This window comes from Psittacula echo (assembly GCF_963264785.1).
Source record: "Psittacula echo genome assembly, chromosome: 6".
In the NCBI taxonomy this organism is placed as follows: domain Eukaryota; kingdom Metazoa; phylum Chordata; class Aves; order Psittaciformes; family Psittacidae; genus Psittacula; species Psittacula echo.
The window spans coordinates 7,353,780-7,425,868 of NC_137743.1; the positions used below are offsets into that span (position 1 = coordinate 7,353,780).

Below are 72,089 nucleotides of genomic sequence, written 5' to 3' on the forward strand. Positions count from 1 at the left end.
ATACATATGCTAATAATTCAACCACGGCAAAAATATGAAAGAAAATAAAAGGAGCATTCTTTAAAAGGCTGGTTTGATATATCCAAGGAACTTTTGACTTTATACATTGCAAGAACACTCTTTCTCATATGGAACAACAGCAGGTAATTTAAAAGCAACAAATATAAACAGTAGCAAACCCCAAACAATTCTTTTGAAATACAGTATATGAAATGCCCAAATTATTTCTGCTATATATAAACATATGTATGATCAGATATAAACATATCTCTGATCCAGCATCACTGGGACTTTTAAACTGACTTCACAAGAGCAAGATCAAGCCCCGTAGCAACAACATTATAGACTGTTTCGATCTGGAATTACAAAGTCTGAAAACTTCTGGTGAGCTCTCCTGTATGAAGCACACTTACAATTCTTTCAGTGGTTCCAGGTTACAGATGACAAACCTAATCCGAAGAGAAACATTTCTATGTTTGATGTTAACTGCAATAACAGCTATATTCAGTTAGACCTCTTAAACCTTTTAAGAAAGCAGATACTTGACACATAGTTCTTATTTTATTTTTGCAATAGATTCATCCCCCAAAAGCTTGAAGTGATAAATCTGAACACAGAGTAATGTTCCTCAGTATTTACCATGCAGTTTGTACGTATTAGGATTGCATAATAAATAGATGTTTTAAATATTTGTTCGAAGAGGTCTTTCCTTGAACTTAAGCATAAGTTATCTAAACAGTTGAAAAAAGATTTATAGTTATGAAGAGGCCTATATGTCAAGCAAAGTTTTATGATATGTTCCATAATAAATTAGCAATAAATGGATACAGGTGACTGTGGAATTTATGGCCTTTAATGTTTTAATGCTTCACTAAAGAAAAACCTATTATTAAGGTCTTAAAGGGTAATACAGGAATACCATCTACAAATTGTCAAATTAAATAGTTGTTGCCAGGTATTTGAACAGTGGAACGTTTTGGCTTGACCAGCAGTAGGGGTAGACGGCAAAGAAAGTAACAGAAAACCAGATCATTTCAGAAGCACAAATGAAGATTTCACCCTGCAAACTCTACACAATGTGTCAACTCTGCTCCAGTCGTACTGAAAATGATGGTCCTGATCCTTTACCTCCTCACATTTGTAATTATCCAGGTAATCCAAGTCTACTTGTAGGGCTCCAAATTACTCCTACAGGTAAAGGCTACAGGATTCATCCCAGTTTAATTGATAGCTAAAAGCTGGTGAGTGGAGCACCGTTCCCTGCTTTGCTTGGAGACCCTTTCTAATGTTTCTATCATGAAAGTTATTGTTTGAATTCAAGCAACAACACACTGTGGGAAAAAAACAGATTTCACTGTCCTAACAGCGCGACCTCAGGTAACACTGGAAATTGCCCTAAAGCACATTGGGGTAAACACCAAAACAACCACAGATGTCTATGAACCCTTTCTGCTAACACCTCTTGAGTGATTAAACCCCATCAAAAGATAAAAATACAGATAAAGCTGATGAGAATCCCATCAGAAGATAAACCAAACCATTGGGTCAAAACATGGATGGTATTTGGTGGGGTAAAGAGGCAGAGATTTACCTCTGAAGGTAAACCAGATCTGGCAGTAAGGAGTTAAGATACCAAAGCCACTTGGCAGTGCCTGCTCACTCATGGCCAACAGTTTTCCCCCTGGGATGTAACACAGACCCAACCCAGCACTCCAGAAAAGACTGGGTCAAAATTACTTTTCAGATTAGACATACCCAGGCCATTAGCATGATGTCTGCACGTTAACACATCAGCACAAAGATAGGCAAGGGTGAGGGGGAAAGAGTTATGCAAAAGTACTCTGCAACTGCCATTGGGGCAGGCATCTCTAACAGGAAACACATGTTATCCAAGCCTACGCCTAATAGGGTTGGACAGTAATTAAAAAATATCTTTTATTTGGAGAGCTGGGTCTTGAAACTACCAACTCGCATCATTAATCTTCTTGATCTACTGCAAAGATCTGCAGCAAGGGTCAGTGTGCAGGACCTCTGCCATTTGTACAGGGACGAGCACACTGACAGGACAGTGAACTGTAAGACAGATATAGTCGTTACATACAGTTATCGATGAGCAGTGTACAGGACCCATTACCTAGTCACATCACCAGTTCTCGTCTCACTGGGCTGCCATTGGTAAATCACCTTGAAAACTATCAGCAGCTGCTCAGAAATGAAATTTAGGTGAGGCAATTGCACGGGGAAACTATTTGAGTGGAATGAGAAGCAGGAAGAGGGCTCAGGAAAAGGTATCATTGCCCTCGGGCTGCCTTGTTCTGCTTGTCAGAGATGGCAGAGCAAAGCCTACTGCTAGGCTGGAAACGCTGAGATTTGCTCACGACATTTATGCTCCCATGTGTGAATGTGTAAAATGGGTTGTCTAAACTTCAAGCCATACCATGCTAACTGTGCCATAACAGTTAAAGCAGCAAACCCAAGTCATCTGCCCCATGCTGCACACTTTTCTCCCATCATTAACACAGGTCTGCTTCACCAAATGGTTATGTTGTTCCAGTTTGCCCCACGCTGGGGAACCTTTCCGGTCTGAAGCACCCTGACATCCTCTATGAGTAAAACTAAATCTGCACAGGGGCTGCTACTGGTACAACCAGGCAGAGTTTGTGGTCAAGAGAAAATCTACCCATAACCAGAACAGTCCCAAACCACTGTCTCCCAGCAGAGCCTGGAGGGCAGTGTTTTAGCCAGCCTGTTTCGGAAAGAGTCTCAGTTTAAGACCTGTTGTCATTCAATTAATCTCCAGCATGGCCACAGTGAAGAGAGAAGCTCTCCACTTCAGACAGCCTGGATAATCATTAATTAACCCATTAGTCTTGCTCATTTCCCATTTCCTTTCCTTTCTGTGCTCTACTGTCATAACACCAATAGACGTTTTCCCTTATTTTGACAGGACTAAGATTTTCTCTTTGGTTTTGTGTGTGCTTTTGGGTTTTGATTTTTTTCTGCAGATTTTGGAGTGCCTTTAAAAGAATTTGATGAGCACCTGTGATTTCATCTGGAAGTTGTTCTTATCCTCATGCTGTGAAGAGCTAACTTCCAGATCACCCTCCTGTCCATATGTCTATCAGATGTGTTCACATTGTGCTGGGCTGGGCAGGGTGTGTGGGGGGTTCACTATGAACTATGAGTGTATCTGACCCTTAGCAATGACCGCTGCAGGTGAGCTGTAAGGCTATCTGCCTGTTCAGATAAAACTCAAGATGCTATTACAGGTACAACCTCTGCTCCCCAGAGCCTTCTGCTGTGCTCTGTCCAGGGGGACACCACCTACTGCTCTCCAGGGAAGGCTCCTTTGCCACCAGGGAGCCTTACAGCTACAGCAGAGTCAAATATTATGGACACTCTAAATAATTGCTATGTTTCCTTGTGGTTTTATTTGTTATTCATCCCTTGACATACAAATTCTGTATCACTGTAAAAGACAGATTATCAAATAAACACCTCATGGTTATGTCTTTACTTTCTCCCTCAGGACAGAAGAAACTGAGGTGATTGTGTGAGCAAAGGATTAATTTAGCTTGAGCAAATGTCCCCAGATCTGGCTCTAGAGTATAATATCACCTTTCTGTTGTCTCTGAAGTACTTTCACCCAGGTAATATGGCGGAAAAGACAGAGAGACATTCTCCTTAGACAACAGAAGTTAGCAGACTTAGATCTAATCATGATCACTCTTAGGTTAATAGTGGGTTTAAGACTGACGTCAGTAGCTGTGATGAAGAATTCACATATAGAAATACTCTGGAAAGGTCAGTTCACAAAGACACACAGCTCCTGGGGACGGAGCAAGTAAAACCAGTCTTGTGTAAAGACAATTGCTATCTTCTTATAAGCAAAAAGTTACAAAAAATAGGACAGATTTGATGCTTCAAGGCAACATCTATTTAATTTACATATTTAGCTGGCATATTTGTGTAAACCAGTATAGAAAACTGCACTATAACTTTACTGTAGGTCTCTTCATTAGAACTGCAGGCTTCTAAAATACAATTTTCAGGCTTTTCTGCCTCTATCTACTATTCCACCATGATAAATGTTTAAACATATTGTATAGCTATGTTTCTTGAGTTTTTCAATGTATGTATGTTTTAATGGCTTCTACAGTAGTGCTTAAATGAGTATGAAGAAATAAAATGTATGGATTTCAGATGCTTCTGAGTTCAAAAGCAGACTGAAAAATATGGAAATGAGGAAGTGATGAGGTATAATGAACCACAATTGCTTTGCATTTGGGATTTTCAAACATGCTTGAACCATTGGAATCTTTTCCTGCATTCAGACATAGGGTCCTTTCCAATCCTAACTATTCTATGATTCTATGATTCTATGATTCTATGATTTCTAATGGCTTTAAAGATTCTTTCTTCATATAGATGCTGTGCATTGGGAAGGGCTGTGACTCAAACCCTGATTCTGGATGTTGCTCTTTCAAGGATGTCTAGATGCTCCTGCACCACTACTTGAATTTTGCAGCTAAGGTCCCTCCCTGGTACGTCCAGGATTGCCAATTCTTGTAACACTTTGTGTAAGGTACCATTTGAGTACTAAAATTGTATCTGTGAGCTATGAGGGCTATAGCTCAGGAGGAAGGGATGCTAACCTTCAGTTGCAGGGCTGCTGCCTGGAGACTGGACTGCAGGAACAGATGAGGTTTCCAGTGACTATCAGTGGAAACTGCAATATTACTTGTCATATCCTGCAAATGTGATTGCTTTCCTACCTGAGAAGTGTGCATGAAGCTAAAAACTAGTGCACACTGATGAGGTGGTGTGTGGCTTTCATGCACAGTTTGGTGGAACCACTGTCAAGAGTAACTGGGACTGGAGGGAAAGGGGAGGAAAGTTTACTGCTAGACATAAAGGTAAGGTGAGCTGGATGCAAGAAGGAGGCCTATCAACAGGAATGGAGAAGGTGATTGAAGGAGCACAAGGCAGAGCCAAATAAAGATGAAGACTTGAAGGTGGGGATTTTTCTTCTAGGAACAAGACAGGACTACACAAAATCAGAAGTAGTGGGAAGAGGTTAAGCCTACTAGAAGGACAGCATTGTTGTTTGCAAGATGAGGATGATGATGGTGAGATCACTGTTCGAAAGAGCTGCTGTAAAAGATGGTACATGTACCATACTGCTGTAAAAGGAATAAGAGCAAAAAAAGGGGGAGTCAGTTCATATGATTTTAGACATTACAGGAGTTACTTTTGAGTCTGCACGTGAAAAAAAAGGACAACGATGTTGATATTGGGGATACTCTCCTCATGCTCAGCAGGAGCTTCCTAAACAGTAGAGGGTCTTCTAATGCTGAAAGAGAAACACCTAAGAAAAGCACCAGTAGCTACGACTGCGTCTTCATGAAATTCAAAGGTACAATTGCACATACAGCTTCAATATAAAGCAACAGTCTAAACTGCCTTGGTTACTGTCTGACTTCCTGGGTTCATTTATTTATAGTCTATTGTTTCCTGTTTCGTATTTCTGAGTTGGTGATAATGGAGCACAATGCCTTTTTTTCCTTCTCCTCTCCTAAAGCTATAGGGCAAAGTGGGGTTTATATCCAAATATATGAATCTCATTCGATACCGTCCTAATGGCTACTTTCCCAAATACAACAATGCCTAACTCGACAGCACTTCTGCTGTGATTTATACAAAAGCCGAGTTCAGGGCCAATTCTCTTTTTTAGCTTTCTCTGACAATATTTCCTTGTCCTATTTTTTTCTTGTTTATTTCAACTCAAGGGGGACTCAGGGTGTAGGGGGGAAACTTGAAAGCTATGCTAATGAAATTCTGCATTTCCCTTTTAAAGATACAAGCATAATCTTTCACTGACGTGCTTCTTCCAAATTCAAGCATGCAGGATCAAAAGTCAAAAGTATTCTCACTCTCAAAAATCAAACAAATCCATAAAAACCTCTAGAACACAAATTTGAATCACAGCAGAGAACACCACACCTCGAAATCAACAATCAAGTTCAAATATAAAGCTGAAATTCCACCACTGATGATGCTGTGTGGTGAACCTAGCCCAAGCTTTTGTCTGTAATGCAGTTTATCAAACATCCCTCTCTGGGAATGGCAGAATGAAGCGATACCAGAGAGTCACCTTTCCGGGAATCAAACTGACTGCGACTTGTCTGGTGTTGGATGTCTGGTTCTGGTTTTACTTCTACAAGGCTGAAGTTAAACTACATATTTTTGCTCTCTGTCATTTGACAGAAGAATGTACTCAGCCCCCTACCATTTGCACTGCCTATCTTGCTGCCATCGTTAAGAGAACCTACTGCCTTGTAAAAATGCAACTACACGTGTTTCATAAAAGCCAATATAAAAATAACACCGGGGTACTCACATCTTTCTGGAACAACTGAATTCTGAAACAAGCATCTCTGGTTCTTCCTCCTGCAAATGGATCAAATTACATTTCACTAGGTAATAAAGTGTGGTACAATAGCCTGCCCAATCTGTTTTCATCTTGTCTTGTACAAAGTCTCAGATATACTTACTCATTATTCAAACTAATGGGCCTGCATTTGGCATATATTGAATGTTAGCGCTCTCCTTGGAAGTTGCAGAGGTTAACTGCTCCTAACAGTCTCTTTCCTTCCTTTCTGGGCATGTTTTCACCATGGATAATAGAAACAACAGAACTGAATGTCATAATACCCTAGAATGAAGGTGCTGGTACAAACCACAGCGATGAAGTAATGGTAGCAATTTTTTTATCCTAATCCCTGATCATCCCAATGGAACATAGTCCATACCTGGAAATATTTTTAAATGGATCAGGGAAGGAATCTGCTCCTGCCAAAATCCTTGCAGAATGGAAGGCCTACATTATTAAGCATTATTATCATCCTTCATTCACTTTACTGGTAATGTTTGAGTGATTGTGGCTATACATAAGGCAGAAAAATGCTGTCATAAGGTGAACTGGAGATGTTACACCCTTCACTCAGTTACCATTTTCGAAGAGGAAAAATATCCTTCTGAATACAAATGACCTAATTTAATGTTAACTAAGAGCTAAATCATGTAGTCCTGTAAGTGGTCCTGCTTCAGCAAGTTAAAACCAAAACCACTTTTGAAAACAGAGGCTTAAAAAATATTGTATATAATTCCTATGCTCTATAGCAAGGAATTACACAAGCTGCTAATCACTCACATAAAGTGAATAAACTGTTGATACAGTTGAAATGTTTTCTTTGCTCTCATTTTGTGCTATAATATTTTCCTAGTGCCTGCACTCCAAGTAGATACATCACATTTTGATGTAGTGAGGCTCTTTTCAAGGTGTGAAATTGGTAAGTACCAACACCAAAGGAGAAGCAATCTTTTAATACTGCGCTGTGCCACTTGAAGCAGCATTACCCTTTGGCTTGGAGCCACCAAACTCCAGTGAGAACTATTTTATAGCACATGACTATAATAAAAGATATTTAAACACGGCCTAACAATGGATTAAACTAGTAAGACATAGTTTGTGTTAGATCCCAAGGATGAATATCAAAAATAGAGGCAATAGTTTTGAAACAACAGCCAGCAGTGAAAAGTTTACTTCTAATGTAAACCAGACAGTCCCCAAAATAATTTGTGGTTTATTTAATTCTTACCGTTCATCTTGTGTTCTTTTGAGTAAGCTTAAGTAAGACACCCGCCTAAAAACACCAGCTGGTTTCGATTTTGACTCTGGATCTCTAGTGAGCCCAAAAACTGCAATCTCCATCTGCAAGGGTGGGGAGACATTGCCATAAACAGGGAAAATAAGGATTTTGCAGCATATGAGAAGGTGCATTTTGGGAGAAGAGAGAAAAACCAATCTCCCTAATATAATGAATTACTGTTTTGTCATTATCTGGTTATATTTGCACAAACATCAATTGCATGTGAGCCCTGAAAAAGAATGTCTTATTGCCTTTAATATGCACTGCAGTACGCACTCATACAAAATCATTACTGTAACAAAACCAGCTGCGTGTAATAGAAAGCAAATGATTTACAATGTTACTATAAGAAACTACTTTATTTCACATTATCATAAAAAGAACAGCACTGAAAATTTGCATGACAAACACGAGAATCCAGGAAATTCCAAATCTAATTCATTTTTAGGTTTTAATAGGTATTAACTCACAGAGGTGAATTGTGAAGAACAGTTCTTGAAGAATATTTCCAGAGAGTTTAGCTGCAATATTGGAACTTGTATTTAGTGAAATGCAAACTAGTCCTGTAGATGAAGAAAATGCATAAGCCTTAAATAGTGGATTCACCGCTGGGCCTAAAAAAGCATATTTCCTTTTACATACTTATTTCTATCACCATGCTATGGTTAAAGGTTTGGGTCTAGCAAGAGTCTCTTTTTTAAGTCATTGGGACTTAACTCCTTTGAACAAAGACTGATGGATTAGATGCTGTTGCTCTGAAAATTTCAGTTCTGTATCAACCTGCACAGTTTCAGTTTTCAGCTACTGTGAAATTATAACAAATAGACACAAGCAGCTTCAAACCCATGTTCTTGCCCGGTAGTACGGAGCAGTTGGGTTACTCAACTGATTTAGCAGATTACAAAGGATCAACTCCCAACTCTATGGAGTCACGAAGCAAGTTTCTGTTGTATGGTGGAAGGTAAGCCTATTTTATGTAAATATGGAAGGAGATAACAGCTGTTACCAAAAAGGTGGCAGGCATGTGAAATAAAAACTAAAGCCTTGAACAAATGAAGCTTTATAAGACCCAGGCAGGACTCAAACAAATGTTCAATGAAAGTCACTTTTATGGCTTTACTTTGGTTTATCGCAAGGCAGTAATAAATGTGTCTCATTAAAAGCCAGTAAAAGAACACCACCTACACCACCGATTGCTGTAACTGCAGATATAGCAGATCTGGAATAGTTACCTAAAGACCCTCATTTCCTAGCATTTAATGCTTCCCTGTCCATATAAACTAGCCTTCTATGGATTTAAAGACTGTTGGATGCTAAAAGCAGCAGCTGTGGCTGGGAAAACGACACTTTGAAAGCCCTGTTTCTTTCTCAAGGTGAAGTTAGAGGGAGGTTGAATGAACATGGAGCTCTCCTTGGCTAAAAACAAATTGCCAGAGGAGAACATGCCAACAGAAAGACAAGCAATTCCCCCATTCTGGATAGAGCGTAAGTGTTTTCCCTCAGCTTTATTGCTCAGCGGGTCAAATTCATTCCTGGTGAGATGGCAGTTCCCATGGTGAAGCCACAAGAAAACTCTGAAACCTTCTGGCACCTGTCAAGAAATGGGGATGTGAAAGTGGGGGGAGGAACTGGCATGTAGAAGCCGGGATTAAGGGTGGGAGCCACCACATAAAAGATTATTCTTGTTCTAGTTGTTAGAACTTTTTTATTGCGTAGAATTTACATACATGCTTATTAAGTGGTTTAAAAAAGAAGCCTGACAGATATTAAACAGCATGCCACACTCTTTATGCTGCTGCCATACAGATGTGTCCAAAGCATAAACAGACTTACAGTCAGCACTCAGTTTTTCTATGGGAGAGTATCTCTGTAGTAGATTTCTCCAGAGTTTTCAGGACGATTAACTTGAGAATTGGAAACTTTTTTCCCCCCGATTTGATCCTTTGCTTGATCTCTTACTGCTTTCCAATTATGCAGGGAAAATATATAGCAAGTGTTTTAATACCCTATATTGAATTTCCTAACCCTAAGCTGGCAGCAGAATTACTGGGCCGGGGATTCTGGCACAAGAAGTACAGCTGTGTGTGAGCTGGTGGGAAAACTACTGGAATATCATGACTAGTCTTGGTGTTCACACTTCAAAGCAGCCACGGAAAATTGAAAATAGATCAGAAAAGAATGATTTCAAGATCTGGGATATCTGCCTTGTAGGGATAGATGTATGCAGTCTAATCTGTTTACTTTATCAAAAGAAAGGTTAAGAGACTTGATCATGATATATTAATACCTACATGTGGGGAAGATTTGTAATGGCTCTGTAATTTAGCATTAAAATGAATCAAGGCCTAGAAGCTGAAAATGGTCAAATTCTGATTACAGATAAAGCGGACAGGATTTACAGTGGGGTCAATTAGTCATCAGGAAAATTTCTACAAGAGGATCGTGTGTTCTTCACCCTAGAAGCTTTCCAAGTCAACTGGATGGCTCTTTGACATAAGAAGACCTGTGAACTGGGCTAAGTGCAGGATTCCCAGGTGAGACATTCTGGCAGGGCAAATTTGTTAATCACTATGATCCCTATGACCAAGGATGTGCAGGGGCAGGTCAGTCTCACTTAGTTGAACTAGTTGGTAAAATCTGCATTGGTATATGACCCACGGCAAAACCTACATCCAGAATAATCCCCTCTTAGCAGCCATGCTGATACTCTGGAAGCTCTGTGCTTGGCTTGGGGCACAGCCTCCTCTTTCCTTCACAATGCTTTCCATGCCCAGATTTTTCTGTAGAAAATATAAAAATGGAGCCAGGTGATCCGCTTTGTCCAATCCCACTGGTGCCATGCACAACCCAACTGCTCTCATCTTTCTTCTACCTCTTTTCTGGCACAGACCTCTAAAGTTCAGACTTGCCATTGGATCGAAAAGTCTGAAAAATGTCTACTTTGGAAATACATACTGGATACTTAAATGTTGAAGTGAGTCTCCGTTTCTATGATATAAGTAATTTCCGCAATAAGCCTGAAAAGTGGTATCCTGGCTTGGATTATATTAGTTGTGAGGACTAACTTATACTTTAAACTATCTGTGAGTTTTGCTGAGTAAAGGTTATTTGCACGGTAATGTTAGTCATATGCCTCTTTAGTCAGCACTCTCTAGGCATTAACATTCTGCTCAAACCCAGCAACAGCACAATTAATGCCTTACCTAAGCGTCCATGATATTTTCACTAGGGATGGAAGGGCCCAGGTAGTGGCAGGACACTGTACAAAAGATCCTGACATAAATTAATCAGCAAGACCCCATTTGGAGCACTGTGTGCAGTTCTGGTGTCCTCAACATAAAAAGGACATGGAACTGTTGGAACAAGTCCAGAGGAGGCCACGAGGATGATCAGGGGACTGGAGCACCTCCCGTATGGAGACAGGCTGAGAAAGTTGGGGCTGTTCAGCCTGGAGAAGAGAAGGCTGCGTGGAGACCTCATAGCAGCCTTCCAGTATGTGAAGGGGGCCTAGAACGATGCTGGGGATGGACTCTTCATCAGGGACTGTAGTGACAGGACAAGGGGTAATGGGTTAAAACTTAAAGAGGGGAAGTTTAGATTGGCTATAAGGAGGAAATTCTTTACTGAGAGGGTGGTGAGGCACTGGAATGGGTTGTCCAAAGAAGCGGTAAATGCTCCATCCCTGACAGTGCTCAAGGCCAGGTTGGACAGAGCCTTGAGTGGCATGGTTTAGTGGGAGGTGTCCTTGCCCATGGCAGGGGAGTTGGAACTGGATGATCTTAAGGTCCTTTCCAACCCAAACCATTCTATGATTCTATCATTCTGTTGCCCAAGTAGAGCATTTAATTATATGGCCTTTTCCATCACTGTAAAAGAAGGTGGACATGCTGTTGCAGTAGTATGGGGGAGAGAAACATGAGATTGAGCAGCAGCAAAGAAACAAAGAAGCTGAAGGAAAACAAAATATGGAGATGATTTAAAATCACTTATGAGACCTGTGCCTGCTAATGCATTTTTTCAAATGATTATGACTTACATAAAATACATTCAGACATCTTCTTCTCATTAGAAATACTGAGTTGAAAAAGATATAACCAGTATCCCAGTGTGTTCCTCTTACATGAGCTTTTGAACCACAGCTACGAAGTTGCATCCAACATTGGTACGACTTCACATCATATGTTGCTGGATGATGAGACATCTGTGTTCTTACATGGACAATCATATTTACTCCAACATCAGTGAGAGTGTTTCTAGAGAACAATTGCTGACGTCTTAGCATGGTTTCTATTTTGCTATTGAGACTGGTGTGGTCCATCTTTGATTTCATACTTTTCTAGCACATGGGATTTTCAAAAGACCTGCTGTAGAGAGCTTTTACTGCTATTCACTGCTTTTTCACAGTTAGACAGACAATGCTGTCAAACATCAACGGAAAAAAGGGGGAGCATCACTGATTTAAGCCACGCAGGTACAGTGTGGACTTTAAGGTAATGACCAGAGGAAGAAAACAAATCACTTTTGCTAATGCAAGGTCCAGTCAAAGTTGTTCAGAGGGTGATATCTGTATCCTAATTCTGTTAGTACTGACTTTTTTAGTGAGGCTCAAGAAAGAGCTCCGGTGGCAAACTTCCACTGCACTTCCTCTTTTAGAAGCAAAGACAAAGCAGCATGAAAAGCAAAGCTATATATCCAACAAGAGACTGCAACACCAGCTAACTGCTTTCATTTTTATTTACTCACACTCCAAACCCAACTAAACCTGACTGCATCACTTTGCTTTCATGTGCAGGTACATTTTCTGAGCACAATTCTAATGTGATAATGCACAAAGTTACAGAAGAGCCTTAGCAGATTAGGGAAAGAGCTGCAAATAATCAGAGGCTAAATTCTGCTCTCTGTCATACTGGAGGAAATTCTAGGTAATTACCCCACTGCCTTTGGTGGAGTGATCCTAGATTTATATTACTGTAAATGACAGCAAAAACTGGACCCAATATAGAAATAATCTATCAAAAGCCCTAAGTATAGTTGCACAATTCAATCTGTAAATAATGCCACTAATGCACATATGGCTAATTTACATCCAGACTATGAGAACATATCCAGCACTGATTTCCAGGATGCGTGAAGCACTAGGCAGTGCCAAAATAAATGTGCAGTATTCCCATAGCCTTCATGATCCTTCCAACTTTTGGTGCTGGGGAGAAGATGCACTACAGATATTTTGGAAAAGTGAAATTTTATCTGTTATATGAGTATGTATTGGATAATTCTTACAGAAAAGGCATAGAAGGCTGTCAAGCAGCACTGCATGCCTACTTGCATGAGCTCTGCAAGCTCTCTCCTCTCAGTAAGTTGTTTTTATCTAATTTGTCTCTTACTGGGAGCAGAATTTTAGGAGCAGCTTGAATCTTCTAAGAATAAACCATGCTTCAAAGAAAGGAGGGTTTTAAGTAACGTTAGAGAAGAGCGCTTGGAGTACATACATTTAATGCACATAAAACTTAACTACAGCAATTTCATTTAGATTCCTTCTCTAATCACATATTTATATTGAGACCTTGCTGAAGCCAAATTGAAATTTGTATTGCTAGGAGGCAAAGATGATATAAAATCTGAATTATTCATCAACTCTGCAAGAGGAAAAAAATTCTCCCAAAATATCAAATATTGTTCTGGGCTTTCTATCAGTTCTGCAATGTGAGTGAAGAGTTAGAAGAATCTATGCCTTGGTTTACCAAGGCTTGAAAGGAGACATGTTACATCTAAATGTATCAAATACATCAAATTTCCATCCTTCCTTATAAAATGTTTTGTTATGTTATTTCATTTTACTTTTTGTATCATCAGGGAAGAAGGCTTCTCCTATTACCAACACACAGGAGGTGTTGAGACCCTGCAGTTAACTGCAGATTAATCACGGCTGACTCAGTGCTGCAGGTGGATTCCATTAGACCCTTCAGCAACAGAAGAGACATGAGGGGTAGTCCTCTGGTAGAAGAAAAACCCTGGGAAGAAAGTTCGGGGGCAGCTAAGTCTGGGAAAAAGTCTTGGGAATGAGCAGGAAGTTTAAATGTGTTGTTTGAGTTAAGGAGACAAAACTCGCAGGAGGCCTTTTCACTCTTTCAAGGAGCACACTCTGCTTTAAGGTTGGTAGGCATTTTATCTGCTTGTGCAACTGCTAACTTAGTACACAAAGGCATAATGTAAGTATAACCATTTAATCTTATTGGAAATAATTCCCTCTTGTCTGCCCTCATACGGCAGTCTACTGATGTTGAATGTGTAGGTTCTGTAAAGCACTCTGAGGCTCTAGAGGGGGGAAAAGAAGTAGAGAAGTTCAGAACTTCCATGACTAAGAACTTTTTTATGACATAATTTTCTTGTATTTGCTGAGATTCTCCCTCAGAGAGTTGGTAACTTTGGATAATTTCTGAGGTAATTGTCTCTGAGATCCCAGGAGACCTATAAATATAGAATGAATGCATGAGTTCTTTAAACCCAGCAAAAATACCTCTGAAGATGTCTCTGACAATGATAAAAAATCTCTTTTTTAAACTTCTAATTCATTAGGAAGCTAGAAAGAAGGTCGTCATTTTGAAGTTGTTTCAATTGCTAATGTTTCTTAGGTTCTGTCAAGCACAAAAAGATTATTCTCTGCAGACATGGCAAATTATCCTTGACCGTCCCTACATTATTTATGTTAATTTCCAGTGCATCAAAGTTGTTGGTGGCCTTCAAGCATTGGGTGTGTACTGGAAACACAAAAAGAATGTATGCATTTAAATCTGAAAATAAAAAACTTAAACAGTTGAAGTTTAGATTGGATGTAAGGAAGAAATTTTTTACTGAGAGGGTGGTGAGGCACTGGAACCGGTTGCCCTGGGAGGGTGTGAATGCTCCATCCCTGGTGGTGTTCAAGGCCAGGCTGGACAGAGCCTTGGGTGACATGGTTTAGTGTGAGGTGTCCCTGCCTATGGCAGGGGGGATGGAACTGGATGATCTTAAGGTCTTTTCTAACCCAAACTATTCTATGATTCTAAAACAGATGTTATATAGCCAGTTTCCACTTCTAATTATAACTCTTTATCTTGAGCCCTAGTTTGCATTTCCATGATTTTTTAACTTCTCTAAGAGTCAACTTGGAGGCTTCCATGAAGTTTTAGGACAGCCAACAGCAAATCTGAATCTAGCCCTTAGCAGTTAGAAGAGCTGCATGTGTCTGGGCTTGGAGGTATTGCTGAAGACAGTCAGAATCTCACCAGGTCTATGGCAGGACGACGGCCTTTCAGTGTGTCTGAGGTTCAGTGTGTCTGTCCCAGGTTAGAAGTGCTCAAACAGTTTGCATGACGGGGATGTTTTGGCAGAATAGCGAAATGCCTTGTCTGTTTATGATTTGTGCAAAAGCTGCTGAGAGATAGGTGTTTTCATGTTCTTAAGTCTCAACTGAAATCTAGCCTAGACAGCTGACTAACATCTTGAGACATAGGCAGTTTGGGTCAAATCTGTATGACTGGCAAGTTCAATTATGGCATTTGATGACTGTTTTACAGCATTTAAGCCTCTTTGAACTTCATAATGGGTGACAGTGTTGAAAGGCTGTGAAGCGAGCCCAGCTAAAAATGAACAAAAAAGATGATGCTTCCAACATTCTTAGTGGTACCTGGCATTTATTTGAAGTCTGATATTACATGCAGTTTTACTGTCTCCGAGACTGACAGGTTTCTGGTTCAAAAGTACCGGTTTTCTATCAGAACAATGGACAATTCTTCGGGCATTTAGCTGATTTCAAGTTCCTGCTCCCCTTTCCAGAGACACATTTCCTCTGCTGCTTTTTGTATGATCCTGTTTATTGCAATAATGCAAGGAAGACAGTGAAGAATGAGCCAGGGGAGACGCAAGTTGCATCTTAAGCAAAGAATAGGACAACCCCATACTACTGAAGGCAAGCATCTCCTTCTTCTGAGGACACGTTCCTAAAGAGTCAAAGTGGTACACAGGACCACACAGAGCTGGACATTGCCTAACTCACCCAGCCTCCAAAAACCTTGAACATTTTGAGATGCAAAATTTGGGTTCAGGACAGAAATGTGATGAATATTCATCCAGCTTTTAACAGTCACACGGAAATAATTCCAGCTTAATGAATTCTTCTCAAACCAAGAGAACAGACAAAAACAGTAGCTTGAGAAAAACCTTCCAATTCACAGTGGTGGGTTTGAGCCCAGCTATTTGATTTCTGCAGTCAATTAATTCCAGTGAATTCCTGAAGAAGTTACTAATTGAAAAAACAACCACAGCTAAGATAAAGTTAACAGACAACAATATTCAGTCTCAGAATTTGCATAGTCTCTCCAGAAAATGTGCAATCCGGACATTTGCAACAGCTACTGAAAGTTAGAGTCAGCTACGCAGAAAGCAGAAGCTTGTTACATGCCTAGACAAAACCAGCCTGCGCTTCACAACTACACAACCTTCAAAGCAAACACATTGCCCGAGATCTGCCAACAAAGAATTATTCAGCAAATAATTTCAAAGAAGAGATAGCATTTTCATTAAAAAAATAACAAAATGCTTCCTGCTTCATAAACAGAAATCAGGGAGAAATTAAATTGCCAAGTTATCTGCTACATTTTACCACTGCAAGCACACGCAACTGCTCTGATCCTCTTTAGCAAGTAAGCAACTGGAAATGAGAAGCAGAAGATGGAACTGTCTCAGCAGCACAGGCAAGAAGATTTTCTTGCATTTTCTTTTGCAAGGGCAGCTGGAATATCAAGCCTGATGTTTAATCAGATGTACTGTTGGCTCAGGAGGGAGAATTGAGAGGGTATTTCAAATTACTGACATTGAAAAAAATCCACTATAATTCCTGGAATTCCCTCTTTATAAAAAAACCCGCACATCTGGGCCAGAAATGCCTGGAAGAATGTGTAATAGAGATAGAAAGCACACATGAGGATTAAGGTTCAGTATTAAACATGCCACAGATATCCACTGTTGTTCTGTGATAAACAATCATTTTTTAAACTCACTCTCATCACTATCTGTGAGGAGAAGGGGTATTGGAGTAGCAACCAGGAGCACAGGACGGATATCGCAAATCAGAAATGCAGAAACAGTTTTCTCAGGCCAGAGATTCCAGCTTTGATGGCTTTTTCTTCAGCAGCGATTCTGGGTTTGCTTTTCTCAGCTGCCTTTCTCCAACCCTGCATGTGTTGTGGGAGGACAGTAAGAAATGACAAGGCAGAGAATGATACAGGAGCTATCAACCATGCTCAGAGAAATCCTTTTAACCACAATACAGTGCTCAAGGGAGCTCTTTTTGGGTTCAAGCTCTAAATGTAATGTTTTGAGCTCAAAAGCCTCTATGGGAAACAAAACCAAGGCCTAGAAAATTTATGGTAAAACATCCTCAGCATCAGTAGACTTTGACAGAAAACATGATGCGGTGATGACAGCAAGTTTAAAAAGTGATTGTTCATCACAGAACAACAGTGAATATCTGAGGTGTATTTAATACAGAATCTTAATCCTCATGTATGCCATCTATTTCTACCACAAGTTCTTCCAGGCATTTTTGCCTCAGGAGACCTGCACTGTTTTTTAACGAGTTTGTCCTGCACCCACAATGCTTGATCTCAAGGAGGGGAGGAAAAGCAAAGGGAAGGTACGGTCTCATAACCAAAATGGTGCATAGAAAACAAAATGGATTTTCTAATGTAATATTCACTAAATCATGGACAGTGACGAGTAAAACCTACAGCGCATGCAGCCACTGAGAGGAGGTGGTGGTGTAGTAAATGGGAATCTGAGTAATTTCTGGATTAATGCTCTAACACAGTGCCAGGGGACATTGTGTTGCTGGAGATATCATTATTTCTTCAAGATGTTTTGTCATCTATATCGCACATTACATTCAAGATGATGACAATGTCCCTATTCCAAAGAGGACAAAATCAAAAGGCTGGATTGCAACTTGACCCTAGAGGGGAATGAGAGGGAATAAAATATATCTGGTACATCTTTGAGCAGAATTCACTTTAAGCAGAGGGGTGGGGGAGTTGAGAGGGCATCTCCCCAGTGCCCGCTCCAGCAGCTGAGCAGAGAGACATGAGGAAGGCTCTGCTCTCCTCTTCCACATGCCAGATTGTGCATAAGGATTACAGGACTCATAATCTGCTTATTTTTTAAAGCAGGGAAGGCAGATTTGTTGTTGTATTGATAAATTGTATGCAGAGGTACAGAAGTTCTTCTACATCCCCTCATATGTGTGCATATGTATTCCAGCCAGCCCCTGTTTAGAAAGACACAGTAACAAGAAATTATAGAATACCAATAAAAGACAAGGAAAGAGCACAATCCTGCCTGCTATAAGAACTCATAAAGCTTTCTCTAAGACGCAGCACGTAAGACATGATGTTTGACTTAAATTTCTGATTAAATAAATACATTCTGCCTACCTAAAATTCATCTCTTGTTTTGATTTGACGAGTGCATCATGCTTGGTTTCTATTTAGTGCAATGAAAAAGATTCTATTAAAACAGAATTTGTATGTGGTAAAATTCAGTTGAGAAATACTGTGGTGTACATATGTCTCCCTGGTTTCCAACAAGAACCCTGTGGCTTTCCCCCATGGCCTGAATCTCCTGCAGAACACTGTCACTATAATCCCTCCTGGCTCTTCCAGCCTGAAATGCTGCTACTCTTTCCCCAACCGCAGCAGCTCACCCTGGGAGCTCACTGCAAAGCATTGAGCGGGGTGGCAATTTACCCCAAAGAGTTAGCATGCAGCCTTGATTGTTAGTATCTCACCAACACAAAGCAACACAGATAACCACAGCATTTATAACTCTCTAAAAAATTGCTACTCTAGATAATCCATTCACATGCTTTTGTCTAAAAATGATCTCAAGACACGTTCTGAAGTTGTTATGGACCATCTATTTTCTGACATCAACAAAAATCAGACACAACGTGAACAGAAAGAAGAGCCAGCACTGTGCCAATTACCACAGCAAGCAGAAAAATATCTTTCCCAGTCAAAACCTAAGGGTCTTTTAAGTAGTTATTTAAATTGTGTGCAGAGATAATGTGAGCAGGGACTCGGACTAATGACTGTGTATAGACCGGTGATCCCCAACATCTTGTGACTCTGGACAATAACTCGCTCAGCATTAAGCGCTGTGGGCAGCATCGTCCTTTACCCTCCCTAACGGCTTTCAGCTTTAACTTTTTAATTTCCTGTAGGTCTCAGCAGTATGAGAAGGTCTCCCAAGCTTTTTGTTGCTCACTAACCCGTGAGCCAGGGACCAGGGACTCATGAGTGAGGGGTGGTGGATGAAGTATTATCTGACTTGGTGGCTGATCTCCCTGCTTGTGACAGGGAGTGGGATACACAGCCTTGCAAACCTCATTTATGCGGGCTTCTCCCATTGTAGAAACAAAGCTAATACCTGTGACCCCGCTTACAGGTGTGTGTGCACACACATAAACACACATACCCTCCATCAACAAAATGATGTGTCCTCAAAGCATCTGACAGTTATTTTCACTTCTTTAAATCCAACAACATTGTCACAGTGAGTGATGGGATGGAAAAGAAAGAAGTTCCTGATGTAGCTGGCAGCAGGATGGGGTGACAGCTTGCTCTGGAGCTGCACAGGCCTGTGTCTGGCTCCATGGCTGCCCTTGAGCCCCTATAGAGATAACATAATTATTAATAACAACAACAATGGCTGTTTATAGACGTCCCCTCTTCCCCACAGCTCCAGTAAAGCTCTCCCTCCCCTCTACAAATAAAAATAGCGATGAATTAATTAACAAGACAGGGATCTCAGGCGGGAGGGCCCCGAGAGCCCAGCTCCCCGTTATCCCGGGGCATCCCCGCCTCTCCCCGCCCGCCGCGGTGCCCGATGCCCTCGGCAGCGCCTGTCCCGGGTGACCGGGCGCGGCACGGCGGGGAAGGGGAGGGGATGCTGCGGTGGGGAGGGGGTGAACCCTGCCCTCTGCCCTCTGACCGCCACGGAGGCCGCCGCTGCCGCTGGCAGCATGGGGAAGGCGGAAGCGGCGGAGCCGGCCCGTCAGGCCGGGCGGCGGCGGCGGGGGGAGAGCGCGGCGAGAGGCTGAGGCGGGCGGGAGGGAGGGCAGCGCCGTGACGGCCGCGGCAGCCCGGCCCGACACCCCCGCGGGGAGCGGGGCGGCGGCGAGCCCCAGCCCCGCGCTGCCCGCCGCCCGCAGGCTCCGAGCCGGGAGGGGCCGCCGGAGGCCGCAGCGGGCCGGGCCGCGCTGAGGGGACGGCAGCGCAACGGGCCGGGCCGGGCGGAGGAAGGGCCCTGCCCGGGGGATGCGCTGGGAACGGCGGGGAACCGGCCCGGCTGCAGGGGAAAGGGAGCGGGGGAAAGAGCAGTAGTGTCAGTGCCGCGGGGGACATGGAGTCGCAGGTAGGGCTGCGTGGGGAGGGGGGGACGTGAGGACCGGTGGGTGCCACTGTCGGTCGGGAGCGCTGGAGGAAGGACCACGCTGAGCCCCTGACAGGTGTCTCGCCACACGTAAGTGCCCTTAACGCAACAACTTGAAGACTTAAGAGACTTTGTGCTTGTTATTGCTGCTGCTGCGATCTTCAGAGATGATGTTGGCAGAACAAGCCCAGAAGTGGTTCCCAACTCACGTGCAAGTTACGGTCCTTCAAGCCAAAGGTCTGAAGCCAAAAGGTAAAAATGGCAGCAACGATGCTTACACCATCATACAGCTGGGCAAGGAGAAGTACTCCACCTCGGTGGCTGAGAAGACCCTGGATCCCATATGGAAGGAGGAGGCCTCCTTCGAGCTCCCTGGATTACTCATGCAGGAGAATCCAGAAAAATACATCCTGTACCTGATTGTCATGCACAGGTCGCTGGTGGGGCTGGACAAGTTTTTGGGACAGGTGTCCATCAGTCTGAATGATATATTTGAAGACAAGCAAAGACGGAAAACAGAGTAAGTGATGGTTGGTTTCCTTTCATTATAATTTGTATTCCTTGTACACTTGGGGAGGATGGGAAATAGTAGCCATACATGGCAGCGTACTTTGAAATGAAATTGGGATGTTTCTCTCTTCTATGGGGTGTTCAAAGCCCCTAACATTATGTTATGTTATGTTATGTTATGTTATGTTATGTTATGTTATATACAGTTATGCCATTGTGGCCTGACCTCTTCTAGAGAGTTTACTGTAATCACAGTGGTTGCCCTGCACAGGGAAGAGCTGTCAATAACATTAACATTTTTTGGCAGTTCTTTGTGCAACATGAACTCATTACAGTCTGTTTTTCTAAAGGTCTTGCTTCGTTTCGCTCAGGGCCATATCCCCAATCAACTGCTACCTCAGTTTGAACCATCTATGAGACTTAGACTCCCTCAAAGCCTGATTTCATTCTCTTTAAAAATGTTTTCCTTCATTTGCTGCTACCAAACGTCTTTAAATATTCTATATTTATGTTTTAGTGGTCAATGAACTGTGACTTCATGATGGCTTACCCCAGCAGCACAGTGCTTGAGCCTCATTAGTCCTAGGACACAATCCTGCAGGCTGTTCTGTACTGCAGGCCTCAACAGAGAAGGCTGAAGGGAAATTTGTGCTGTAGCAGTTGCTTCCATCATTGCCTACATAAGCCTTTGTCAAATAGAGTTGCTGTTTGCCAGCAAATTCTGACACTAGAATGCAAAAAAAGGGTAAAAAACCCACACGATAAGCATCACAGCAGTTTATTAATAAGCATCACAGCAATTTATTAGGTTGAACTGTAAACTTGTCTAAAACATAACTCTCTGGGTTTTGCAACTAAATGAGTAAAATTGCTATAACTTCTAGTTAAGACACGGTTGCAGAAAGATGTCTGGTACCAGTGTAATTTATCCTTCAGCGTGTATGGGAATAAACCATCGTGTAAAAGTATTGCAGGCATGCCTGTGACTGTGTGATTTGTGTTTGTTTTAGCTATGCTTATCCCACAGAAGCAGTCCAAGAGCATCATGGAGAACTGCAAGCCAGCAATGTGTAGGCAGTGACGCATGAGCGTGGGTGCATCTTTTTGCAGTGGTTAAAAGTTCCTGCCCCAGGTGCCCTTCCTCCTCTAATGTTTCTTAGGTAGAGTAGAAAGGCCCAAATCCCAGCTGTTAATGAAAGTCTTGTATTTCTTCCATTAGTGATGGTGGGTCTGTAGTGAGATGCTGGGCTTCGACTGAAACTGACTAAACTGATTGTCTGTCACTGATTGTGATGGGGAGGCCTGAACCTCCAGCAGAGTCTTGAGCAGTTGGAGATGGATGGAACAGCACCACCAGCCAGGTCTTGTTGGTCAGGCAACTGTTTCTGCAGAAACCATCTCAAAACGTGATCCTGCATTTATGTGGTGGCAGAGGTTGAAGCAGCAATAAAGACAAGTCAAAGTTGTGTATGCCCTGGTGTTGGGTTTTATTTTGTTGACTAAATTCTTAGCAAAGCAGTATGTTCACTAACCATATAATAGGAAAGAACGTGTCTGGGCAGAGTCTTTTGTGGGTTCATGAGCTAAAGTATTATACTTTTTAATTGCTTATCTTTTTAAGGACAAACCAGTTACGTTTATGCAATACATGGTGAATGCCTGTAGCCTAGGGTCTGAATTTCTATTTACACTTGATTCAAGCAGTTTCAGTGCTCTTCAGACATGCATTTTACATATTCCTTAATCATCAGTTGTAATTATCTTACCAGTCAGTAGGCAACTGCCTTAGTTTAAACACCTACAGAAAAAAAAAGGTGAATGAAGCTGGAGGAAAATATGTAAATTATTCATGTATTACTGTGAGTAACAAAATCTCTTTTCTCTTTGAGGAACCATATGCACAAATGTTAGCAAAAGTAGTATTAGAGTCTTACCAAAATACTGCAAAAACCTGAGAGTTGGGTGATTAACATAGTCCTGGTGATAGTTAAATAAACAGGCATATCTCTTCAGTATTTTTATATGAAGTGGCACTTCATATAAAAGCTTTGTGGGGGTTCTTTATTTTTTCATTTCTTTCTCTGAAGTGCGAGAGGAGCGCACGCTATGTGACCGTGCGCTGCGCTTTGCCTGCAAGCTGCATTGAGGAAGATGGAGCCTACGGGGAAATTCTTACAAACAGCCTAAGTCCTGTTTTCAAAAGTTATTGAGCGTTTAAGATTCCAAATCTTCTTAAAAGTGGATGGGTGTTAGGCTTCTAAAGCCGAACAGCCGTACTTGTAAAAGTCTTCTGTAAGTGTAAAAGTGCGGCTAGGCAGTTAGTGGGATTTTCGGCAGCACGTACTTACTTAAGTATTAATGCCGACTCAAATTCTTAGGAGATGGGAGTCTCAGAAAGACCACTTTTCCTGTCAGGGTCTTTAGGTGCTTGGAAACCTGGAAAATCTCCTTCTAGAAACTCTCTTTTGAAAAAATAATTCATAGTCCTTACCTGTTTGGATGTTTTGGAAAAGGTCTCCTCGTTATCTATGTGTTTCTCTTCATGCAACATGGGTGTGCTTTGCTGTCTCCTTTAAGCATTAGTTGGAGATGCGGATGTGATATTTGTCTGTGCATGTGGGAGAAGGGCAAGCTTTCCAGAATAGATTTGCAAATGCGATCTCAAACAAAACACTCTTCCTTTTGTACCTTTTATTAAATCCTTTTTGATACAAAATATTCCTAGTCCTGTGTTGCCAGTAAAATCAGGGTAATATATTTGGACCCGAAAACCTAGCCGTGACTGTGGTGTGGGAACTGAGACACGCAGTGCCTTTCAAGACCAAGTCCAATGTCTTTGTTACCAAAGCATTCTGATGGTTGAAAGCTATATTCATTGTTTCAGAAACACTAATCTGTTTTATTAAGCAATGTTTTTACTTTCAAATATGTTCAACAGGCTTGTGGTGTTATTAAATCCAGAGTTATTTTCTTATGTTGATGTAACCTTAACATTTCTTGCTTTGTTTGGGGATGAATGAGATCCAGTTATTTGATGAAGTGTCTATTGGTAATATTTCTACTTTTTAATATATTTAATAGCTTCCTCTTTCCAACACAGCTGTACATATGGTGCTGTAAGAGACAGGCTCAAGAGTCACCAGGGTATTGCAAAAAAGATATTTAATATTCTGCACAATGCTGAACCCTGTCAGCAATTCCCTAGTGCTTTTTTAGTGAGGAGGTATGAGAAGTGAAGGCTACCAGCTGATTTTGAATTCCTAGGAAGACCGTGGGCTGTGAGACATTCAGCTCTTTGTATATATAGATATATATTATTTAATATTTTAGAAATTAAAAGGAATTTAAAAATTCACTGCAGCTTCAGAAGCATTATGTTAGGGAAAAGTAATCCTTATTTTCTGTACAGCTTATGTAGTTACTTCTCACATCTTAAGGAAAATACTTTGCAATAAAGTTTTCAGGCAGAGGCCTCGTGATAGGATTTGCATGTCTTGTGTTCTATTAAACTTGCTCCAGCACAAGACTTGGTGAAACAAGGCAGTGTATTTACTATAATTCGATAGTGAAGTTTTTGTACTCACCATCCCTCAATGTCCTTTCTCTTTCGTTTTAGAAACTGATGATTTTTTTAATTCTTTAGAATGAAAATTCCTGGAGCCGCTCGATCCAGATGTGGCTCAGATGGTCCCTTACTAGGTCTCTTCCAGAGACTTCAGCCAACGCATTTGCAGGATCCTATTTCATTTTCTTTCCATCTTGGTGCAAAAATGCCCATCACACTGTATTAGCCTTCTAAATTTGTGTCTCTTCATCTCTGCTGTAGTTGGAAATAGACGGGCTCTTTTTACTTCTGCTCTTTTCTCAAGTTGAAAAGTAGGCTCCAGATGCTGAGAGATTTTACTGATTTTTTTAACAGTTCAAAAAGCTTGGGCAATACTGCTTTATTATCTGAGATTTCTGACATGGTTTTAATATTTTACAGGAAAATCGTGCAGGGTTTTTTAATTCATCCTGAGAAATACATGAACTTTTTTTTTCATCTGCTGTTGCAAAATAAATATAGCTCTTTTGCTTTTGCAGTTTTGATGCAAGTCATGATCAATGACTGTGTTGTATATATATATATAGTTTTGTAACAATTTTAATTCAGTTATTCATAGTTGCCTTAATACTGCTGCTGATCTGACAATGCATAGCATCAAAACAAATTTATGAATTATCATAGAATAAAAAATATTTATTGACATGTCTTAATTTACTCGAGTATTTTGCAGTAGTTTTTCTTAATGAATGTGCTTAGGTTATATTTTTTCTCCTGTGTGCTAAATGAACAGCAATAGAAGAACAAATCTCCATTAACTTTTCTGTATGATGTTACCTAATTTCCCCAGCATTTGCTTCGACATCATTGTTTTCTAATTCCACTCTATTTATTGCCCATTCCATTATTAGCTTTCCTGGAAAGCTACCTTTATTGTACATTCAGCTGATTTAAGATGCAACACTTGCATGAAATGTTATAAATGTGAGGAAGGCTGGCAATGGTAGAGTTGTTATTTCTTACAGAAACTTTGTTGGGGGAGACATCCTTTATTTGTGGCTTAATTCCCCTTCTCTGTGTTTTCTATAAAGCCTCAACAGCACTCCTCTTCCCCAGCAGTGCTGTAAAAAATACTTATTTGAGCATATTACAGTGAAGGAATCTTGGCGTTATCTAAGATAGTTCTTTGCTTACATCGATCACATAAATAGTCAAAGCCAGCTTCTAAGCAAACAGACAAACAGAATTAATGATTGACCATGATCAATACCCCTGTCTTTTAAGCACTTACACTTTAGTGCTGCTGAGCTTCCTGGAACATATGAGAAATAATGTGAATTCCTTATTGGCACCCTCCCTCGTGGGCATGGACAGATCCCCCTTCGACTGCCTCTGCTCTGTCCGCTCATCTGTAGCAGCATAAAGCAACGGGTGGCTTCAAATACAACTTCAATTATGAACAAGCAAACAACTAGTAAGTAGTATGTCATGGGCTCAGTGTTTGTTAATGAATAGTGCCTTTTATAAAAATAATTCTACAAAACGTAAAACTTTATCATTTACTAATTTTGGGTCCTTAGTTTAAACCAGAAAAACGTATTGTAGGTGATAAAATTCAATGATAATGGAATGATAATGGAAATGGAAGGCTGTGACAGAAATTATCAAAATGCTGGGGTTAAAGTAAGAGAAAAAAAATCATTCTGCTCTAGTCAGAAGTGGGAAGAGTGGTAACTGAGAAGTTTGCTAAAGGCATAGAAATAATGAGCAGTGTGGAGGATCCGTACGGATTTGTGCTGGTACTTTCTTGGTACCACTCAGTAAATTTAAAAACAAATGAAAGAAAGTTAGTAGTGAGGAACAGAAGACAAAGATGCTTGGGGCAGGGAACAAAAAGTTGTGCCCAGTTGTAGCTTAATGGGATTATAGCTGCATTTCCAAATTATCTAGTAATATTCCCAACATTTACATTTCGACAACAAATGAAAGCACATCCTCTGAATAAGTCATAATTTAGAGTCAGAGTCTGAGTGCCATCTGGACTGAGATACTTCTCCATTTTCTCTGTGCACACATATGCTTGCACACAAACTCAACTGAAATAACTGGCCTTAATTCTCATACTTTTGGTTATTTTGTTTCTAAAATAAAAGTATTCACACATAGTTTTTAGCCAAAATAATAAGTAAACTAAGATCATTTTAATTACTTTGATTCCAGTTGATGTTAGCTTACCCCTTAGTGAGGGTGGTGTAATATGTGTCAGTTCCCGTATGTTTTTTGGTGTTACAATGTCACTCTGTAGTATTTATTTTTAAACTCTTCTTTGTACCTCTCATTTCAGTTGGCTTCCAGAAAGCAATAGTATTCATCTTGGTGAATGTCATCACTTATTTTAATAAAGAATCTGTTTTCTTCTTCATTTCCCCTCATACACGATGTAGTCTGTGCTCAGCCGCTTGCCTTAATTTTCCTTCTTACTGACTGATTGGGACAGTCTTTTGGTGGGGTATTTGAGTGATTTATAGAAAACATGCATTTTTCACAGTGCATTTGCTGCTAATGAAAATGTTAATTCTGGGCTTTGGATGTTGTTTTTTATCCATTAGCTGTGGACATGTAAAGTTAGTGGGATTTTGTGAAGCAGGTTTCTTCAGTGTATCTAGCTTGAACGTAGAAACCTAAAATGATGGAGTACTTCTTTCCTGTGACAACTGATGGACATGTTCTGTCATTGGGATTTTGATGGTCACTTATAGGGGTGGTTTTAGAAGTACCTGCTAGTGTAGAAAATTGTCCTTGTCACAGTGTAGCAGATTAGGATGCTGATTGTACCTGTAAAATCAAGGTTAGAAGCCTCATGGATGCTGTGATGGTATTGTGGCTTTTTGCAGAATTCTTTAGGCAATATGTGAATTAAAATCAGGATTTTACAAAAATTTTGGGGTTCAATCTAATGATTTCAGCAAAGTAAAATTAGATCAGCTCAATAGGTATTTACTGGTAGAATCAGAGTGGCATATCTGAGAAGCAGCAAAATGAGTGAGGAAAATTCCTTCAGTACTTTCCATCTTCAGTACTGGCAAGAAGACAGAGTTAGAAGGTCATTTGTCATGCCCAGGTGGAACGTGCAGGCCAGAAAACTTCTAATTCCTGTTGAAATTGGTAGACAAGTATATGAGTGGTTTTGGAGGCTGTTAAAGTTTTAAGTACATAATTAAAATGTAATTAAAATCACATAGTGGTTTTTCTTACCCATCCTGTTACTATTTTTCTTACCCATACTGTCAGGCTATCCGGCTCACTGTTAACATAGTGAGCAGAATAGGTTGAGTGATGCTTTTTCAAAGAAGGAGAGGGCTAGGACTTGGAACTGTCAAATTGCTTTGGAGGATAAGACACATCAACATCAGTTTCTTTCTATTACAAGTGAAACAAGATGCTGTTTTCAAGCTATTTGTTGAATGCAGGATGAAGGGTGCAATGAGAATAGTACAGACAAGCAAAGGTGAGTTGGAAAACTGTGCTAAAGGCAAAAAAATGAAATCAAAAGGAGGAAAAGAACAATTGAAGACATTGTGATGAAAATATAAGTCTGTAGATTACTACCTGTTTAGATGGAATAGGCAGGCCAGAATTTTGTAACTTACTCATTTATAGTAACTTTTTTCGGTTTCCGCCTTCACTCTTCCTGTCTATCTTTAGTAAGATAAAAGGTTCAGAACTGCTAATACTACACAATTTAATAGTATGCAGAAGATGGTTATTGTCTTTCTTAGAAATAAGGGAGTTTGGTTTTTCCAGCCCTAATTGTAAGTATGGCCAAAATGGAGTAATTTTGTTCTGGTTAGAAAATAGCCATGTTTCTTTAGATAGGGGTTTAGTTTTCAGGGCTGACTGGTCAGCAGGGTTTTCCCTATTCAGCCTTGAATGTTGATCTTCTTTTACATGTTCAAAAAAGTTCTCAGCAGACAGAGTGGTAATTTATGTAATGCTTACAAAATAAGAATTACCAGGAACCTGTGCAAGACAGGGAAAGCCCATTAGCTCACTCAGAACAGATGAGAAGAAGCAGCAAGGGTTGTTCTGATGGAAACCATAGGGTAAAAGTTGAAATTAGAGGGTGTATGGAGGACGTTGTCCTACAGAACATTTGAAGGTGAGAGCAAGAAGTATGAATGTGATTCAGGAGGCAATAGGGCTTCCTTTGAAGTTGGGAAAATTTGCCAGACTTTGTACAAGGTCTGTTTAAATAAAGACTGTCTGCAAGACTGGATGTAATATTTGGTTATTAAATAAGAGGGCATCTGCTCTCATAAAAGCCACCCTGTTTTGTTCGTGTATGTTATTGGCTATTTTCCTACTTTGTACAGGCTTTCTATAGAATAAGCTCATGGCAGCCTGACAAATGGAGCATTTATTGTGGCTAAAAGTACTGTAAACAAAACCAAAATAGCAAGTTTTATTGGCTTTTATAATACATTACAATTTTTTAAATTGGCAGTGGTAGAGTGGAATTTGGTATTTTAGGACCCAAATGTTGTTATCTGAAAACAGTGGGCTTCATTTTCCAATTCTTTTTTTCTATTACATACAGTGCTGTTTTTCTTATTTGTTGCTCACGCCCATGTGTTGTAGAAACAGATTCTAATAAGAACCATTTACAGACTCGGTTGCTCATTCACGTGCAGCTCCACACAAATGCATTGCCTGCATTTGCTCTCATCTGTTTTAAAAAAGTAATTATTTGCCTTTGAATTTGAGGAAAATCATGATTTGAGTCTGCTTCTCATATTGTCTTGTTATGAGCTGAAGCATATGGAACCTTCATTATAACTAAAACAAGATAAACTCTCCAAGGTAACAAAGAAACCTCCTTGAAATGCCTAAGAAAATTAAATATCTGTCTTTTATACAAAGATTTGATCCAGTGCTCATTATTCAAATAGAAATCCCACTGAAGTCCAGAGGAATTTTGCTGGAGTAAAGAGTTTATGATTAAATTCTGTTGGAATCAGTAGTAGTGTTGAACCTGGGCCCAGCAGGTAAGAGGTCCAGTCCCTTATGCCATTCTGTTATCTTCTAGGTAAGGAGAGTTTCTTTGTTTCCCCAGCTGAACTTACTTTTAGTGTCAAGTTCATCACGGTCTGCTTTGAAAACAAATGTACAAGCTGCAAAGGCTTGTATTAGTTGTGTGCTGGAATTGTCTCCTTCAGACCTGGTGGATGTCAAAATAGTATGCAGAGGTATGCCATTAGCAGGTGAGTACTCGTAGTGGCACAAAGTGGTTGTTGATTCATGCTAAGAATGTCAATCATTGAATTAAATTAAGTTTTAAAAGAAAAGGCTTTCTTCTACACAGCAAAGGCTTAAGAATTTATGTCTTTATATTGTTCTAAAACAAGTTAGTGAGTGTCATTCATCAATTTAAATTATTGGTAATTCCTAAGTAGAAATATATTAAAATGCATCAGTCTCATCCAAGATACAGTATTGTTTGGGACCTGTGAGGGGAGGTAAAGAGAGAGAAAGGGAATATGTTTTCTCATAGTGTAGACTGAGCCATTAAATTTGAATGTCAGTGAGTTCCTCTCTGCCTGTTAAGCCTCTTAAAACACTCATAAGCCTTGTTTACGCTTATGTTTCATGTCTGTCTAAGGAATCATGGGGAGGACTTTCTCACTTTCAGGGTGGGTTTTGGTTTGGGGTTTTTTTCTTGCACAGGCAAGATCTGTCTGAGCAAGGGCTTGCTCATTATGGCTGTGTATTGTTTTTATTTTCATAGCAAATATATGAACATATTTCCTTTCAAAGAAAAGTGTTAAAGAAAGGAGGCTATCTTGTCTTCCAGTTTTTGTGATATTATGTATTATATATCACAAAATTATGTATTATATATCACAAAAAAGATTTCCTCTGGGTTCTATTGTATGTGTTTTCTGTAACGACTCTATAGATGACTTAAAGTGTTTCTGGAATCAGTTACCAAGAAGTGAAACATTATTAACTAAAAAGAAAAGCAATCCATCTATCTTCAGACACATATTTCAGGTTTTGTATTTAACTTAAAATATATCAGTAAAGTTACCTCACAACAGAAGAAAAGCTTTCTTCCTAAAAGTTTAATTGTCCTCCTACCAATTTGGACTTTTGGATCTGCTGGTCTGGATTCATGTTGTCCACTGCCAGGGCAGAGGTGATCTGCTTTAGTATGGGATAAAAAACCCTTTTGGACATCACAAAGCAACAAAAAAAGTCATAATACTCTTTATTGTTTTGTTACTTCTTTGATGGGTCACTTGGAGAAGTATTTTCTCAGCTCAGAAAATAGTATCTATGCCTGAAAATTTGATTTCAGATGTCACCTTTAAAAATATTTATGAAATCTGAAAGGAAATTGAGGGTTATTTTTCTTCTTTCCTGCCCTTGTTTTCTATATTTGGCAGTATTGAATAATGTATGTGTAACTGCGTAATCAATTTTGCATCTGTGCTGATAGGCAATTTCATTTTTTAGTCTCCAGTTCAAAAGTTACTTCATCATGATAGTGCACTGCTGTGTTAGTGTGAGTTCATGAATTTCTCCTGACTGGGTTTAGAGCATTTCTTTGGAGCTGGCAGATCTGAAATATGCCTTTGTGCCTTTTTTGAAATAGAGAAAGGCTTTTGATGATGGGTGTGGAGAAGGGATTGTTGGTCATTTGTGGAGGTGAAGGTGTGGCAGGAAGATTGAGCCGTAATTCTGCAGATGCTTCCCTGGGACAATGGAGCACAATGGGGAATGAATAAGACACTGGGATAATCATGAAGCCTTTGTTGGACCTGGCAAAGAAGCACACTTGGCTTTTTGAAACAGATGATCACACCTTTGATCTCTTTTCAAGAAGTGGGTTTTCTTGTCATGGTTCCAAAGCCTGACGTTAATGACCTGCAAAAGAAGGGATGGCTGTTAGATATACCTGTGTGCTCACTGTTCTGCCACTGGTACTAGTAAAGTTACCTCAACATAAGCAGGGGTTGCAGGTGCAGAACCAAAATGGTAGTTGTCTGTCCAGGAGTCTCAGATATTTCATTGCTAGTGTTGGTACAGTTGAAATAAATCTTAACCAGTGTTTAGAAGGAAGGGACAGAGGGGAAAAATGTTTCCTAGCGTATAAACCTAAGCAAAATCTAAGGAGAAAAGGTTACTAGATGAAATATTTGCCATGCAGTATACATGTAGGTAATATACGTCACTGCTAAATAAAGACCACTTAAAAAATATCAAGTGTTCTTTTAAATAACAAAATTATATGTATTTGCATTTATAATTAACCTGAGATGCAATTCTCCTTCATAAGCAGATGTGAGCCCATTAGCTTTGATGGAGCTTAGTAAGCTTCCACAGTTAGTTTTGGTTCTCAAACCAGATGAACTCTGGAAAGAGCTTTGTGCTTGCTTAGTTATTCAAGTTTTTTCTTTAAAAACAAATATAGACAGAAAAGTTTTCCACTACAGGGATGTTTTAATTTTTGCTATGGAATTTGATTTTCATCATTTCAGTGATACTCGCCAGATATGTTAATAAACTAACCAGAAAATACAACCTAACTTGCTCTTTTTCTCCTTTAAGGTGGTTTCATCTGGAGTCCAGACAAGGGAAGAGAACTAAAGACAGAGGAGAAATAAAAGTCAATATTCAGTTTATGAGGAATAACATGACAGCAAGTATGTTTGACTTGTCAATGAAGGACAAAACCAAATCCCCTTTTGCTAAACTAAAAGACAAAATGAAGGGTCGAAAAAACGATGGGACATTTTCAGACACATCCTCTGCAATCATCCCAAGTACTCACATACCTGATGCAAACGTAGGGGTATGTAGTGGTGAAGTACAAATGAAATCAAAACCAAAAAAACCTTTCCTGTTGGGACCTCAGCGGTTATCCTCAGCTCATTCAATGTCAGATTTAACAGGATCCCATGTCTCCTCAGAAAAAATGAAATCCAGCACAGCTGGCTACTCTCACCTTTTCAGGCGTCAGCTGGAGTCTTTTGGTTCGGTTGATGAAGGTGGTAAGTATCATGACCATTATAATTACAGTCCACTGCTATTAGAGCATTCAAAAGTCTGTTGCTTTAGTTTATGAAGCAATTACAAGGCCAGAAAGTTAAGTGTTATTGCTAGCCTTTTATTTTCACTTCCATTAGTTAGTGGTAACTCATAATTGCTGTTTCTGAACATAAAAGATAACAAAGTGGTCATAATATATAGTAATTTAGCATTTTTCGTCTTATTTCCTCACTTAAGAGTATATTGTAGTGAAGCATTACATTCTAGAGGGAACTCTAGGCAAAATAGCATCTTGTCAAAAATAAAAATCCATTTAAAAAGTTGCAGACTATCACTGCAGTTTTAAACCTGATTTAAATAAACGTTCTCTGCATGTCATAAGCTATATTGTAGTGTTTCATTGATAATTTACTAATGACAGATTTTTTTGCAGGGAGTCTGAAATCTCCACATAGAAGGACATTAAGTGTTGACACTTCTAAAATGAACCAGCTTGGCAGCACAGCTGATGAAACTGCACTTGAAGCACAAAATGACCCATTTACCAATGTAAGTGCTTCGTTACCCCAAAAATTTGCTACACTGCCAAGACAGAAGAACCCATTTGAAGAAAGCCCAGCAACATGGGATCAAAACATAAACCTGTTTTCCAAACCTGTTGACATCAGAAGAGAAATTAAAAAAGAGAAAAAAGAGAAAGTTAGTCTGTTTGAAAGAGTGACTGGGAAAAAAGATAGCAAGAGGTCAGATAAACTGAGCAATGGGGGATCAGACAGTACTACTGACTTGAAATCACCTAGTGCATTCGGTGAAACTCATCAGGAGAGTTTTGATTATGATTCAACTAATCCGTTTCTGACAAACTTCAAGCCTACAAGCATGTTGCCATCTTCAAGGTAGGTTTTTGCTGTGTTTTGATCTGATATCTTGAACATGTTATATAAATGAAAATGTGAAGTGTCAAGGAACACTATCTTAGTGCTTTAGATACATTTATATCATTGCTTATCTGTTTCTAAGTAAAAGTTATGAACTTACATAGTTGAATCTCTTTTTACTTTATTTTGAAGTTACATTTACATTACTAATATACACTGTGAATGTTCTTGGGTACTTACGTTTGTGGAAGACCTTGTTTGTCCTTCCTGAAAGTCTTCTGTTTTCACTGAACACTCATTGCTAATTATTACAGTGCCCAAAGTCAGGTTTTAAGAGGGAAAGGTTTCAAGGGAAAGATGAAACGGAATAAACAAAAGGGTGAAGAAAATGTGAGCACAAAATGGGTGCACCCATGGGTGCTTATTATGCTTGAATTCATTTGGCTCCTTGTAGCTTTCTGAGCTCCTGCGTATTCAAATCATCGCTCAAGACAGCAGTTTATGTGTTAAGCAGAGTGAATTAAGTTACCTGGGCTGTTAATAAACTTTCATTTAAATAATCTATTTTAATCTTCGTTTGTCTACCAACAGTTTACTTGTTTTCCTTGGGGGAAAAAAAAATTGTATCCCATAGTTAGTTTCCCTTTGAGCTTTTGTTTGCTAGTCAGGGAAGATACATTGTCTCTGTCTCTTTCTATATACATGCACATACATATGCACACACACACACAAACACACCCCAGATATACTGTTCCCAACAGATAAATGATTAAGTTAATTATTTAACTTTTATTCATTTGCATTTTTTTTCTGTATATTAATACCAAAAAATAACAGTTGGGTTTTTTTGTTTTTTAAGGTAATGATTCATTTCTATTTAATGGCTTAAATTTGGTAGAAATTGAATTAAAAATTCAGACGCTCCAAACTGGAATTTGAAGGTTGTAAAAATAAATCACTGCTTTAAATGGTAAACATGGTTCTAATAAATTTGCCTTTCCATGTCTATTAATTCAATAATTAATGGCACAGTAGTATTTTCTTTAAAACAAATGTTTCTTGTTAACTTGTTCTTTAAGATTTTGGAACAGATTGATCTTACCATATCCCAGCTCAGTTTTATTCATAGGTTAGAATGCATGCACTTCTGATTTAAACTTACAGTCATTTTCTCAACAAAACTAATCTTGGATATGAATTAGATAAGCTGAAATGGAACTACTGTAGAAAAAATTCAGTTGCCAGAAGCTCATGCCGACTTCAATGAACTATCTCCTTAGCATCTTCTGTGAGTCAAGTCAGTTCCTAGTGTGTTAAATAAAGTGTTTACAGGCAGTCTGAGAATATTATTTACTTAATAAAGGTTTTCTCTAGATTAGAGTAAGGTTAGGATGTAGCTTGGTTTGTCAGAAGTTAAACATCCGTTTGAATGCGCTGCTTTACAGAGGAGTCATTTAAATAACAATTAAAATTACATTGCATTTATTTTTTTTCAACATAAAAATGTATTCAGGCAGATGCTAGATACAAGTAGTAAAATCTTTTGAAGTTCTTGAATGCAGCAGATCTTTATAAATATAAATTTTTAATGGTAATCATGATGGGCTTTTTTCCCTTTATTTTGTAATTAAAAAAGCTCATCATAGTGCCCATTCAGAAGGACTCTGTTCCCCTCTTTGTCTAAGTCTCTTTTACTAGTTCTTGACTTTTATGTAAACATAAACTTTTGATAAGACTAATAGATATTCTGTTGTTTTCAAAAAGCAAAAAAAAGTAAACATTTTGACCTTTTCTATAAGACTGCTGTTATGGAATAATATCTAGCATGTAATAATTTCAGTTAGAAGCTCTCGATTTTAATTTGCTCCTATATTATGTTCTGTGAGAAACTTAGAACAAGTTGACTTTCTTTCAAATGTATCTTGTACAATGATTTCCTTTTGAAGTAGAAACTAATACAAAATGTGCATATTTATAAGTTTGCAGTTTAAGTTTACCTTTTATCTGTGAAGGATTTGTTGAATAGAATCCGGTTGTAATTTTTCAAACTAGTAATACTGTGAAGAAAGAGTTGTATAAATCTGTGGGCACAAAATAGATGGAAGTTCAGTAACAAGTTCAGTATGCAGGAAACATGCACAGGGAGTTCAGACTTGAGTTGTTTTCTATTTGCTCAACATGCTATTAAGCTCTTTGGAATGGATACTATTTCTGCAATTAAACCAGGCAGTATCTTTTTTATCAAGGTGCATCCAAAATCAGTGTTCTGCTGTGAGTTTGTTTTGCACGTGGATCTCCCAGTTAACTCCACTTAGCTAAGCCTTGGTTTAAGTGATGGAATGGTCCTGGGGCATATGAACTGGATTCCTATCTGATGAAACTCAGCTGGAAGATGTATTCCAGGAGCATCCTGTAGCAACAAAAGGACATTCAGTCCATGGGACCAGGCTGGAGATAGTGCAAAGTGGAATTAAATACCTCACAGCAACCTTCTTCTTCTAGTGGGCAAAAAATTGGCCAGACCATTTCCTTCGCATGCACAGTATGAAGGTCAGGTTCTTAGCACCAATGAACCTATCTCTGTAAAGTTAACGGGAGTCTTTTCAGTGACTTTGGTGAGCTTTGAGTCAGGCTGAAGTCCGTCCTAACTGAATGTGGTTATTGACCAGGCGGTAATGACATGCAAGACAGGAGCTCACAACAGCATCACTAGGTGAGTTACAGAACAGCTGCAGAATAGCCCTTCACCCAACGAGTCATTAAGTGCTAGCTAGCTGTATGCAGGCTCTGTCACTAATTACACTTATTTATTAATTAAAAGAATGGTGATAGATACATCTTCCACATTTCTTAGGTGCTGACACAGAAAATGTACAAGTGGTTCAGCAGCAACAGTTACAGGATTTTTTTTCTCCTAAAAGCAAGAAGTATCCCAGGCTTATTTGAGAATTATTATTTATTTTTATTACTATTATTTATTATTGTTATTTCAAAAAGGTTTAAGAAGTATTTTGGGAAAGCAAAACAAAACCTGCCTGGTTTGTGTATACTACTGGTTGTCAGGAAATCACAAAATATGGACCCCTAATTTCTATTAATCTCTGCTCTGGCAAAGGCTCATTCTGTGGCTTTGGCTAAATCACTTAAGTTTCCCTGCTCCTGATTTGTAAAATGGGGATGGTATGTTGTTACCTCTTACAAATGCTGAGTGGATAAATGAGTATTTTTTAAGGGTTTTATAGATACGGTGTTACAGTATTACATAAGTGTGAAGATTGGGGGTTTTTATTGTCTGGTGTAGGTGTAATATAGATATTTATGAGCTGATTTCTTGACAACTTAAAAATGCTGCAGTCTCACAGTGAAACACGAAATGCTGTTTTTGCAAATATTACAAAATCTGCTCGTTCCAGAGGATTTATATTATAAAGCCAATGAAGAATTCTTAAGCACACAATATGTCTAGTATTTTAAGCCAGCATTTACCAATAATAGTTCTGTCTTCATATTTCTTAATCCACTCCTTTGAAACTTTGGCCTAATACTATCTTAAATTGCATTCATTCTTACAATGACTGCTATTGTCATGGCTCTCAAGAGGTTAATTTGCAGGCAGAAGCCACGTGGATTTTGCATTGAACACAGTTAAAGAAATTGAGGGTTACTTAGGGAAGACAAAGATTGTTTTTGTGCCGCATACAAACCTTGTGCATTGTCTCTCTGAAATTGTTTGTGTTTAGGAAAATACACTAGAGTCAGCTAATAAAGTGATGTGCAAATTTCTCAATTTACACCACTTGACAAGTGCTAAAAGAAAAACATCTTTAATTTTAACGTGTTATTAGGACCTTTTTAGAGAGATTGTACAAGTTATTAACAAGGTCCTCTGAGACAGGAGACGGGTAATTAACAAGACCTACAGAAAGAGAGTTTAGGTAATTAACGAGATCTTAGGCACTGGACACAGGGAAACAAATAGTCCAATATTTAAAGCTGACAGGTTGTTACTAGTCTGATCAAACTCCAGATCTGGGAAACTGAATTGATAGGTGGGAGTTTTCTAAGACTCATTATTTATATATATATACATTTTTTTTTATATATATACACATATACATGCACACATACCCGCACGTTATATATAAAATACATACACTTATGCACAGTGTGTGTCTATATATATGTATATGTATACATAAAGAGAGATACATGAAAGGATCCTTTGAAAGTAGCACTTCCATGACCTAAGTATTGTTAAACTTAAAGAAAGTAAAGCTTATGCCTACATACTGGTTACACTTTATCTCAATTTCTGGCAATAAATACTTTACATTCTAAGCAATATGGAAGATGGAATAGTGGAGGAGAAAGAAACATCTATTTTATTAGGATTCACTATCGCAATTATGAATACTGTTTATTTTTATAATTTTTTTTGTCAATTGGAGAAAAAAAAATCTTAATTTTTTTCTGTGCTCTTTTACTGCTTCAGCCTTTTTTAAAAATTGCAACTCAAAAAAACCCCAACCAAAATCCCAAAACAAAACCAAAACCAAACAAAACCACCCCCAACCCTACCCTTAAACTCATCTCTCTGCTTTTCTGTAATTTCTGAATGTGGTTATTTTCTTGAGCCTCGCTCCCCCGTACTGTCATCACAGGAGCTGTCAGAGCTGCTTCTCCAGAGATGCCTGTCCCAAACAAATCAGTATCTGCAGTTTAATTTTTCCCAATGGATGCAGTGTTTGAAATAAGCAGTTCTGATTTAGAAAAAGAAAACCAAGGGAGGCACCATGAAAACATGAGGCTCCTGATAACTGTGATGTGTTTGAATCATATTAAATTGTGAAGTCTAAAGAACAGCTGGTATCTGTTCCATTTCAGCAAATACTGAAATGCATGTGTGATGGTCAACTAGATAAAGAAGCTTTTGCAAAATCATGGTGTTACTGTTAACAGTAACCTGACTTTCTAGGTTACTGTTGTGAGTTGAGCTGTTAGTAGAGTGGATGCCTGTCTATAGTCACTGCAGTTGTAAAGTAAAAAACCTGATAGCTTAAACCACAGTGAAGATAAGTTCTTAGTGCAATAACTTCAACTTAGTCAAAGGTAAATGGCTGTTAAATGCTTTCAGTCTCGCCTGTGACATGTGATGTGCCAGAGGCATAGTTACTGGCCACAGCTCCATTGGAATGAGCCCCAGAAGTTGCCTGATCAGAGCAAAGGGTTATAATGGCTGTATATTTGTTTTCCAAAAAAGGTCATCATTTTCCAATGTACTTTTCCAAGTCCCTATTTTCAATTTTCATATGCGTTGTTCAGAAATGTTGATTTCTAACAAGTTTATTATTGTGTTTGCTAGAGCAATAAAGTCCATTCTGCCATTTTAACATCTATTTATTTCTCTGTTAGTCAAAAATTGGCATCAGGTGTACTATGTTTCCTCTGTCTGTGTTAGCATGTCTTATTTTAAGAAGAGCGTACTTCTGCATTGCTTTTCTTGAAATGAAAGGGGTTTTTTCAGTTCTCTACTGAAATTTGATTGGACTTCAGTCAGCTGGAGTTATCTGTGCTAGGTAGGATATTGGCAGACTATGGATAATGCTTGAATTATGCTGAAGACTGTTCCCGTTTGTTAATGCAGTGTGGTAAAGCTGTCAGTAAAGCATCATTTCAACAACTAAATACATTATCAGTACATGAGATGTAAAGGGAAACTACAAAACAAGCAGAAATGATGCAAACATTCATAGGCTGTCCTGCCAGGACTAGTATCATCTGGTTTAGAAAGATCACTACATGTGATGAGAGAATAATGAAATAATCTTTGGCAAAGCTACTACAAAGCAGTGGTCACAGTATTGGCGACATTACTGGAGTGGGTTGGAGCAATCAGTTCTTAGAGAGATATTGTAGCATTCCTTAGTATTAATCTTGACTTTTGCAGACTCTTCACCGTCAGCCACTTACTCCTAATTAGTTGTCTGTTTTAGCAACACTGTTTTGAAAGTTCATCCTCCTGGCTGCACGACAAGATTTTTGCAAGCTTTCATTGTCTGTTGGTGCACATTAGGGCATGTGCAATCTTTTTCAAGTGGATACATGAGGCATATTATCTGTCCCAAGGGGAAATGCACTGCCTGTTCTATTTTCTTTTTGAAAGAAAAAAGAAAAAAACTAAATAGTTATATCCAGTTTCTTCATTAGTAAATGCAGAAGCTGTGTAAAATTGATGAACCTTTTTTTTCCTGTTTCATTAGAAGAACTAAGAATTAGAGCTATTTTTTTTAAGTGTTCCAAAAATGGTTCTGGAAGTTTCAATATAAAATTTTACTTTAGGGTTGTTTGGGTCTTTTGGTTGACTTCTAGATCGCTTATAGCAGGGGGTTCTAGTGGAGGTGCTGGCTCAACTTTTAGTGTAACAGTTCTTTATTGGTCTCTTGAGGCACAACTGCCTAGTAAAAGGAGGAATATTTATATGCTTTAAAATACTAACTTTTTGTGTAAAACTGTTGTTGTTTGTTTCCAGAAACTTAAAATTCAGTTGAGTACATTGTGTGAGAACACTTGATTTTTAGAATGTTTTGTAAGACCTGAATAATAAACATATTTGCATGAGTAATATGTCCAACAGTGAGCAAGTACAAGAAGTACAAGTTACAAGTGCTTAAGGTACTTATATTTCTGGAAGGAGAAGGCTGCATTGTGGTAGAGCTCATGAATGCAGACCTGTGTGCCTCTACGTCCCTTGAGCTGTCTCCAACAGTATCAGACACCTCAGAATTGGTCACCAGTATATTTTGGATCCAAATCCATGTCTGTTTACGAAATGAAGGTGTTTATACAGAAAACCAAAAATCTGTTAAATTCTCCAAGTTGTTTTAACTGAAGGTTTCTGTCCTTCCGTATAGTTGCATTGTCATGTTTCTAAATGCACTAAATTTGAAATATACATAAGCTTGAAGCACTTATTCAGGACCATTACTGAGCACTGTATTCTGAGACTGTAACTTCTTTATCTCATGGAACCTTTTGCCATCTTTAAAGGGCTCCATAGAAAGCAGCACTATACTCACGAACAGACTATTTCCAAAGGAGTCTGTCTGAAGAGTATGTTGCTTGAGAACAAATTGTTTGCAAGAAAAGTGTCTCTTAGTGTTCAGGGGGTTTGGTCCAGTTTCTTAGCTCTTGGCATGAGACTTTATAGTAATAAGAAAATGGAGTGATAGCAACAAAACCTGATGCTCTTTTTGTGTCCTCCTGGGATTACACAAGCTCCAAAAGGCAACAGAACATGGCTTGACAGCAGGACAATTTATAAAGTGAAGTGTCTTAAGTGATGTTCCCCAGAATCTGATTGTGAAATAGATGGTAATATGCTTACTCCATACTTGCTTAGTTGCCAGACATGATAGTCATTCCTTCTCAGAGTATAAAGTGATGTCTGCATTGCCAGGCACAGCAGGCTAATAATATTCTATGGAAAGCTAAGTTTCTGAATTTCATTAACTCTATCTGATTTTATTAGTTTCTTTTGTTTTTCTAGTACATTGGTAATAACTTAAATTGCATCCTAATATTTCAAAGTTGTGATACATATTGTGAGAATCCAAAGAGAAATGCATAAGCATTGTAATAAGAATCAGTCCAAAGACCAAGAAGTAGGACTAGGGATATTTCGACTCCAATGGAAAATTAACATGGTAGAGATTTGCTAATTACCTGTACACAGACATTCCATATTGAAGAAACTGAAAGCTCAGACTGAGCTTATTGGTATAATGGATATTTTACATGATGGCAAGTTAAGATGGAAGGTTTCAGTACTTGGAACAGTAATGATTAATGTAAATACCCTAGTTTTAATTTCTAATGGTATAGAGTACAATGATCATATAACTAATATGAATAGCACAAGATAAGTAAAAAGCTTTTGTTCTATTCAGAAAATACACTTTCCATGCAGCATAATTTAGGAGTCTGATTCCCATTCATTATGTTGTCAGAGTAAATGGTTCAGGCACTAAAATGTTTAAATCAGCTATAGGAGAGATTTTTTAAAGGCTGTTTTAATCTCTAGGCATTAGAAGCTAAATATTTAAGCAGCCACTAGACCTAATGTTTGAATTTTTAACTACTATTAAACTTCAAAGACAAAATTACAAGCTCCAGACATAAACTTGAGCTTGTGATACAACCTCAACTCCACTACCTTGAAGTTTCTGTACAAACTGCAAATAAACAGCGTGCAATGTAAGTATTTAACTACCTTATAGAAAATAGGTGTTGGGGGGGAAAAAAGGAAGCTTTTCTAATATATTTAAATAGGTAAAGTAATAGTTCTAATGTATTTAAATAGGGAAAATAACAAGTATAAAATATGTTTGCTATGATTATGAAAGACATCCAAAATGCTCTATAGAATCAGATTTATAATATGTCTGTCTGATATAAAGTAATTGTTGAGGAAACTAATTGAATTCCCAGATAAGTGAAATGGCGTTCATGACTAACTGTTGTGCTAGCTGGAAGATTGTCTGTTCTACCTATAGTGGGGCAATGTAGAAGTTGAGTGGCTTGCTTAGTGTCATCTGTGTGCTCCTCTGTCTCACCTCTATAGTTGATTTTGAATCTGTGCTGGTGTGATTTACCTCCTTGTTACTAGCTGCTAACTTTCTTGAAGGTGATCGGAGTGAATGAAAGTTTATTAATTGCAAGAGACAAACTGTTAAAAATCATTACAGGATCTGGGTCATCACCTTGAGGCACTTGAGACTCCACAGTGGTGGAGAGGGGGCCTTCTTTGTGTGGGTAAGTGGAAGAGGTAGAAAATGACTTGGTTCTTTGAAATGATGAAGAACACAGGAGCAAGAAGAGCTCTTTTCAGTGAGCAGAAAGAGCCAGTTTGTGTAGGTTGGCAGGTATGACCAGTGAGGAGCTGTTAGACTCAGGTATAACCATACGTAGAAGTTACACGGTGTTAAAGACAATGAGCCAGAGAAACCCAGTTTGACTGTAGTTTTCAGAGTGAGTTGGCAGAAAGTCTGTTTGGTAGAAAAGAAGCATCTTTTTTACTTGTAAATTGAGCAAATTTAGTTTGGGCATAATTGAGAAACAATAATTACAGAATCCCACAATGCCGTTTTTTTACAATCACTATTCACAGTAAGCTCAGAACGAAAGAGCCCAAAACAAAAAGAAACTTTTTCCCAAGCTGTGAACATAGAATTTCATGCTTCCATAGCAAAAGTTGCTTGCCGATTTATCAAACCCTGGGGAAAAACCAGAGATGGGACTATAGCTATCGCTATGAACTGTGATTTGATTATAACACAGTAAAAAAATGACATTATTTTTTATAATTGCTGAGATCAATGATTTCAGAATGCTCTTAGGATGTCAAGAGAACGGCCTCTCGAAGGAGGCTTATGGTGGTTGTGCAGCGTGTGGGCTGTAGTCCTAGAGACGTGTTTTCTGTAAGCTATTACCAGTAATCAAACAAGGTGGTAACTTTAGGCATGTGTTATTGGGAGGAAATTTAAACTGAAGAACAAATGCTGTCATGAATCTCAATACACCAAACATGCAACTCCCCCGACTGTATGTATTGATAATTTTACAGTATTTTCTTTAGAGGTATTACATGGTTCTCGACAGTGAATTATAGGTACAGCAGTGAGAGCCTGCATCTGCTCAGGCTCACCTTGGGCTGGAAGCGCTGGCAGGAAACCCTGCGGGGCTCAGCGCGGCCACCGAGCTCCCACCTTGCTTAGCAGACAGTCTGATGTGAAAAATGTTATATGCAATCTCAGCACCTGTTTTGTCCTTGAGATGCAGTATATTTCCACATATCACTTCAGAATATGAGTAAGACTATTCATGGGGTTTAGGTTTTTATTGGAGGAATATTTTGCTTAATAGTTTTTTCATTTTTTGTAAGTGTATTTGAATAGCTTCATGTAAAATAAGCAGATGTGCTCTATTGTAATTGCAGTTACAATGTCTGCAGTATTATGGAAATGATTGCAGGGGTTTTTTTTAGCCAAAAAAGAAAAAAAAGAGTCTGTATTGCCAGTGATTTATATTTCTTATTTTCAAACTTAACTTTATGTAGTCAGAACTTCTGCTCTTCTTTTAAGCTGCTGCTATGAAAAAGCGTCCTCAAACTTGGTTCACAGAAACTATAAAGTCATTCAGGGCAATGAAAGATCTTGCTTTTTTAACCTTTCAGACAGTCACTCAGTTGAGCAGTCAGGCTGTATTATTCTATATCTTGTCTAACATGAGGAAACAGTCCCAAAAGAAAGATATCCCAAATTAACGCCACACTTCGTTAAATAGAGACATTCTTGGTTTTCACCAAGCTAATTCGATCCAGTTCAGTTAACCCATTTTTTTTGTATTCGGATCACGAAAGGCAGCCATGAATGAAGCAAGTTCATCATGTGTTTGACACATCAGTGTGAAACAAAAAGGCAGGCTGGGGGGGAGGGTTCCTGCCTTTAGCTTTTTAGACAATACCCGATGAAAGAGGCCCCTCATTCAAAACTGGTCTCCAGCAAACTGCTGCGGATCACTGTTACAAACAGGTATAATGGGAATTAGCCAGAACTTGATTCAGACACCTCTTGATTTCTAGTTGTGACTGTTTGTGTAATCCAGTCTTTATCTGATATCTTCAGTCCAGCAGATGGTTCATGGCACTTGTCTATGAGCAAAAGGCTGCCTGCTTTGGAAATGAAAAGTTATATATAGATAAAAAAAATTAAAATAATAAATTACAATGTAAACAACATTTTTTTTTTTAAACAGAAAAAAATTGGGTTATCCATTTTACCTAATTGACATTTATAAATTGTATCACTTCCACTTTTACACAATATAGAATCATAGAATCATAGAATAGTTAGGGTTGGAAAGGACCTTAAGATCATCCAGTTCCAACCATGTATATGGCTTATGGCTTATAAATTCAGATAACAGTGATGAGCAGTCATAAAATGCATGTTCTTCACTTGAAGCTACCTTTAAAATAAATTTTAAAAGGATAGACATATATTTGTAATTCTTTGCATTATTCTCAGTCAACAAACATCACCCTTGACAGGCAGTACCTGCAGTCTAAGCTAGATAGTAGACTCTGTGAGGCAACAGAATGACATCTGCATGATGCTACTAAGGACATAGTATTTGTGAACCATACCCAAGTTCTGAGCACATTTTCAGAGGGTTAGTTTTCTTTCCAGTCTTGCTGTATCACGCACATGAGAACAGAGGCACTGATTTTTGAAGGTATTTGCTAATAGTTAGACCAACCTGAGAGACAAGGGGACTGTTTTGTAGGCCTGACACTGAGACAGTGCTGCCTTGATCAATATCAACTGCACTTTTGTAGCTGAAGAACAAAAGAATCTGAACATGACAACATCATGAAATAGCTTTGCTATTTGGATACGTGAGAAAATCACCACGTTTATAAAATAATACATTATTTATTTAATTTTAAGTCTGAAACAAATGTTGCTATAGAAGATGGCCTTTCAGCTCTGATTTAAGCTGGTGATCTCATTGGAATTTCTAAAGGACCTTTCACGTCTAGCAGCTGCTATGAAAGCTGGGAATACATGTTAGCATGCAGGGTTTTGTTGGTTTTTAACAGTCTCATCCCAGGGACCTGTTTCCAGAACCTTTCATTTACAGTATCACTTTCTGCTTTGAAGCTCAAGGTAAGTCTAGTGAGAAGAGAAGAAATAGGGAAGCACAATCTGTAATATCCTTTCGTGTGTTTCTTAATTATTCAAATTTTATTGCAAAAAGAATATGAAAAATACAAAAAATTATGAACAAAGAATATATTCAAATTTCCATTATTTCTGAGTATTTTCCTGTTTTTCCTAAGTTCAACAAATCAAGAAAACAAATCATATTAAATATTTTATAGCTGTATGCTGAATTGAGCAGTGTCTGCTAGTAGATGCTTTGGTCTGATAAGCATGCAATGCTAATATTTGGGGTTTTGTTTTTCTCCCACAGTTTTAATGTGAATCCTTCTGGCATTGAGGACCTCAGGAAAACAATGGTGAGTTCTGAAATGTTATGAAAAGCCATCAGTAAATGCCAACTAACTGGTGCTTGACAGTTCTTGTTTAACCTCTTACAAGGAAATGTTAGGGTTCTTGGTTTTCTTTTGACATGTCCAGAAAATCTAATTAGAAAATAACAAGCTTAATACAAATTTGGAAATAAAGAAGAGTTTTTCACCAGATATGCACTGTACTTCTGGTATGATGATGTAGAGAAGGGGAAAATTAGATCTTTGCACAGAAAATAAGAAGAAAACTATTGTTTTGGGGTATTTCAGGTGACTCTGGAGAAATAATAGTCAGGAACTCTGCATTTGACAGTGATGTATTAATTGTCGTAACAGGACATTCCTATCACTGTAGTCAGAGACTTGAGGACAGTCTTTAGATGGCAAATCAAAATGGATGTAATGAACTGATATATGATGGGATTAATAATACAAATGATTAATTAACAGCCTCTCAGCGCTACAAATAGAAATACAAGACGTTATTATTCAAAATACTCTTTTGACTCTAAAAGTACCCAGAATATAATGTGTACTAAGAAAAGACCAGAAAAATCCACAGATATCCCATACAGTGTCTTTGTTTGAAGGAAAATGTGGTTTTACTAGAATTCGTTCTGTGAATAGATGAAATCTTTAAAACTGGGTTTGTTTTCAATCTTTAAAATATATAGAAAACAAGTTTCACAAGCAAATATGGCTTTGTACTGTTTGCTTTTGCTGGTTTATGTGCATGATTTGTAATAACATTTGATGTTATTGTAAATGCCCGAGTTTTTATAATGTAAGTAAGTGGTGGGAGATGTCACAGTATACGAAGGCTGCCTTTGATCAGATAGTAAACTGAATTCTACCAGGCAGTTACTTAATCTCTGACAAAAAGCGACATCAAAAAATTGATTTAACTTAGCAGCTATTGTCTCTAAAGTAACCATAATTACAGTTTCTATGTGCTTGCAAATGTACTACTGCACATCATGTGATTTATTGCTGGTAAAAACATCGGTTTAATTCTTTTAAGAAATAAGATGTGAATTGTTTTATTTAAAGGATTTAAAGGTGATAAAAGAAATCCTTGATGATTTTTCCTTTGGAATACCAGCTATCCTGAATGTCAGTTGTAGGATTATGAGGTGGTGCTCATTTAATACGAAATACAAATTAGGTGGAGAAGAAACAATATCTCAACCGTAGTTTTGAATGAAACCATTTGATTATTATTTTTTTAATATTCAAGATTGCTTTCTAAGGTGTTTGAAGTCATTTATTATTAGGTTCTGCAATAATAGCCCTCACCAAGTTGTTATATTTCTTCCTTGTGCATCACATTTAGTAATTATGTTTGTATGTCTTCTACTCTGGTGCCAACACCTGTCTCTGAAAGCAGTGTTTAAATGGGAGCAGTAACCAGTTGAAAGGGCAGCGTGAGCTCTTTAAGGCCTAATTAAGAACTGAAAGGAAGATGAAATAAGTAGGACAAAAGATGTGAAAGTAGCTTAGATGATATTCCCAGAGCAGAATTCCTCATTAGAACAATAAAGAGATGATCAGAGATTGCCAGGCCTTCATTTTATCCAACTCCATTTCCTCTGGCTGTCAGTACGTACCCCCGTAGTATTCTGTAGCTGAGACAATCGTTCTTTGCATAGATTCGTTATTTAAAATCCTTTTTTCCTTAATAATGCATTGTAAGATTAATGTTTTGTATTAAAATTGTAGTATCTGGCTTTGTAAAGATGTTCCTTACACATTTAAGTATCACTTACTTGTTTAAACAGAACATCTAAATTCTTCTTAATTTGAACAATATTTATTTCTAGGTACTAACATTCTTTAACTAGAATTTTCTTGTGTAATTAATGTGATAGGTTATTCCCCCTATTATTATATAGGTTATTCTATTCAGGGCATGGGTATGACAAAATGAAGCATACGGACTGCACACAATTTTACAGTAAACTTTATATAATATTTAAAGTCATCATTGTATCTTAATTTATGTTCCTTTGCCAAATCAGAAAATGAGGCAAACCCTATAGTTTAGACATGGAAGTGTTAACGATGTCTTTTCCAATGTGTACAAAAATCTAATGCCATAAAGAGACAATTCTACTTCCTTCTTGTAGAAGAAAATGTATTAAAAATATAATGACCACAAAGTGAATTTATTTTCTCTTCAGTACTTGTTGGAAGTCAATTACTGACCAATTTATAAATTTCATTATTAGCTATTTTAATAAAGTGGGAATTATTAATCACAATCTTGCAACTTAGTACGTTTACAATACTGAATACACATACATAAACGTGACATTGCATATCTCAAATGTAGTGAGAAACCCTTAAAAGCACAGATATTTGAGAGCTACTATTAGAATATGAGTGATGGAGAGAGGCTGATTGATCTGTCGTACTTCAGCCTATTTGCAGTTCACCATCACTTTTAATTAGGTTTATTTGAAAACTTTGGCCACCTGCGTTTTTTAATGATTCGACATATGCCAATGTGCAAATATGGAGCTACTGTATGGAAAGAAGAGGAATGAAGCATGAAAAAAGAATGAATATAACTTTATTATGTGGTGTGCTTCCTAGCTGTGAAAGCTTTATTGTTTTTAATGACAAGTTTCTACTGGAAACAAAAGCTATCTTACGTTCTTCTTCCGCCCTGTTAAGGGAGCAGGATTTTAGAGGTGAGATTAAAGGTTCCATATCTTTTAAATGTCTCCATTTCTGAATCAGATAAAATTTACTGCTTAGCATGTCTAACAGTGCTACTACTTTGACTCTCCCAACTTTTTTCTCAGTTACAAATTTCCAAATTTTTCATAATATGGTTATTTCGGGTCAGAGCTAATTCTCTTGGCACAGAATAAGACATTCAAATTTATCTAGCCCTTTGTTAAGGCCACAGATTTGTCCATCTCTGCTAATACCTGCGCTTTCGAGTCATCAGAACTCATTACAGAAACGGTTCTGTTTTCCCTACTGCTCGATTCTGGGTCCCTCCTGATTTAAAGCAAGCAAGCAGGCAAGCAAGGTCTTTTAGTAGTACACATTTCTGTCTTAAGTGCTCTGATGCAAATAAGATGCAGCCTTTTAGTTTCACCTCAAGTTTAAAATTGAAAGTTTTATTACATGAATCAGAGGCCAAGTCGTGGAGAACCACTGATGACAGAAAATAGAATATGAAAGACAGATGAGGGCTGATGTCCTTTAGAGCTAAGTTTTGCTATGATACGCTCAAAAGGCAAGAACTTAGAGAAGTTACAGCAGGATGTGAATTCTCAGGGCTCTTTCTCTGGTCCTTCTATGGTTAACTACATAGTGGTTTCCCAAAATGGACCTGCTTACTGTTCCTGTGGTTACTGCTTTTACGGTCATTAGCTGTGTATACACCTCATAAAACAGTGGGGTTTTGAGATGATGGTGTGGGAAAACTTACAGCCAACTGGGAAAGCTATCTCCAGTTATCTGCTCCAGTGGAGTTACTGGAGGGAAAGCTATAGAGCAAATGGAGGTATGTTGTCAAGAAGTTGCTTCTGTCAAGAGGTGCACATGGGAAACATATGAAAAGCATGAATTTGTTCAAAACACTGACCCATGTAATAAAACCTGGTGTTTTTTCACACTTATCTGTAGGATGGAAATCCTTTCGACGCCACTGCAGGATACCGTAACCTTACTTACGAAGAGGTTTTGCAGGAGCTGGTGAAACATAAAGAGCAACTTAAGAAGAAGGACACCCATATTCGTGAACTTGAGGATTACATTGATAATCTTCTTGTACGAGTAATGGAAGAAACACCTAGTATTCTCAGAGTGCCATATGAACCTTCCCGAAAAGCTGGCAAATTTTCCAAAAGCTAAGATAGTGAGACCTGATGGTACTTTCTGCTGAATGCATTATGTGAAGGAAATCACACTTTACCATTCTGTCTTCTCTTCATTCCTTTTCTCCTGAGAAGTTCCAGGAATCAGGGGAGGACGGGCCTATGGCGTGGGGTTCTTTGTTTTTTACTCTAAACACTAGCAGGGCCTGCCAAAAGTAATATTCTGTTACATGACCTAACTAACTTTTCTTTAATTATTATTATTTTTGAAAACACCTTTAGGTACAGAATGCTTACAGTGGAGTTAATAATACACATTAAATATGTCCATGCAGTTTATATAGTAGCTTAGTGTTCACCATGTGGCAGTTACAACTGGGAAGCCTGTCTGTTATGAATGTTTTCTTGAGTGATTCTTGGTATTATGCAAATATATCAATTCTGATATTACAGCATGCCATCAAGACTGCTGTTTTCAAGCCAGTGTAGTATGGTTTACTAAGACCTAAGTGCAGTTTGTTGCAATGGAATGTAGTTTGCTCTACATGTATTAGAGGAGAACGGTGATGCACAATCTTTGCAGATTAAATGCTGTATTCTATACAATGTGCTTTTTGTATAACAATGTGAAATATACCATGCCATTCCAGTAATGGCACCTGCTGGAATCAGTTATTTTACACTTAAATGCTGGATGTTGTGTGTAATGATTGAACTTTGGTAGTGAGCTCATGACATGAAGTTGTTTTGAGGATCTTTTTGTATGAAGTTATTGCATGCCTTTTTATATGTTAAAGTACTTTGAACAGTGTTAATAGAGTTGGAGGGAGAACTGAAGAAAAGTATGAAGTAAAGATATGAATACTTTGTTCAGTTAAAGACTACTACGGTGAAAATGTAGGAGAAATGAACAGACTGACTTAAATAGACATGATAATTCAAAAAACATGGAACTGACTCAATTTAAGGTTGAGTTTTACATGATATATATCTGTCTTGGGTTTTTTAATCTTATGACAATGAAGTATATGCCCTTAGAAATAGGCTATGTTGCTTAAACATGTATAGAGTACCTAAAAAGGCTTTTCATTTAAAAACACCCCTCTATCCCTTGTAAGTACTTCTAAAAGTCAGTTTTCATTGAGGCAAATGAAAGAAGAATGTAGTAAATGTCTTCCTGATCATTTAATAATTGTTTGCAAAATGACATATGAAAAAGGTATCTGTTATTCAATAAATTGGCAAAATATAGTGCTGAATGTATAATGGGAGAATACTGTAGGAGAAAAATCCTCACAATACTAAGATAAATAGATCTTAATTTTGATTTTTCTTCCTAAGAGCCTCAGTTGGATTGTCTGTTGCTGTGAAGGAGTAAGATGATATTAAAAATGTACAGAGAATAGTTTAGATTTAGATGCAGGAAAACTGACTGTCTTCTCCTCCTCCTCCTCTTTTTCTACACTTGATCCGTTTTGTTTTGTGTTTTTTTCCTTATAGCACCATGTAATGGCTGTTACTGAAGAGGAAAAATAGCTTGAAATGAAATTCCATTTTTTTTCTTGTAAAAGACCTAAATACTTTGTCATTTTTAAAACTGCAGAAATTAGTAATGTCTTGAATATATTATCTGGAAAAGTTAAAGAAGTTCTACCTGGATGAATTTGATGCTGGTAGTATTGTATGACAGTACAGAATTATTCTTACAAGAGAAAGACTTCTTTGTAGAATTGTTCTCAGATTTCATTTACTTATTTTTAGCCTTTTTCTTCTTTTCTTCTTCTTCTTTATATTCTTTATTTTAGCAGCTACCTCCCATCCTCCTAGTCACGTGTTCCTAAAATGTATGCAGTTTGAGTGTTCCCAACTCACCATTGGGATCCCTTAGCATAGATTGTTGTGCCTGGATAGAGCCTGAGTTACTCAAGGCCTACCTAATTGTAGTGCTCTGCATTTAGATGTTTGTAGGACAGAAATGGGCCTGCTTCGTTAGGTAGTCTCTCTTTTGACAGCCTAAGGATTTATCAAGTTCGGTACCTCATGAGCCACCTGAATGTTCTTTTGACCCACTTAAGATCTAAATGACTGTAAATTTGTTGTAATATATTTGAAGTGCCAAAGGTTATGTACTAAGTTATGGTACGTTTACAGTTGGAAGTTAGGTTTTGCACTCTATTAGATTTCAATTTCCTAAGTACACCAAGATGTATTTCAGTTACTCAGTATTTCCATAAAAATTCTTAAACATTTTCAAATGTTTGGCCAAAGCAAGTGGTTTTCTCATATTGTTAGTGGGGAAGTGTTGCGCAATTGTTTTGAATTCCACAGTCATTTTCAAACTCACTGGTATGAGACCATCTGTAGTATCTACAATGATTAAATCACACACCCCAATGGGGTTTAACAAGTGGACTAGCCAGAGAATATGCTCCAGTGACTTTCTCACTTGCAAGCCAACTTATATTTATTAAAATGAAACTCTACTATATTTAGCACCTCAGAAATGACTCCTTTTAGAATGTAAATGTAGAATATCAAACTGCATAATTGACTAAGAGCAGATCATTTGACATATTTGCATACCAACAACGATAAGCAGATTAAAGGTAGCGAAAAGATCAATTTTTGTGCATTAGTGAAGAAATTTAGTGAAGCTTTGAATGTGCTATCTAGTCTTTATCTGATCTGTACATGAATAAAAGCACCTTTTGTTTCTAACAGTTTGTCGAGAAAGCGGGGAATGACAAACACAATTTAGGCAAAGGTAGAGTTCCTACAAGAGGCAGAATGGGACATTTACAACTCTGAAAGATTACAGAGTTCTACCTGAAGATATAGGCTGCTTTTGGAGCAATTCTGGAAAGATTCTATACACGTCATTTTCTGCTTAGAAAGAAAATTTTATCATTTTTCTATATTTTGAGGTTATTTTTGGAAAGCACCTTCACCCCACATGTATTTTTTGAACCACACAGCTTTCAGATGAAAACATTTCACACAGAATAATTGATACGTTGAAAATGAAGTTCTACTTCTCCCATAGGATAAAATTTTAAGCTTTCTTGCAGATCATTTTAAAACCATAGTAACTTGCCACTTACAGGCAGTCTTTCTTGCCCTTGAAAATATAGGGATGAAAATTTTGGTCATGTCCATATTAGTTGGGTTTTTTCTCTCAAAAATTACTGTAAGACTTCATCCATGCACACACTAGATTTGAAATTATCCTTTTAAACAGCTCTGCTCATAGCCATGTATTATACTTACTTTAAGGAACAAACATGAAGGTCATACTGTAATGTTGTAAGTAACAAATTGAAACTTTCTGCCATTCAAGACGGATGTTTCATATTTACATATGTTACCTCTTGCTGCTGTATATTGTGTTTAGCTTGGTTTTCCACCTACTAATGAATGTAGCATTCTCCCTAGATTATGCATAACTACATTTATTGCTGTTGGCTCTGTATCAAGATCTATTTGTAATTTTCCAGCTGTGAAAATGTTGCCTTGCATTTAGAAAGGTTTTGTGATTCGGGGACCTAATGAAAATCATGTTCATTAGGTACTAGGCTGCATTTCTTTCTGTACAGGATGCCCTTTTTTAGATGCGTCTTAAAACAAACAGAACTGCTGTCTTAATATGTTTACTGCTGCACTGGATGTTGATTTACACTTCCAGCTTTCAAGAAAAATTATTGTCGTATGTCAAGTATGTCAAGTAAGCTCATGCTTTTTTGCTTTTTATGTATCCATTACTGTTGTAGATATGATAGAGGCAGTAGCTGTGGGCTTTTAAAACGCTGATATTTAAAGCATGTTGACTAACTTCCTCTCTTTGAAGTACATGGTGAAGGATTATAGTGCTGCTGTGTTGATGATGGTAGATTTAAGGGTCTGTCAGCACTTTCGGTATGAAACCCTATTTTCAGGGATTTATAACTTCTAAATGTAAATACGGTCACTGGAAGTATTTAATATGCAATAGGTAGCACTTTAATCTGTTAATGAAGGATTTTGAGGTTTGTTTCTGTTGAAGAAGTCGCAGTCTCCTCCAGCATGGTGGGCATTTGCTTTATCTTTCATAATTTGTACATTGAAGAAGCCACTGTATATTACAAATGACAGACCCATTCCTATTCATCTTAGAAGCTTCCAGATGTCTTGTATTACAGTGTACTATAAAAAGCTGAAGATCCAGGTTATATAGGAAGCCTGTAAAAGATATGAACATTACTTATAACTTAAGGGTTGATTTCGTCTTGTGCAATCAATGGTAGTTTGTCTACATTTAATAATGGTACAGAATCACAACTGTATGCACATGTGAGAAGTATAAACTTAGAATGCATGAAAAACTTTATTTTTGTTTCATTAGTGCAACTTCAACTCCTTTAATTTCATTAAAATGTTATCTTAATGTTTTATTTTCTGTCCATTAAATATTGCATGTCTAACACTAATAAAGCACCACAGTGCACTACCGACGTATTTCTTGAACTGTGATGTTAATCTGTGTAATGCAAAGCGTGTAATTCCCAAGCTCAGCTTAAGTATGTGTTTGTAGGAACTGTGCTGTTAAGACTCTCAGACCAGAGAGAGGTGTATTTCCTTAAGGACAGCTCTAAAGGAATATCATTATATATTTGCAGGGTAGCCATTAAGGTAAATCTCTTCAGTAGTGTCAAAACTTACAATTAGTGGGAAAAAAAGCATGTTCTTAAGTATGTTTGGTTTTATATGACAGCTGCAGTCCCTGTAAATGCACCGTTCCTGCGATTGTGTGGTTGTGTGCGTAGTACTAGGAGATCTTTAGCACTGCAGACCAGAACTGCATTTAGCATGAGGACAAACACTGTGCACATTTGGATAGGGCAGACATGACGCATATTTCTCTTCAGGCTTGACAGAATAAAACCCAGCTAGAATGACAGAAAACTGGAGCATTCTCCCCCACTTCCCTGTCCCATAGCTAGTTTTTCAATGTCCCTGCAACCTTTTCCCCTTTTCTTGAGGAAAAAAAAAGGTTTTGCCTATCTTCTTTTCCTCTTCCTTGAGGCAGCAATACAGCAAAGTCTATCCTGTGACAATGGCAGGTTTTCTGGATCCTAAGGAGATATGAAGACTGGTCCTGGATCAGAAGAACGTTGTGAGGAGTTCACCCAGTAACTTGGAGGCTTGCACTTCGCTGGGATGAGATTCCTTTCCTCACAGTTAACTTGCTCCATGACTAGGTCCTTTGTACAAATATGGACTAGGTTTAGAAAGGGTTCTTCTCTTGGAGGTATCCATGAAATACAGTCGTTATGGGAAATAGGAGGGAATTTTGAGATGTATATGGACTTACACGCACTTTGTTATGCAGGTCTCCATCAGCTGTTTCACCCATGTCTCATTGATTTTGGGACTGTTCTGTTGGCTGAGTATATGAGGAATGAGGATAGAGGAGCAGACAGGTTTCTGAAAGCACTGTGCTGCCTATTAAATACCAGTTTCCGTCTGTAATTCACATCTGGTAACTAATCTCATTCCTATGCCCATTTGAAAATGAAGCCAGTGCAATTTCCCTACCTCAGAGGCATAATGTTTGTTAGTTGATACCAACCCTAATTCTGTTGACAGGGTAAGAGACCAGCTTGATTAAACAGCTTCCAATTTCCCCTGTGTGGAGTTGGGTTTTGAGTTTTCATATTTAATATCTCAACCTCCTAATAAAGGTTTCCAAGGATATTTTGAATATAGTTTATCAGTTAAAGAGCTATTGAAATATTGAAATATAAACTAGGTGGATCATTAAGGACCATTCTCTCTCCAGTTGCATTTATTAAAGTCAATTCTTTATGGAACCATGCAGAGTAAAAATCAGGATTTCACTTTTTTTTATGTTTTTATGGGAGTGTTGTGCAAGCTCTGGCTGAGGCTCGCTTGGGATACGTTGCCCTTTTGTGTAATACTGGGCACATTAGTAAAGTTATAAATAATGATGATGAAAAAGAAATCCTGTCTTTTATCTGCATTAATAAATGTTGGATTATTTTGTAATAATGTCATTTTATGATAGAAAGGAATAAGATTGCCCGCTACAGGAAGCTGTTTTCTCTTGTCTTTACTACTTACTAAGTAAACATAGAAGGCTACCACAGTAAGTACAGCCCAATTTGAAAACCTTGTTGCATTGTATGTATAAAGTTTATATATGGTAACAGTATATTCAGTGCTGGAAGCCAATGGCTATTACATGGAGATTAATGCAAACTATAAAATTATCATTTATTATTCTTTTTACAGCATTTAGCAATGTAGATCAGTCTTTGATAAATAGATGATGACTTAGGCTAGGAAAGTGCCCTCCGTGGCTAAACACTGACATGTTTATACTTTAAAAGTAAGCAGCTTTAAAAGGTTTTAAGGACATGCAACATTTTAATCCAAATATTAAAAAGGAGGCAGAATTTCATGGGGTGGTCTTTCGTTTCAGCCTTAATATTATCTGCTGTGTGATACAGAGTAGAAGCAAGGTTGGAGAGGTTCCACTGTTGGGAAAACCACCAAGTTAGTAGGGCTAGGTTTCAGATTTTAAGGGATCTGTTTGCCCAGCAGGTTCTTTTAGTAACAGGGACCAGTTAACACAGCATCCATCACTAGCAAGATCAGTGCCAGGGTGAAAACCTCCCCAAAAGTGGGAGTTTGATGGAAGGAGTAGTTCCTGAGGTGTTAGATGTGAGGCAAGGGCACACTGCTTTGGCCAGCTGTCACCTCTGCTTTTTTAGTCTCTTGGACACTAGTTTTAACTTTAGGGGTTAAACAAACCACTTTCCTGTGGAAGTTAAGAAATGGCTTAGGAAATTCAGTGTATGCAACACGTGGCTGGCCAGACTGCCTTTGTTGTTACTTGAGGGATGTGTCTGGCTCCAGGTCTCATGGAGTCTAACAAATAAAACCACCAAAATGTGTCATATCACCGTCTCTAAATGATTCATTCGGGGCCTTCTTAGGTGATGAATGTCTCCTTCTCCGATAACTTGCTGCTTACATTATGAATTCCCTGAAAATTGACTCCCTGGGACATCTTTACAGGAGACATCAAGGGTCTCCATTTAAATTTAATGAATATTATGTAATTTGTCAAGGACTTATACAATGCATTAAGAAAATTTGCCTTTTTGAGGCCAGAGCTTTGTCAAAATAATGGCAGCTTAATGGCATCCTTTAAAAGCAGCTGCTGACTCTCCAGCTATGAGTATTTTCTATTTCCTAACAAAGTGTTTTCCCCCGTAAAGCAGCTTATTTCATTAACTTATAATTCATAGCTTAAATATGCTTATATTTTGCTAATTGTAGATTACTTAGTAGTTGTTTTTAAGGAACACTGAATCACACATGCAAAATGTCCTGTTTTTTTAAAAGGAAAGTCTGGCCTTTTGCATAGCAACTGCATTTGGACAAGCTTTTTTCAATGCACTATTTTAAAGATGTTCTTATGTGCTATTTTAATCTAAATCATTAAATATGTATAACAAGAAACAATTGAAAGTGTTCATGTAATTTGTAGTTTTAATTCAGTTATACATATGTGGTCCAATATTTTATAGTTGTGATTCAAAAGCTACCACTGTCACATATTTTAAGTTGGAAGGTGATACTGTGAGATCCCAAATTGTTCTTTTCCAAGGTATACAGAGCCAAAGTATTTGACATCCTCTTTTGTGTGTTACAGAAGTTAAAAACGAGCTCTGGGAGGATTAAGGTTTTCCTAAAAACCTATACAAAGCTTTCTGTTGAGCTACAGGGCCATTAGATGTGGGTACGTAGCCTCAGGCACTCCGTTATCCAACAGGCTAGCATCAAATTTGCTTTATTTCTTTATAAACCAGAGGACAAGAGAATAGGAATCAGTTTACAACAGGTGCTAGGTACTGCTCTGTTGGACCCAGGAAAAAAGTGATGCTTTGTAAGCTGTGATCTTGACTTCTTGGTATGTGTGAAGTATATTGAGTATATTCTATGATTCTACAAATACCCGGCTTATGTTTTTCCAGGATCAGATACAGAAAATTCCCTATTTTCTTATATTTTCACAGTTAAAAACTTGTATAAATAACCCTTTATTGTTAAGGGCCAGATTATTATTGGTTATAATAGATGTAGCAGTTCACTTGATTAAAGTTAACTGCCATTTGAGATGTTCTTCTAATTGACCTCTTCATAATCCACGCACAGAATACTGTGAAAGAGTGTGAATTTTAACTTAATGAGACTAAATGAAAGAAATATCCGGCAGCAGTGGGGAGAAATAGAATAATCCTAAATCAGAAGAATTGTGTGATTTGAATTAATATTCAGTCGGTAGATACTGCAGAGTATTTTTTCTGGCAAGTATTTTTATTACATCTGTCCAGTATAATTGCTTTGGAAAACTCCTTTGTGTTTGATAGTATAAACTTTGCTAGCTCTTTATAAACCAAATACTAAATGAAGGACTTGTGCTTAACCTTTGTTTCATCAGACATGATTTCAGACAGTTGTAGCAGCATTTTCTTGCTGGAGTTGATCATGACAGGGTTATATTTACTAATGGGGTCTTAGCTATTCTTTTATCTGTGTCTGGATTTTCTATGTAGTTTTTAAGTTCTGAACAATTAACCACAGTCTATTTAGAGCATTAGTTAAAACTTGTTCCAGTTCTCTTCATTCTTACGCACGTCGATGTGCTAAACTACTCCAGAAACCAGCTTAGCTCTCACCATATTTGGAGGCTGTTCTTCTTCTTTGCTCTTGGACTGTTTTGGATGGGGACTTACATCCAAAGTAAGAAATGAAATATGTGATGAGAGATGACTGCCAAAACTGGGATGAAAGCAAGTTTCTGAAGGGCTCATTGGAAAACTATCTTGAACTTCAGAGGCATGACTCAAAGCCACAGTCTAAATAGAACAAACCATAGTGAAATGAACATCAAGGTGAGAATAGATTTCTTGAATATAGGGGGAGGAGGGTTGTCCCCTTAAGACCAATCACTTTAGTCTTAGGGGAAAGGAAGCAAATAAGCAGATAAATTCCCAGCTACATATCAGTCAGGATGGGTTGGTCAGGGTGTTCTTCATCTGCAAGCCCACAAACCTTTGCAGTTCCTGTTTGGTTTTACTACCTAAAAGTATAGTAGCCAAAGAGCATTCAAAATAAAAGGTAACATTTGTTGGTGATATTGTGTGGGACATCATTAACTTGTTTGAAAAGTTGCCTGGTTTGGAGATGTGTTCTGTTCACTTAACAGTGTCTTCCTCATCTAACTTAAAAATATGAGAACATTCAGCCAGTTCATTTGAATAAGGAGGAGACCACATTTTTCCCTGTATCCTAAAGAAACGTGCAGACTTGCAGAAGACTACTGCTGTACCCGAGGGAATAGCCGTACTTTGCGGTTGAATGTGTGTGCTTAACAAAACAGCTGATATTGGAGAAAAAAGAGTTATTCTGTGAAAAACCTAAGCTTCTCTCTCAATGCCCCAGGTTTTTAAGGTGTTCAGAAATAGTAGGTGAAAAGCATTCAGTAATGATGGTCTTCGGCAATGGGAGTTGTGGGTTTAGTTGAAAAAGATAAATGTTAATTTTAGAAAGAGAGGAAGTGAGACAGTTTTTAGGTAGCTGCTGTATTGATTGATGAAATACTAATATATAAGGTGGTTGTAGAAGGGAACATCATCTCTCTCAAAATACAAAAGGTAACGAATAAGCTTGTTGAGTTTTCCTGTGGTAAGCATGAAAAGCAATAACTACTTCTTTACAGGAGGCAATAACTGACTAGCATCACACTTCAGGAGTGTGTTGGATGCTGTGAACACAAACAGTAACAGATTTCTCAGCTTTTCCTACTGTCTGGGAAAAAGTGCATGAATTGCCCCCCAAAATAAATTGCTTGAATTAAAAGCTTCTGATTTTATTTATTTATTTCTTGCCCAGAAGATAATCAGCAGAAACACAAAATATTGCATCTGTTACTTCTTCGTTTGATTCCTCCTTTGACTCGTCTTTGAAAGAAAATTTATTAGTCTGACTAAAGCCTAATGGAGTCAATGCCTTGTTCAAAGACTGACATATAAATGAAGAGTGATGCAGTTCTAAAGGGCAGATATGAGGCCAGTAGAGTTCTTTTTACTGTTCAGATGTTTCCATGAAATGCTGATTGTCTGGCAGGAGCGCTTTTTGTGATGTCCTAGGAAACATCCTTCCTTCCATAAATCCCTTTACAAACTAGCTGTTGTTAGAGCTTGGGAAGAGCTACTAGCATGATACTGGCCAGCTGAAATAACCACTCACTGCAACACCAAATGCAAAGTGATGCTTTTCCTGAAGTGTTTTAGAAGTCAATGTTTTCTCATTAGAGCACTTTAAGAGATACTGAGGGATACGATCATCACATTATGAAATTCCCAGGATTTCATCTTTCTCTCCTTGCTAACCTCAGACTGGCACTTGGACAGCTGAGTCAGTGTCTGAAAACCTTTGAGCAAGCTGGTTGTAGCCCTTGACATTTGTACAGTAGCAGATGTCAGCATGACATTTGGGTTATTGTTATCCTTTTGCAATGGTACCCAACGGCACCAGCGTATATTCTATTGGCTTGTATCTCTCAACTGCTGGATATTAATTATTTAGACCATTGGAAAACTGAACCTCCCTGCTTCCCACAGGTATAAGATGTGTTTATTTTAGATGTGGCCCTGGACTTTACCCTGTGAGAAAAGCTGGCAGCATATCTGCTAAAAACCATGAGTTTCTTGGTCTCAGACCACTTACGAGCAGCTAAACTCAGGAGGCCTACTCCTGTTTCCCTCTGGGTTTCCCTTTTTTGTCTTTAGACCCTTACCAAGTAGAAAGAAATTCTCAATAAGTGTAATCACTCGTTTTCAAACTTTGACATTAATACCAATTTTGGGCATAATACCAGGTCAAAATGAGCTTAAAAGGCTGCTGAATTCCAATATTAACTGTTATTCCAACTTTGCACTGGTTTTAATGGCTATCTTAGATCCAGGGCAGCAGACCCTTACCATGCCTGTTTTGAAAATACTAATTAGCTTTGCTGACATAGAGGAAAATTTAGGGCTGGGCATAAATCCTGGTCTTTAAGAGTGGGATATTTTGCCTTGTCTGATTAAATAATGTGTTTAGCCCAGGACTGTTGTGAGATGGCAGTAGCATCAGTCTGTTTCTTTCTGAGGCTTTTCTTTCTTCTGGTGCACAGCTAAACACTTGAAGACACTGGTTTACACAGCTTCACCTCTGAATATAAGCTTCAGCTATTGAAACAACTTCTTACATTTTGGTGCAGCTGTACTTTCAGCTTGGCTTCAAATCAGTATAAACCATGCACTTTGGCAAGTTGTAAAAATTGGTTGAAGAATAATAGTCAACAAAGTGGCATACTGCTTGAACATGTTATATTTTCTTTGCTCATATAATTGCTCATTGACAGAGCCTTCGGTGACATGGTTTAGTGGGAGGTGTCCCTGCCCATGGCAGGGGGGTTGGAACTGGATGATCTTAAGGTCCTTTCTAACCCTAACTATTCTATGATTCTATATTTTCCAGATACAGTTCTGTATACTTAAGTCTGTATCTGAATAACTGCACTTTTAAATTCAGGAGTCAAGTAGCTACTTTGTATGCCGTGCTTATCTTAAATAGAGTTTGATTTAAAACATTTATCTTCCCCGGTATCATCTCCCATGTCAAAGCACATTTAAATCATGCTCTGTTCCTAGTATCTCTTGTGTTTAAAATGGTATCGGAGTACAAAAAATTTGATGAGCGCTCTGTTACTTGCCCGCTTTGTAGTTTTTGGCTGCTCTGTCATTGTTTTGAGCATCACTGAAGTTGAGCAGGAGAAGCTTGAGCAAAGTAAACTCTTGAAAATTAAAGCCAAGGTCAGACTCCAGGGTTAGCAACAGTAGAAGACTGCAATTTAAGATGCATCCTTGTTATGCAAAATCATGTGTTGAGTTACAGCCTTAAGCCTCCATTGGGACCTGGGAGGTTGCCTGGGTAAAAATATCAGAGGGATTTCAGGAGGGGTTTTCTTTTGTTTCTCCCTTAATCGTGGCAGAGAAGGATGCAATTCTGGCAGTACCCATCACTTTCAGGTCAGTAATTCAAGACTTATTCCAGCAACCTGCAGTAGGCACATCACTGTGGTGACAGCAGCACACCCAGCATAAGGTTTAGGAGCCATTTGGCACCTTGTCACCTCTTGTTGGTTTGCGCAGGTAGAACATTCAGGCAACACCTCTGAATATAGAAATAAATCAGTCAAGGGATAGCAAGTGACCAACTAATCAGATTTTACTGATTATATTCTTAATATTTAAACCAAACACAGCTAAGTGGGAGGTTTTCTTCCTAAGATCTTAACTTTTCCTTATTTTTTCTTTTCCTTCAGCTAATTGGAAGGCACAAGCACACAGCGGTGCCAAATGGTGGCTCCCAGAAAGGCTGGAAGGGAGGGATCGCGCTCAGTTTACTTGAATGACTGTGTGGAATTTAGGAGAATTAATTCGCCTAAGAAAATCTATTTTCCTTCTCTTTTTTTGGGGTGAAAGAACCACCTCGTGTGCTATGCTTTTAAAGTACTTATCCCCAAGCCAAAACACTGTAGAGCTATTTTGTAGTCTTCCTACTTCAGAAAACATCAAAACTTCACCACCATTGCATTTTCTCAACATCAGTGTGAACCTGAGGTATAAGGTTTCATAATTTTGATCATTTTTATGAAAGCATTCTTAATAAGAGAAACAGACAGATTATGTTCAATAAAACCAGAAACACCGTTCTGAATATGTTCAAACAAGTTTTTGCATTGATAAACAAAACTACTGGGTATTTTTTTTCGATCACGCAGACACACAAAAAGCACTTACTAAAGAATTTGTACAGTGCTCAGGGCAAGTTACAGCTGGATCCTCTTAAAAACCTCAATCTTTTCTAATAAATGACTCATAAAACTATTGTAGCTATGAAGCTTTTCAGAAAATATGTATAATTAAAAGGGATTTTCACCATTTGAACAAATGTTAAGTTATTGTAAATATCTTCTTTAAATATGAGAGGGGGAAAAAAACCCACGTGTTGCTTTTGCAAACCATTTCTCTTTCAAACAGCCCAGAAATTGAGTTTCAAAACTGACACATTTACTACAGTAATTGTTCAGATGTGTTTGACAGTGACACTTCCTACTCGCAGGGATAAGGCACCACTCTAACAGTTCTACCGAGCCGAACAGCCTTTTCTAATGCAAGGGAAGTGCATGCATTTGTAAATATTACTCAAATTCCATTGAGTCATTGACAAAGGCAGCAAATTCTAAATCCGAACTCCTTCTGTCACCCTCCGGGATCTGCTCTCAGCTTTTGATGTTGTTTAGCCCCCAAGACATCTCTTTTGCCTTCCACAGCTTGCAGGTTTTTAAGCTCTTTCTCCCATCCACCTTTAAGCTTTTCCACCTCAGCACCTTGAAGCTTTTCCTTCCCATCCAGGATCTACCACATTCACCAGGTATTCATGTGAAGTCAAACGATCATCTGCTGAGGGATTAGGTAAAGCCACCATTGAGATGACAGTGACACAGCCTTAGAGAGGATTAAAAAATGGATTTAAACATTTATCTGCTTCATGTCCACTCTAGAAGAAGGAGTCTGTGCCGTAAGGCCAGCCTAACCAAGAGAGCTGAGTTATTTCTTCACAACCAAAGCACTAGCAAGAAAGAATTCCCAGTTAATTTTTAAAATATCTAATGGCTCACTGGGATGGGACATCCCTTTTCACCAGGTGTTATAGGGACATCATAGAATAACTCAGGTTGGAAAGGACCTTAGATTGGATCATCTAGTCCAGCTTCCTGTATCTTCAGGCAACATCACTTTTGCAGGAAATCTGTGGTAGCTAAGTAGTTTCTCCACAGGAATTTAAGCAACTCTTATTGTTTTGTGTCTTGAAATGCAGAATTAACCTGGATAACACCTTTTAAGTTGTAAACACACACACAAAAAACCCTCTTGCAATCTATTATTCTGCGTTGTCCTATTTACGTTAACAGGACTGCATTTGTGAGTAATGAGTGTGGGACTGGGTCATCTCCTGGTCAGCTGAATGGTCTGATAATGAATTCAAACCTTACATTGCAGAACTCCCCAAGGTGTGTAACGGTAACTATCGTCTCTAATGCTGATGTTAAAGGTGAGTACTACCTCTAGGAATCCAGGAGCTACCTTTTATAAGATCAAATATGGACTATAATAACAGCTAATATAAAAATGTATGGTTTCATTCTGATAAAAATATTCAACCTATATTAGCAACAAAATTATTAGTGAAGTAATAAGAACAATCATGAGCTTTATAAAAAATTATTAAAATATTGTATTGCTATGTATTCTGCAAGGGTCATGTTAGAAAGTGCCAGCTTGTAAAAAAGATAAAGCTCTATACCTAAAGGTCAACAAATGCCTATCATAAGATTAGACCAAAGCTTCAAGCCACAGGAAGAAGAAGTTTCTGTGGGCAAAGTGGAGCTGATTTAAATCAAAGTAGTAAGAAAAATAAGTAATATTAATAAGCAAGCAGAACACCTTTAAGGCTGCTATAACTTTGTATATATGTGTGCTCTATATATAAGGTGCATGATATCTGGTATTATTTAGACACTTAAATAGGGTTTTTTGTATTTGTATTTGTCATGGGTTGGATAATGATTGTATCCTCTTTTGTGTAGAAATTATAATTCTAATGGATAAAAAAATTCTAGGAATTAATCTTGTTGATGCTACTGAAATGAATTACCCTAAGTAGGCTAGATATATAAGAAAACAATATGAATTCAATTATTAAACAAAGGGAAATTGTATTTAATTAGAAAATGGAATCAATTTGCTTACATTCATCCTCATCCTTCATAATTTTAGAGATGATAAATCTCTTCCTGTTACACTGTATTGTTATGCACAGACAGAAAGAAGAGAATAATCTGTCATCCATTTTTCAATTCCTGATAGACTGTTTTTCAGCTGTGGATGACCTAATTAATAATTAGAACTAGTGGAATGAAATGAGGCAAACAGAGTATTCCAGTACAACAGAAAAAGATCGTGTTGTCAAAACTTGGCTTAAGGCTTCAACCAACTGATAGAGATGTTTAGGCTGAGAAAGTTGGGGCTGTTCAGCCTGGAGAAGAGAAGGCTGCATGGAGACCTCAGAGCAGCCTTCCAGTATCTGAAGGGGGGCTATAGGGATGCTGGGGTGGGACTCTTCATCAGGGACTGTAGTGACAGGACAAGGGGTAACGGGTTCAAACTGAAACAGGGGAAGTTTAGATTGGATCTAAGGAAGAAATTCTTTACTGTGAGGGTGGTGAGGCACTGGAATGGGTTGCCCAGGGAGGTTGTGAATGCTCCATCCTTGGCGGTGTTCAAGGCCAGGTTGGATGAGGCCTTGGGTGTCATGGTTTAGTGTGAGGTGTCCCTGCCCATGGCAGGGGGGTTGGAACTAGATGATCTTAAGGTCCTTTCTAACCCTAACTATTCTATGATTCTATGTTTAGCCAGGACTTCAACCTGGCTTCAGTGTGGTTCAACTTTAGTTCAGTAGCTTGACCTTCTCCAAAATGCAGAGAAAACCTGTATTAATAGTTGTTAATTTTAAATAATTGAATACATTATAGTGACATTAGAGCTAACAGAAATAATCTGAGTTTGTTGAAATGTGATTATTTGGGGATATTTTTAAAAATCTATTTAAGATTGTTTCAGTTGGTCACTCCAAGTTATAGTGAATAAATGGAAAACGAAAAAATACAAAACTTAAGGTACCCAATCCAGCTTTTGGAGACTTCCTTAATTGTTAGAGCCCAGTGCAAAGTCTGTTCAAGCTGAAACCAGAAGATAAAGCGCAGCAAAAGCTAAAAAGGAGAGATGTAAACCAAGCATGAGGAGGACATGAACTGTGCTCTGATTTCCATATAAGCAAAAGCCGGGTTTTCTGAATACTGAAGGTAAATAAGCAAAAAGCATTCATCTTAGTTTAAAATAGTGGAATTTGGCCACAGTACTGATGCTCATAAAGCAGAAAGTATTTTTAATCCTCACATTTTATCATACATTTATCGTTATTTAACCCCATCCAAACTCCCCTAAAGTAAGCCCATACTGGCTTAGGCTGTAACTTGCAACTCATGTTTGAAATCCCAAATCACTGGACTGAAGCAAAACTCCCGGTTCAGAAAGGCACGATATTTTCACACAAAGAAAGCAAATCAAAAGAACAAATCTCCTTCTGAAATAGATTTCATTATTTTGATTTGCTGGATTTATGTTTTTTCTAAGGGAGACTTAGGGTGCTTAATGTACAATAACTAAAAAATTGAGGATTTATTATGATACTTCAAGATATAAAAGCTTATGCAAAGCAGAGTTCAAATTGCAACTGGTCTAGTTCCTTGGAGCTATGTAAGCTAGAAAGAACTCGTAAGTTTTACAGTCTAGGTTTTTATGAAGCATATTATCCCAAATGGGTCCATCTGAAAATCACCATAGTAAGATCTTGTTATATTTGGCTGGGATCTGCAATTGTTAGGAGTCAGTCCAAAATTCAGTGAAGTCATGGATTTTCATCAAGTCAGTATAGATTAATACAGACTAGATCTGTCACACTTCAGCTAACAATGACCTTTCTTTACATGTATATGCTTTCCCTTTCTGAACTCAGTTACCAAGATATCTGTTTCTTAAGCCCTACAGTACTTTTCTTGGGGAAAAATACTTTGCCTGTCAATTTTTCCAGCCAGTGATTGTAAGTAGTCATGGTAAATCCTGCAAACTACAGTGGGATTAATCCTGGGAGAGAAAGACCTGTGCAAGTTTCAAGTGCACAGGTACCCCTTTTTTCTAAAGAAACGCAAGTTTATTTGAGTATTTAAATCAGACATTAATATATAAAAAGATGCACCAATGAGCTGAGGGAGTTTCTTTGCATTATGTTTCCTGAGAAACTATTGGGCTAATTTCCACCCAAATTTATCATCACATACAAAATTGCTGCAGTTAAGAAAATTGCTGTTTGATGTATCAAGGGGTGAATTGTTCTTCTGAAAGCAAGATCTTATAGGGTTTGGCAGTTGTTATATTAGGGTTTATGAACTGTGAATGTTCCACAATGTTCCTCTGTACCTAGTGGGCTTGAACTGTCAATAGGTCTCTGAATGAATCTTGTAAACGGTGGTCCCATGGGTGCACTCCAATTTTGGAACCTTTGTTATAGCAAATGAAATAAAGGTTTTGATAATCAAGTAACATATATGCTCACTGTAGCATGTAAATTACACCACTTCTGTTTCTTTGCATTCACTTTAAAATATTTGATTAGCACCACACACTTTGTATGTGGTTACAGAGTTTTCTTAACATTCACTGGCATATGTGGAAAAGTTTTTTGCAGTATACAGGAGATTATTCTTAGATGCAAGTGAATCTAAGGATGGTATTGAGCTATTTAAGCTGGTGTTTTGATCGACTGGACCAAAATAATGTGTAGACTCCACTGAGCTAGACCTTCTTTTGTAATTAAGCTGCTTATGTAGTTCTTTTAAAAATAGAAGTGACGCTGGACTTTTGTATTTTTTTTTAATGGAGGAATAAGAAGAGGTGAGCATGATAAAGAGCACGTTAGTGATCAGAGGGCTTGACCAAGCTCTAAGAAATTCAGGTCCTTTCTTCTGTATGAATGTATAATGGTCCAAACCATCTGCTTTCCGGGAAGATGCTTTTGCCACTTGCTGTCATCATCCTGGGCACAAGGACACTTCACTTCTGTAGCTAAAGCTTTGCCAGCACTGCAGAAAGCACACCAAGTATGGAGCTGGGAAAAGAAGGAGATAGAATCTCAGTTCTCTAATTCAGTAATGAGAGTATTTGGTGCCCTAAAGCTACAAGAGCTGTTGATGAATGTTCAGTGTTGAAGCCAATGCCGTTCACGTTTAGGCATAATATTAGAGCTAAGCACTAAACCCTTAAAGCATGCTGGTGATGCTGGGCTATAAACACTGGGGAAGTTTTACTGTTGACAGTGTAGGTGCATATGTGACCTGAGGAGCCATACTTCTGTACCTGAGTGCCTACAGTTTATTCTTGTCTTGCTTTTTGTGTTTGTGTCCCTTTGTCAGGGGATGGCTTTGGCGATGTGTCACGAATCATGGAGAAAGCTGTAATGAAGAAGGAAACTGAACCAAAGCTTCCATAATCAGCAAATCGTCCTCTGGCCCTGCTGTTCTCTTCTGGATGATCCTTATGAAGAGGATCAGGTTTGTGAGTTATCGTCTCCGCAATGGAGAGGTCTAAAAGGTTTAATTAGGACCCTCTGCTGTGACCAAGCATCTCTATTTCCAAATAGTTGAGGTAAAAACTCACAGGTTCAAGAGGGCAGAGAAGCCTGTAGGGACAGGGTCATACACTTTTCCTTTTCCTTTTCTCTGCTTTGTTTGTCCATCAGTCAAAGCTGGCTGTGGGCTCTGGCTTACACATCAGCGCCAGGTCATCTCACTTGGATGTTGTAAAATAATTAGTTAACAAGTACAAAACATATCAGATGCAAGACAGTTGAGGGCCTATAAAAGTCTGAGAAATGAGTCTTTAAAGCTCATCTCCTCATGTTGATTACGAGGGGGCAGGGAGAGAGCAAGAGGTATAATTTCTGCTCTTAATGTGAGCACAGTGCAACCCATGGAAAAAATTAGGTGTGAATAATAAGGCAACCCTAATTCTGTTATTTCTGAGCTTTGGAGCACTTGACATTATAAACTTATATTCCTAACATTTCTTAATCTATAATTTGGTACAATTTTAGCACAAGGCTATTTTCTCCTGGCACTGGGAGAAGTTATGAACTCACTCTAATGCAGGTGAATAAGCTTACACCTTTGGAGAGTCACCCGGGAGTAAGCCACCTTATTAACGAATTTAAGAGTAATGATGCTGTTCACTGGTGTTCCAACAGGCATCGAGGTGTCAGCAAGGTTGGGAATCTCATGATGTATGCCCTGGAACAGCCTGTTCTTGCAGTTTAACAAGGCATGAGCTGGCACGCATGTGTTTGCCTCCAGCGCTTTCTGCTGGAGCGATGCTTTGTCGGGCTCTCCTCAAACCTTCGGGTGCTGTTCCTGGGAGATTCTTCCCGGCGTGGGGCGAAGGTGCAGCACCCAGTCATGCTCTGCTGCATTCCAGGAGTGCTGCCCCAGCCCAAAATAGAAGCTCCTGACAACCAAAGGTGAGAACTTTGTTTTGTAAATCAAAGGAAAGTGTTAGTTACTAAGCTGCAGGAGGCCATTGTTGTTTAGCAGGAGGTCTATCCTGGAGGGTAAGGAAAATATACACACACTTCATAGAGTGTGGATTATAGATTTGCATGATTTAGATCAAATTCTGTTCTTAGCGTCAAGAAATTCTGTGCAAGCCCAAGCAACACGGACTAAGGCAGCATTGCTCTGTAGTTCATCTGACTGAAGGGGTCATAATTTGCCCTCAATTACCTTTAGCTCAGGATAGATCTAAACTAAATCCTTGGAGCTGACCCTCCTCAGATTTGCAAACTGTTCAGATGGGCTCTGGCTTTAAACATGGCACATCTCATACTTTAGCTGCAGTAAATGTACCTGTTGAGTTTACCTGTGCATTTGCAGTTGTAGAACTGCAGAAGATAAAAAGTTAATGTGATATAAATTTAGGGCTGACATGCTTGCACTGTGAAGGCAGGTTAATCAGCCTCTTAACATCCTGTATTTCCTCTGGCAAGTAATGACATTATGCTTCAATCACATCCACCTTTTTTTAACACTGCCCTCAAGAAAGATTTGGAAAAGATAAGCATTTCCCATAACACTTCTTCCCCCCATGACTTGCATCAGCTATATATGATTTATCTTTTAATGTGTTAAGGCCAGCTCAGTGCTCCCTGCCCAAGATAATCTCTCATTGACTCCACCAGGAGATTTTCTCATGGCAAGAACATTAAACAGAACCCTGATTTTATGTTATTTTTAATGGGCTTCTGACAAATTTGTTAATTTTGTGTCTCTTTTCTCATTTCCATTTCTGTCTCAATGATGCCATAAAGATAATTTATTGGGATATAGTTTCTATGCTGTTCCTTCAGCCCAGCTCTAACACCTGCCATGGATGATACATAGACAGCCTGGCTACTGGTGTAAATTACAGAAGTGTGAGTATTGCGTTAGTCTTTCTTAAACACTGTCAGCCACAAATTACTTAATGGTACCCAAAGTTAATAGGACAGTATTATTGTGGTCAGTAAGGAATGTACGATTGAATGTGGGGCATGTGTTTGCATCACAGGTATGTAACATGCCATGCACTAGTATGTCATGAAAGGTGATTCTTCCTCCTATGCTTTGCTTCTAGCTTTATTTGTTATGGAAGTCTTTGTGCATAGGCACTGAGCTGAGTGATTTTGGGATGGCAAGATTGCTGTTATCAACTATTCATTTTCTTCATTCTTCATTGGCACTCCCTATGTTCTGCTGACTTCAAATATTCATCCTTTTTCACTACAAAATCAATTTGATAGTGCCTTGGTTTAAGAAATTTAAAGCCTACATAAACCTTGCCTCAATATTGTGGACTGTGGAAGGTTAAAAGTTATTGCGCTTTTCTTTCTGTTATGAGGAAACAGTCCTAAATTTTATCCTGTATTTGCCAATATTCATTATAACCTTTAGTAACAAAAAAGAGCATATGAGATCAGTGCTACTATCTTTGCTATTAAAGTTAAATGTGTCTGGAAAATGAGGTCCCAAATTAGGATGCTATAGAGAAATTAGATTCTCACTGGTAGTGTTCTTTTATTTTCCTCATCATGGTAGCTGTCATAATTAAATGGTTTAATTGGGAAATATTTTTTGTTTACTTCTTGGGAATAAGTTTTGAGTTTTTTTGGCATGGCTTTTGCATAAGATTCATTACAAAATTACTTGACCGATTTAAAAGAGTTCCTTTAATTATTATATGCGTCTAAGTATTATATGCGTCTTTTGAGCCTTTTTCCTCATTATGTGTACTTACCGACATGTAACCAATTGCAAGATGAAAAGATAGTTTTGCTTGAGGTACGCGTTATGAAGCCCAGTGGCCTTGTCCTCTTCCATTTTGCATTGAAGTGCTTAGAATTTGCATCTGCCAACTTATTCTAGTTCTGGTGTAAACTTTATAATCCTGTGATATTTAATATGAGGAGTTGGGGGGAGTAGGAGGGTTGGTTTGGTTTGGTTTTGCTATGGATTAAACAGACAACCAGAGAAATGTGCCAGTGAAGCTGGCAAAGTGTTAGTGAAGAGACCCAAAGAAACTCTGTCATTGCTGTCTTCCTCAGTTTCCTCTGATGTCCTTCAATGGAAGGAGTTGGGGGCAGCAGGGTAACACATGAGGAGGTATGACGTTTCTGTTTGCCTTGGGGGGCCAGTCATGCTGGTTAGACTCATCATTCAGCTTTCAGTTTCAACCAGCTCTAATCCTAAGAAAATGCAACGTCTTATTTGTCCTTGCCTGGTTTTGGTATGTAAGATCCATCATGGAGATCCATACAGGGCTGGAAGATACAACACCACCATTCTATGGCCACTGTGCCTTGTTGCTGTTTGGCACTTGATGTGATGGAAGGGAAGTCACTTGACAGTCCTGCTGCTTAATTAGTTTCAAAGCTGCAGAGATTGTTTCAGGGTAGACTTTCACTCCTGCTTTCATAAATTAAATGAAGATGTCTTGAATTGAAAACTCACCTGAATGCCAGTGCCACAGCTGAGTCTGAATCTCCATCCAGGCTGATCAGGTTGCAAAGCCCTATGGTAGAATCAAGCCAGCAATGCTGCATTGCTCCAATGCATGGGCCAGGTAACTGCACAAAGTACTGTCTCTTGCTTGGATCAAACTGCTGTTTCTGTTTTATCTGTATTTTGAGTATCTATCTCCACATTCCCCTTTCCTAGTAGCAGAAATGGTTGCCCTACCTTGAAATTATGGGGCCAGGTGTAACTTCTGAATAGCCAGGAAAAAAGACCGATCCTTGGGATCCCTGCCCGTCTTTCAGGAAGCATTGTTTGCTGCAGCATCAGACCTAAATCACAGTAATAGAAATACAGTAACACAGCAAGAAGAGATCAAAATCTATCAGCTTCAAGTTAGAAAGAATCGCTTTGTCCCTGGGATGATGGGCTTCCAGCATCCTCAGGCAGGAGTGTGTTCTGCCACAGTTTGATAGCCTCATGTGTGAGGCTCATCTACAAAGCAGTTGTATTTCTGGTCTGCTTAGTAGCAGTTGCTCTCCCTTCTGTCAGCTAACTCTAAATATACTCAAATGTTATGAACACAGACAATGCAAAGTGACAGAAGGTATTAAAATCATGCTTAAAATTGCTGCCACAGTGTTGAGTTCATTCTCAGTCCTTCCCATGAAGGAGGTGGTTTCTAGAAACATTTCTTTTCTGTGCTTGCCCTCATTGCAATGCAGACTGAATGCCCCTGCATAAACAATTAATCTGACTTCTTTGCATCAGGCACCCTTTTGATAAATACTGCTGTTGCAACTTGTTTGCACAGGGTGAAGACCTATCCCTTAAAAACATTTACTTGATATATTTACATATAATTCTGCATTCTCTCAAGACCTGTTGGCAGCATTAAGTCATTCTACAATGTCAGCTGTTACAAGGTTGTGAGTTTCTTGGCGCTTCAGTGTTGCATAGAAACAAAGCACTCGCAGATGCTTTGCCATTTGGCTGTAATGTTGCTTTCCATTGAACAAAAAAAGCATTTCTTGGATGTCATATGAGCATCAGTATCAGATTTCTGAGTGATTAGACCAGTGGTACAGGTAGATCTAAAACTGTTGCCACTGCTGGTGTGTACTAAACCTTTAGTAAGGTCTTTGATGTTCTACCTGAGTGCTTACAAA

At 38.4% G+C, this 72,089-nt stretch overlaps 1 protein-coding gene across 1 annotated transcript; it reads left to right on the plus strand.

The window, feature by feature from the left end:
* The first annotated feature begins 20,236 nt into the window (after positions 1-20,236).
* On the plus strand, positions 20,237-49,279 carry RAB11FIP2 (RAB11 family interacting protein 2). Its single transcript, XM_080621644.1, has 5 exons — positions 20,237-20,697; positions 31,843-32,285; positions 32,717-33,179; positions 45,195-45,240; positions 48,895-49,279. Exons 1-5 carry the CDS (start codon positions 20,345-20,347, stop codon positions 49,120-49,122), a joined length of 1,533 nt encoding a protein of 510 aa, XP_080477770.1. The 5' UTR covers positions 20,237-20,344; the 3' UTR covers positions 49,123-49,279.
* Positions 49,280-72,089: the final 22,810 nt, after the last annotated feature.

Bases quoted from the DNA above. Each gene is read 5' to 3' on its own strand.
- RAB11FIP2 (XM_080621644.1), top strand. From the start codon at position 20,345: ATGATGTTGGCAGAACAAGCCCAGAAGTGGTTCCCAACTCACGTGCAA. The intron at 33,180-45,194 runs GTAGGTTTTTGC...TTTCTCCCACAG, and splicing joins AGCATGTTGCCATCTTCAAG to TTTTAATGTGAATCCTTCTG. The intron at 45,241-48,894 runs GTGAGTTCTGAA...ACTTATCTGTAG, and splicing joins AGGACCTCAGGAAAACAATG to GATGGAAATCCTTTCGACGC.